The following is a 72,089-nucleotide window of genomic DNA, read 5'->3' as shown; positions in this document are numbered from 1 at the left end:
CTGGGACAGGCGTGAACTCTAACATTAGCTCCCCCACTCGGTAGGCGCGTCCTCACGCCTATGATGTAACAACAGGGGAGGGGGGGTGGGAACCCTGGAGGTCTCCAGGGTGGGTCTAGAAGCTCGGGCAGTCATGGCGGGTCAGGAGCCTCGGGCGGCCATGATACCATGGCGGGTCAGGAGCCTCGGGATGCCATGGCAGGTCAGGAGCCTCGGGATGCCATGGCAGGTCAGGAGCCTCGGGATGCCATGGCGGGTCAGGAGCCTCGGGATGCCATGGCGGGTCAGGGGCCTCGGGCAGCCATGACGAGTCAGGTGCTTCAGGCAGCCATGGTGGTTCAGGAGCCCCACCCACATGTGTCCCACCCAAAAAGTTTTCTTGGAAGTTTCAGTGGGGGCAGGAAGGGCTTGTTGAATGTATCCGGTTTGTGAGTGGGAAAGGGTTTGTGGACTGGAATAGACTCGTGGAAGACTGAAGTGACAGGTTCACTCCAAAAATCAATGAGTCACTGGTCCTCCTCTGGTGAAGGTTTAGGCTTCGCGGAGGCCATTAAGCTTTGTGGTCAGGGCATGGCATCGGCCATCTTGCCCTGTGGCACTGGTGCAGCAGCGGCCATCTTTGGGAGCTTGTGCTTCGCGGTGGCCACTTTGTTCAGTGGCTCTGGCGTGGAAGCGGCCATTACCTGTGGCTGCTTGAGCTTCATGGCGGCCATTTTCTTAGGGGGTTTGGGCTTTGTTGCGGCAGTGGCCATTTTCTTCAGTGGCTTTAACGTGGCAGCAGCCATTTTCATTGGCGGTTTGGGCTTTGGAACAGGCAGGACAGAATGGGAAGACCCACTGGAGCGATATGTGGAGGAAACTGGCTGTGGGTGAACTGATCAGGCCGCGTTTTTCTGAGGGGACTGGATGAGGAAGACAAGTTTTCTCTTGAACCTTTTCTATTTCAAAATCAGAACCATTTAAAAAGAGAATCAGATTAATAGACTCGACTAGGTAAAGGAAACAGGCAAGTTCACTATAATGAATTGTGTCCTCGTCCAGGCCCATCAGAAAACACGCGTTAAGCGGTCATCAACAACCAAGAGAGCTCAGAACATTCCTCCATGTACCTCTCCAGCGGGCGACCATCCTGCCGAAGATCCCGCAGAAGATCCACCACTGAAACATCTTCGCTGGGAGGCACGGGAGAGATAGGGACCAGGAAAATTCTCATCCCTGTAGAAGGACTTACTGTTAGGTCCATTCTTCTGTTACAGTTGTGGTTGCTGAGCAGGGATGAGGCAGAATCAGACTTTTACAATCAACGGGGTTTATTAATCCAAGGAACAGAACAGCCAACACACATTACACAAAGGTAAACAACAACATCAAGAACGGACAAGGAGTGCAGGTAGTGTATCCAATATAAAGGGAGTGCTAATGGCAAAGACCAGGTGCAGGGAATCCGGGGAAAGTGGGAGAGATAACGAGGAAGTAAGTTCAGGTGAGGAACAGGGAGGATTATGGGAAACGGAGTCCGGGACAGGCGTGAACTGTAAAAAAAAGGAGCTTATTTACAGTGAATTATAGGTTTATGTAAATTTGCCATGAAGACAACAAGTTTTATACAAACATTTCAGTTTTTATTTGAGTGTAATTATTATATCTGAAAATAAACAGCAGCTGAATAGTATACTTCTGTTGTTAACTGTAACCTCTAATATTGTAGTGTACCAAATGAGAGGGTTCCCTGTATAGTTTGCAACATTATTTGGGAGAGATTTTTTTCCTTAAGAAAAACCAAACTATCGTTATCGGCCTAAATATCAATCTGAATAACTAAAAATAACTAGAAAACTATTAAGATATCAAGTCATTATTTCGAGATATTAAGTCGTTATTTCAACATAATATATCATTATTTCGACATAAGTCGTTATTTCAACATAGTTATGCTGCCTTATTGGGAGAATGAAAACCCACCCAACACCTTCCCCTAACCCTATCCAATAAATACTTTTAATATTATTAAATACTCGTCAGGCAGGTTATTTCCACTTTTAGAACATCATTTTTATTTTTATTGAAAATAAATGCCTTTCTGATAATGACTTATCTCAACATAACGAGATGTTGTCTAAATAACGGCTTATGCCGAAATAACGATTTATCTCGAAATAACAAGATATTATGTCGTAATAACGACTTATGTCAAAATAACAACTTAATATCTCTAAATAATGAGATAAGTTTTCTCTTTTTTTTCCCACCATGCGGTTCAGGGCTTCCGTATTAAAACTGCCAGTAGGTGGCAGTAAATATCTTATTGATTCATTCATTCATTCAATTCGTTCAAACGGCTAATTCATTCAGGAGTGAAGTAAATGGTTCTCTTTATGAACGGTCCATTAAACCAGCTTGTTCGACTTGAAGCTGTGCTGCACAGACCGATCTGTTTATTACAAAAGTACCGCGAGAGTGATTATAGAGCAGGCAGCTTCGTATGAAGTATTTGAATTGCTCTCCCGATTCATTCAAAACATGGATTACGAACAGTTCTGCTTTGTCTTTATATTTTTGTTGGCAAAACTGAGCAAAACAGACAATATTGTGTTTAAAATAACACAACATTAACTTATTTATTGAACTGTTGTATCACATTTGCACCATGGACAGAAAAACAGCACTCGTTGCTCATGTGATACAGCTTAACTCATATAAAGCAAATTTGAGGAAAAAAACTAAAACGGGCATTTTTTGTTTCATATCTTGAATTTTAAGGACATTCTAACTACATATCACGCAGTAAGTTGTTGCCCTGCATCATATTCATCATCACTCAACTGTATGACCTACGTAGGTTTGGAGCGGGGCAAGTGCGTTAATAATTTTAACGTTATTTTTCACCATAATTAATTAATCTAAATAACATGTTAAATTGACAGCAATGCTAATAAATGTTCTGCGAATTATACTTTACAATAATGTTCAGCAATACCTTATAATAAATCAGCTTAATAAAGAGCCTACAAATATTAACATATCAAGTAATGTTCACATAGTTCATACTTTACACTAAAATCACAAATGTGAATAATAAACACTTAATGTTAGTAAAGACAGAACACAAATGATGGTTCAGATGGCTGTCACTTTACAATGAGGTTCACAAATGCTTATAAAGCTTTATCACTCTTATTTAATATTAATAAAATGCATGTTATACATCAGCTAAAACTTTATACCTTGTATTTACTGTTTCCAACCAAGAATAAGCTGAAAATGTTGTTTAAAAAATGTTTGAATGACATACACTTATGAACTGTTTACTATTAGAATGTTTATGAAGAAAATAAATAGAGACAATAGCTTTCATGTAGGTTTTTAAATTAAAGGATAGATATGGCTAAGGCCTGTAAAGCTTTCATGCATTCTCCAAACAAAATGCTTTGTGTTTATTGAACTGCTTGAAGAGAGATAACAGTCCATAAAGGGCTGATCCAAACACCAGCCAGCTGCTATGGATTTTTCCTTGCCTCTAGGGTGATTTGAGGTTACAATTTAGAGGAGTGTGGCACAAAATACACTCTTTATCTAGTTTGCCTTTCAATCTCTCTGGCATATCTTAGCATTCTTCTCTCTCTCTTTTTAAAAAAAAAATATTTCAGACATAACAGAATATAGAACTCTATTCTGTCTTTTGGTCAACAGCAACAAAACCAAGTAATGGATACTATTATTATTATATTATAATAATAATATTATTATATTACTTTATATTATATCATATGCTTATGCAAAATATTTAGAACATTTAAATAAAGATGAAAAAAATAAATAAAAAGATTACCTTTAAATCTAATGAAGTTGGATTAACATGAACTAACTTGGGACATGCTAACCAGCCAAACCTTGATCACTTTGGAAAAATACTGAATAGATTTGGAAACTTAATTAATTAATTCCCATTCTGACACAATAACTTCAGTAATAAAGATTATAAGAGACATTTGTGGAATCACATCTTTTGCATATTAAATACATCAGTAGAGCAGGACACTTTTTGACTTTCTCAGTTTGTGTAAAATCCACTTAGGTTCAGAGTATTTATTTTTCCCACATCAATTTCACACCTGTCTAGTACAATTTTGTGGTTTTGTTTCATACAGTGTATACTTTTTTCTTCATTTACACCAAAAAAATGGAATTGAAATGTGACAACATGCCCTATAGGGGGGCAAGTTGCAATATGTGAGGGGCACATTGTAACATGACCATATGACAGCTTAAAATGTTATCTGACATAATAAAAAAAATACAAGACAAACTAAAATATTTTGTAAAAATATTTGTATATTTTTGTAACTTTTTCATATAAAATGGCATTTTTTAATAATTAAAAATAAACATATTTTTGAGTTTGACAACGAACACACAAAACAGTGAGGAAAAATTAATTTCAGTAGGAAATTTAATTTTGCTATTGTTAAATGTTCAGTTATATCTGCAATTTTCTCTCTATATAGTGCTTATTTTAATCTCCGTATCCGCTTACATATATTTATATATAATCTATTTTTAATGTATAATTCAGATTTTGATCTCCATAACCATTTACATATATTATATATATCTTCCAAGGGGTTTTTTCCCTCCTATGACTTTTTTCCCAGTGCTAGCACACTGGGTTTTTCTCCTAGGGGTTTTTTTCCAACCCTGGGAGTCAGCCGACATTGGCTTAATGTAGCACCATCTTGTATATGTTACATATCACCACGCCTGCTTGTACAGCTTATTTTTAACCACTTCTCTTTTTCTGTGCTTCTAATATGTAAAGCTGCTTTGAAACAATTACCAATTGTAAAAAGCGCTATATAAATACATTTGACATGACTTTGACTAGTGCTTACATCTAATCATTCACAGAGCAGGGTGGAGAAAGTAACCCTTGAATTTATGTTTGTTGCCACATATTTTAACATAAAATGTTGTAAAAATCACAAACCACCCCACATTATAATAAATGTCAAATTAAACTGTTTGCTCATGTATTATTTCATTTTACTTTTTAATGTTGATTATGGATGAACTTGGATCAACATGCACCATTCCAAAATTTTGCTATATATCCTAATCATTGTTAACATGTATTCATTACTTCAATGAGCTCATCGTTTATGCCTTAAATTAATACTTTGTTAGCTAACTGTGTGATTTGTATATATACATTTCTGAAATTACACAATTTGGACACAGTCAACTCTGATAACAGATAACTCTGTTGTCATGCATTTTCTGTAAAGCTGCTTTGAAATGATATTTATTGTGAAAAGCGCTATACAAATAAATGTGAATTGAATTTAATTATCATAATTTTCTGAAAATCACTTTGCTTCCACTGGAATACAACAAAATACTCTTATCCTATTAACTGTTTTTATGTCCACACAGCCTTATTTTAATATTTGAAAAAATTTAATGATTAAGATGTTTTTTATTATTATTTATTTCATTTTATTTACACACAGCAATGTTTGTTTTGTTTTTGTTTTTTTTTCCCGTTTGCCCATGTAAATGAATGGGTAACTAAAATTCTGAGGATTTTTTTTTTTCACTGTACACTACATCATATCAGTAAATTATGCACTGCTGACTGGTTTGATGTAATCCTCCTGGTGCTGCATGATGTAATCCATTTGACAAATCCTGCTGTGGCTCTTAAAAGGAATGTTGTATATAAGCTGGTCCCAGTTATTCAGAGAAGTCGCAGTTGGACAGAAATGAAAACCGCAGCACAGGAGCTCAAATGTGACTTCTTCCTTCCATTAAGCTTTGTTAATAATGTAAAATGGTTAATGTATGAATGGTGTAAAAAACTGGTCACCACTGTCGCAAACTAAAGCCTTTAGTTTCAAAGAGTTGCTAAATGTTACTAGATGACACAGCACATTAAGTTACCATATCCATTATGTCATTGTTGTATTTGCATTCTTCATAGTTTTTTCTCTCACACTCTCTGTGCTCATATATTATATTTTAAAAAGCCACATAAGACCTCTAGGATGTGGGACAGTACTGACTAATTTAGGAAACTAGAAAAGGTTTTTCCAAGTAGTAGCTAGATTTGTCACTAGGCTCTAAAGGGGTTTGAAAAGTCGAAAAATCGAATGACCGAGTCACTATGCTGGCAAAAATGTCATTCACCCTACACCTACAAATTATCTACTGTAGTGATTTTGGACTAAACTCACATGAGGGCACCACAAATTTTGTTATTTATCATCTTAAATATTAATATTCAATTTTGTATTAACATTAATATTGAGTTTTAGGTCACACATCACCTAAGGTGAGAGTGAGAGCATCAAATGATTCCTTCCAATATTTCAGGGCACCAGCCAAGGAGTCTCACCTTTACAATAAAGAACAATCATGGAACATTGTTGAGTGAATTACAATTATATGAATTGGAGGAAGATCATCATCTGACCAATCTGAAGGATTTGTGAGATATTGTTAACTTGTAGAGCCTCTTACTGTATTATAAACACAAGCAAGACACAAGTGTAATAAAAAGATTTTATTAACAAAAGGATAGACAAGAGTAACTAACAACTACTGAATGGATAAAGTGCAAAAAGATTTATGCAGGTGAATGAGTTGGATGTTACTATGGCAGTTACAAGTTAATCTTATGGAAATATAAACTGTAGTTTCTCTAGAAGAAATCAGGTAAACCTTATTCTGAATTCAACAAACAAACCGAGAGATTATTTGTTATTAACTGATATTGGCTACATGCAAAATCTAATGCAATTAGATAATCATATTCTGACAATATACACTAATGCCAAGGTCTCCGGAAAGAGGTTTGGTAAGTGATATTTACGTCTGCCTGGTCATGCTGAATCCAAGGCTGACGTCTTCCACTTGTTGAGCTGGGCAGCATTGCAGTGGGAAAAAAGGAGTTGGAATTCGTTTCACAACCTTGAACACAAAGTACTTGTAGAAGAAGCAGCCTTGAGGTTCTGATGTCTATGCAGACGATCCTTATTCCATCTTATTTACACAGATGGAAGGATCTTCAGATTCTTAAGTCAGTGCAGATCCGAGCAGTCTGGAACACGCAGATCTGGAGGATTTTGAAGTTGGTGCAGAAGATAGTTTTTGAAGATGGGGGCTAAGCTTGTCGTGGTTGTCTCCATTGCAGTTTTCGAACTTCCCAAATTTACTTCTCGCAGATCTTCCTTGTTCTCTCTTTAGAGCTTCAGGGTCTTGAGAGAGCAACTTCACAACTCTGTAGAGTTGGACTTAGCGTAGCACATCTTGGGACCCGAACTTTGAACCGGGACTGGAACAGGAACTGGAGCCCGGAACCAGAACAGGAAACTGCAGAAACTGGAACAATTCACTGTCTCGGAGAAAAGCCTTTTAATCTGTCCCGAGAAGGAGGGAAATGCAAATTTGTTTCAGATCATCAATATTTCTGGGCTGCCTTGATAACACCCTATAGGTTTACCACAGTATCCAAACTAACTTAAGATCAGGACTCAGGAAAACACATATTTTCTTGTTTTTCAACTATTCTTTAGTTGATTTACTTGTGTGCTTTAAGTCAATGACTTGTTGCAGTTTCCACCCTAAAATATATCATACACATTTAAGTTCATTGTTCTTGTAATTGCCAAGTGTCCAGATCCTGAGGCAGCAAAGCAGCAGTAAACTATGGCCCTGTTTACACCTGGTATTTCGATGCGTTTTGGTTGATACGATCACAAGTAGACGAGGAAGACAATCCCATTTACACCTGGTGTTTTAATCTGTCTCGTTTGTCCTGATTTCTTTGAGGGGAGAGCCTATGGGGTCGAATCTTTCAATCTAATGGACAATATAAGCTTGTGCAATTTACACACCCAGAGATAATGGAAAAACATACAGAAAGCAGCAACTTTCATTTCTGCTCTAAAAGGACCACCAAACGCCAGGTGTAAACAGGGCCTGTGATGCTCATTCCACCATCCATCACAGTTGGGAAGTGGCTTTGGTGTGAACTGCCCTTTTTCCTGAGCAAAGTGTTAGGCATTTTTACTAAAAGTTCAACTTTTGTCTCAACAAAGAACATATTTTACCATCGATTCATGAACACCCAGATTTTTAGTAGTGCTTCACACTAACCAATCTTTCTTGAGAAGAAGACAATTTAATCAAGCACAAACACATCAGTGATGAAAAAACATCAGTCATACATTATCTTTATCAGATACTGTAGTATACGCTGCTCTCTTCAATACACACATACACAGTCTCTCTCTCTCTCTCTCTCTCTGTCTCTCTTTCTCTCTCTCTCTCTGAGAGGCTTGTCTCGCAAAAGGTTCACATCTTTTCAGTGTTAGTTTTAGTTCAGATTGGATCAGATCACATTGTGTTTAGATGTTTTGTAAGGGTTATTGTGATTCAGATGTTCTCCACATGTGCAAATCCACAAAACATGAGCAGGATCCCAGTGCACTTCAACATGAAGGTAAGAATGAACCATTCTAAATGTACATTTAAAAAAAATATATATATATATTTAATTTGTCCATCAAAAAAAATTAATAATTTGATCATTCATACTTATGTCTGTATTAAAAAGTATTTGAGTAGAGATCCATGTGAACTAATTGATATTAATATAGAACAGCATTTTTAGTTTCTGATTATTTTCTGATTATTTTGATGCCCACTATGCATAAATGAACCATGAAACAAAAGTGTTATATTGAGTGATTTAAGTTGTATTATAGTATGCAGACATGACCTTCAATCACAGATTTTGTCAGTGATTATTAACATGGGTTTTATATAGATAAATAAATAAAAACATGAGGTTTACAAAATAGAAATTGTTTTTTTTTGTTTAACTTCATAAAACTACCTTCATGTCTAGATGGAACAATCACCTTTCAGCTTAAATAATTCTGACTTTATATCTCACAATTGTGTTATAAAGTCAGAATTGTGAGATAAAGTTACAATTACCTTTTTTTTTCTTTATTCAGTGATGGAAACAAGCTTCCATATATTACTGTACATATGCCCTGAAAGAATGAAAGTTTTAGGTGGGTGTAGATCTGACAGGGACATTGATTGCTAAGCTTTTCAGCCTGTTTGTCCACCAGGGATGATTATGACATAAAGGACATTGCTCTCCCAGGTCAATCACTGGACAGTGCGCACTGCTTGCTGTACAGAGCCACATAAAAAGTAGTTTGACTGGAAGCATTAATCGTTCACACTTCCAATCCAAGATCCAAGAACGGAATTATACAGCATTATACCAGCTTCAAGGTACCGTAATGTGCTTGGAATTTTAGCTGTTGTTGTTAGAATTAAAAATGTAAAAAATTAAATCAGTAGTACCATCATACTATAGCTTGTACTCACTCATTAACCTTTAAATAGGTAAATACCACTCTGTCTAAGATTGTTTCGTATAATTTAAAAATGGTTATTCATGTGTTGGATACGTATTTTTTTATGTATATTTTTTTTAAATCAATTAGAAGACTAATAATTAATTTCAATTGTGTAAGCATTTAGCTGTGTGGCTATTGTGAAAATGATCCAAATCTGTCACTTTTAAGGGCTTTTTACACTTGAAATAGTTAACCCTGGGTTTTTCTAATCCCTGAGTAAATGGAAACCTGAATTATCTTGCTTCACGTTTCACACTGCTCATTAAATTTACCTGGGGTTAACATTTAATCCTCGGTAGGCTATTCATAAACTGACGTTTCCCACTGTACAGTCTTGAACTCTGGGTTAACGTTTTTATTTTCATATTTGCAGTGTCAATGTCATTGAAAGGATAAATGCAGAACACAACCTGTTTATATAGCTCTAGCATTGCACATCCTTGTATTACTGACTGTAGGCCTACTATTGAGTTTATACTGAATGGACATTTCGAACTATAAAAGGTAAGAATGAAACGTCTTTTTCACTCAAATAGTCACATTTTCTGTCAACATGACATTTTTCCACTCAAATGCTCAATTCACTGCTTATATACAGTGTGCAGTGTTTCTGTGACTGTCCAAAGCAGATAAATGTAGGGTTTTTCACACGTTTAACCCCGGGTTTCCGTCATTCTAAACAGTGATTTTAACCGCGGGTAAAGGAATGTTTCACACTTGTAAAATGTCAAATGCTGACAGAAAACGTGACAATTTGAGTGAAAAAGACATTGTTTCCTTCTTACCTTTATAATCCAAAAATGTCCATTCATAAACTCCACAGTTCAGTCGGCAATACGAGTATGCTCAATGCTAGAGCTATGCAAACAGGTCACATGCTGCCTTTATACAATCAATGACACTGACACAGCAAATATGCATATAAGAACGTAAACCCAGGGTTTAGGAATGTACAATGTGAAACGTCACCTTATAAATGCCCAGGATTAATTGTTAACCCCTAGGTAAATTATGAGCAGTGTGAAATGTGAAGCAAGATAACCCAGGATTCTGTTTACCCGAGATTTAGAATGACCCAGGGTTAACTATTTCAAGTGTGAAAAGTCATTATGAGTATGTGATTGAGTATGACACCACATCATTTCACACAAGTCTGGCACCGCAATATAGGGTTAACAGTGCAAAAGTGGTGCTAACCCTGCTCCGGAGCAGGGTTTCATAACCCAGGGTAAAAAAAAAAAAAATGGTGCTAACCCTGCTTCTAAATTACAAGTGTGAAACGTTCCTTTACCCGGGGTAAAAAAGCAGTGTTTATAACAACGATAACCTGGAGTTAAGCGCAGTGTGAAAAGCCCTTACTATATGAGGTTTCATTTCAGTTAGGGATAGACGATGTTTTTTAGACAGTGAAGCAGCTGCCTATGTAGGCTGTCAACAACAAGGCAGTATCCTGGGTTTTGGACATTATGTGTTGTTTGCATTAAGATTATAACTTATAACAATATGATATATATATATATATATATATATATATATATATATATATATATATATATATATATATATATATATATATATATATATATATATATATATATATATATATATATATACACACACACAACTGTATATAGCTCATTTACCATTATACTGTTTTCTTCAGGCAGGATGTCACACATAATGGAACTGGGAATCTGAGTGAAAAAATATAATGGATTCCTGGACGATTTCATTCTCACCCAGTAACTTCCCCAGTAATCTGTCTGGATTCCCCATGTATGATGGCATTTTGCTCAGCAACATATCCGAAGAAGGCCTGAGAAATGAGACTGACCAGAGCATGACCAGAACTAGCACATTCTTCATCACCTTCATGTATTTTGTGGTATGCGTTATTGGTCTTTGTGGAAATGCTCTGGTCATCTATGTCATCTTGCGCTATGCCAAGATGAAGACGGTAACGAATATCTACATCCTGAACCTGGCAGTGGCAGATGTTCTGTTTATGCTAAGTTTGCCCTTCATTGCTATCCAGTTAGCGGTGGTACACTGGCCGTTTGGGGCAGCTCTGTGCCGAGTGGTCATGACTGTAGACTCTCTAAATCAGTTCACCAGTATTTTCTGTCTGATGGTGATGAGCATTGATCGATACTTCGCCGTGGTTCACCCTATAAAGTCCACCAAATGGAGGAGGCCCCATGTCGCAAAGACAATCAACCTGGTCGTGTGGCTCGTGTCGCTCATCGTCAACCTCCCAATTGTAATCTACAGTGGACTGATCACCAACCCTGATGGCTGCTACTGCACTATTGTGTGGCCAGAGCCACAGGAAGCCTACTACACTGCCTTCATGTTCTACACCTTCTTCCTGGGTTTCTTCGTACCTCTAATAGTCATATGTCTATGCTATTTGTTCATTATCATCAAGGTCAAGTCTTCAGGGATCAGGGTGAGCTCTAGCAAACGGAGGCATTCTGAAAAGAAGGTGACTCGTATGGTGTCCATTGTGGTTGCCGTCTTCGTGTTCTGCTGGCTGCCTTTCTACATCTTCAACGTGACATCAGTTACAGGCACCATTAGCACTACACCTTTTTTAAGGAGCATGTTTGCCTTTGTCGTGGTGCTTGGATACGCCAATAGCTGTGCAAACCCCATATTATACGCTTTCTTGTCAGAGAACTTCAAGAAAAGTTTCCAGAATGTTCTGTGCTTGAAAAAAGCAGATGATGTTGAATGCACTGACAGCAAACAGAACAAGTCACAAATAATGAATGATCCAAAAGAAACTCAAAACGCACTGCTAAATGGAGACCTGCAAACCAAGGGTCTGAAAAAACAAGGGTCCCTACTAAGCAACCTATAAACTGTGTGCCACAGAACAAATGGTGTACACAAAGAGAGTAAGAGGAAACCTAGCAAATATGATTTCTTAGTTTCAAATATGATGGCTTAGGTTCCTAAATTTACAAAAAATTTGGCCATCATGCAGTATTTTCCATCCAAAAGTAAAATTTTAACCATTTCATTGGTTAAAACCTGGAAAATGCATTGTTGATAAATGTTACTCTGAAGCTGTTATTTATAAAGTGTATTTATAGAGTTCATAAGCAATCCATGGTCATAATAAGAACAGAGAACTAAGGATTTCTACAGTGTCGTATTTGAAGACAAGAAAAATATTTAGTAGTTACTATTTTGTTTATTATTAGTTTTATTTTCATTTATCTTTTATCTATGGATAGAAAATCAAATATAGTGTAAGTAGTGCACTATAAAAAATATGCTTTGAGTATTTATTTTTTTTTTGCTCTACTCATATACTGTACTATGTAGAATTTGCAGAGTATAGCTAACAAGACTGTATAGAACTGCATTGCATTATAAGATGTATCACTCTATTGTTGCATCATTAACATGTAAATATTATTTTCAAGAGTTCAACATCTAAATAATCTGACTGAATAGTTCCACTAGGGTGATTCATTAAGCCAAAAATAGTGCCAAGGGTCTCTGTCATTGCCACATCATATATGCCACATCACCTAATGGTAATCAGTTTGATCATTAAATAGTCTACATTGCAAGGATTCTGGTCTCTATCCCATTGAAGCAGCATACTTTTAAGGTCAGACAGTAATCTAGAGGGATTTTAGAGATTTTCAAAATTTTAATAGATTTGAATAGGGCTAGAGCATAATTCCTTATGTTCCTTCTGAGATCAGGCAGGGACACATGTATCATGATCTCGAATGAACTAATTCATTCAGACATGTATTGAATTCAGTATTCGTAGATTTGAAACATATCATGATTGATCACACATTGAATGATGGCACACATAGCAACTTGTCTAACAAATTTGGTTATAATCTTTACCATTGCAAAAGGCTTTATTCAAGTCAACACTTCCACCTTCTCTGTCCACCTTCTCTGTTCTCTGGGTTCTAATTAGTTCATTGTATTCTAAACTTAATTGTCAATCAAATGTTCGAAGCTATTAAGGTGTGCTGACCCAAAAATCTTTTACAAACCTGGACCAAGTTTAAACCAGTAAGTTAACCAGGCATCACAGCTGGCAAAGGGGCATGTCTGACTTTGACATGTATATATTGCCATTATTATGTAATCAAAATGAAAAATATTATTGCTGGTCTTCAATGATAATGTCAAGTTACTTTAATGTATTTGCACCAAAAAATGATAAGGATTTATGCTGATATCATCCAAAACCACACTTTGCCAGAGGTGTTTCCAAACTTTTGGAGGACAGTGTACATATACATTATTTGTATCTACTCTTGCCTGATCAGTGTGATTGAGTTAGACAGCCATCGACCGTTACCTGGTGGAGAGCGCCATCATCTGGTGACACACCAAAATACAGCTCAAAGGGGTCAAGATCCAACGTTTTAAGAATGCCAACCCTAAATGAGAAAGAAATAAGAAATTATATTTTGCACAAATAACTTAAGCCCATTTTATGACTTGAAGGTCCTATTTGTTAACCTTAGATAATGCATTAATTAACAATGCATTTGTTACAGTACTTATTAATCTAAAAAAAATTGACCATTGTTCATGTTGGCTCAGGTCCATTAAATAATATGAACAGATACAACTTTTGATTTTAAAATTACCTTACAGAAAACATTAATTTCACGAAAACACGTGGTCACATGTGACTAAATGTACATGTGATTTTGCACGTGTGAAATTTAACATATGAAAACATGTTATAAGCACATGTGAAACGTGGATCACATGTAAACGTGTGCTTTTGTGTGAATCATGTAAATTCCCATGTGAAAAATGAGATCACATGTAAAACAATACCCAGAAATAACACTGGTCTACAATGATTTTTTTTTAGAAGTCTTCAGATTTAGCAATAAATGTGTTATTTATTGTGTATTTTGATGTGATTAATTCAAATATGACAATTAAAACGACTGATTGGCTGCTGTTTGCAAGATATTTAAGTTTTTACATTTTACGTATATTATGTATATTGAGTAGATAGTACCTGTCACCTGTCCTGTTTATGTAAATCAGCAATAGGGATATATAAATCAAATTTATTATGAAACAAACATTTTTTTTAAAAAAAACTATTATGTACATAGTTCAGTCCTGTTCAGTGTTGTCTCTTGTTTTCATTAAATGGAGCATCTCTTATCACTGTCTAGCAACAGTCTGCGAGCACTGATGGGCTCCATTTTCTCCATCTGAAGTTATCTCCACTGTTCACACAAGTACAGGGCATCTCTGCTCCCCTTGGCTAAACAGAAATGTGTCCTTTTGCAAAATAAAACACTTACAACTAGCACGACACAACACTGTATGACAGGGGTGAAAAACCTAGTCCAGCTCATCAAGTCCTTTAGGCTTATTTATAATATACCAGAGTGATATAAGATTTGTTATGATTGCATTATCCATGATTTCTAGGAATAAAAGGATGCAATTCATGTCATGTATGACACAATCCCACATAAAGATTGCATTATTTGTTGTTTTGCCTAAAAAGCAAGTACTGTCCAATGCTTAACAGTCAAGCATGACTTGCGGTGCCAAGCACTAGCTGTAATTGAGTCTGTAAAAATTGCGCAAGTGATGCTGGCTGAAGAAAAAACCCAAAACAAATGACATGTTTGTTGACCACTTCCTTCATGTGTGTTACAATTGCACCAGTGGATGGAGGCCGGAAAAGATGAGGTAAACCGCTGGGTGAGGTTTGAAGGTGATTTATTGGTGCCATATGGTGAAAGTCCCACAACAAATAATGCAATAAACAAATAATGCACTAGTCACCGCAAATACCGGAGCCATTTTATAGGATTCACCTCCCCCTGGACCATACCATTCAAGGGGCAAGTATACTTCACATACACACATATAACAAAGATAATTAAATAAAAGTAAACATACATACAACTTATGACCCTGAATTTCTATGTACACCACATAACTAACAAAAAATAATTAAAAGAAAATTTTTTATAGTTTACAGATGTGCTGCTCAGATGGCGCAAATACACTATAAATGAACTGGGTTTTTAAACTGTAGAAGTTTGGTAAATGACTCTCCAAATGCATTTAACTTTCTTGCAGGGAAGTGTTCCTTAGGGCTCGAATACACACACATACTTGTATATGTGGTTTACGGGGACTCTCCATAGACATAATGGTTTTTTATACTGTACAAACTGTATATTCTATCCCCCTACAGTACCCCTACCCCTAAACCTACCCATCATAGAAAACTGTCGGCATAAAAAAAAAAACAGTTTAGTATGATTTTAAGCCATTTGGGTTATGAGGACACAGGAAGTGTCCTCATAAACCATGTTTACGTTGTAATACCCATGTCATTATACACATTTGTGTCCTCATAAACCATGTATACAAGAACTCACACACATACACAAAGTGAACCTTAATGTAAAGTGAAGTCCTGTGAACCATTTATTCATAATTTATAAACGTTATAAACAAATACATGATTCACTTGTCTCCACTTTACATTAAGGTTCAGTTTCACATTTATAACTCGTGAATAAATGGTTCATCCTTCATTAGGGTTCACAGGTAACTAATAAGGTAATTACATTTTTCATTATTAATATCTCATCAAGTTATGGTTGTACTCGTATGTTTTTTTGTTGTTGTTTTTTTTCAAAATAAAGTTTGATCATTTCATCTTGAAAAACATTAAATCAGTTTTTTTACATTTCTCTGAATAGGCATCATGACCTTTTTCATATAATGCACAGAGTAAAGTCTGATGAGCAACAGTGAGAAAAGTGACATAAGTCATGAGGCTTTGTTGAGAAAACCACAAATAAATCATCCTTCAGTCTCACCATAACTTATTTTTGTTGCATCATGAAATATCCACAAAATCTGGTTCTGAGTAAACTATGTGTGAATAAATAAATTTATTAAGCATTTACAAAATGTGAGTTAAAAATGGCTCACGATTTGGCAGGTATTAAAGTCAATTGTTATATTTTAAAAGTTTCATTGAAACTTGAATCAGTATTTCATGTCCCTGATCCGTAATATTTTTTTGTGGTGTAAAGCCATGTATTAAGTGATATGTCTGTACATTTTCCCTTAAATGTTTGTCTTGTCTGAACTTTCTCGCTAGGAACAGTTTCCCTTTATGTTTGGCTTTATGTTTAGATGAGATAAAATCTTTGTATGGTGTATATGGCAGAGTCCCACCCCCTACAAGACGCTGAAGCTGCGCTAAAATGGGTTAAGTGTTCACACTTAGCTGTTCAATATGTCCCGCCCTGTCTTCCTGTTTCAGTGGAAATTACATCAACACTTTGAAAAATGCCAAAGTCTCTTCAAGACAAGTCATTTTACTCAGCGGCTTTCTTTGAAATGCCTCTCGGGCATGCAAGTGCAGCTCCTATCTCTTTGAATGGGAAATCATCAAATTCTCCAAAGCTGTTTGCCACGCTTTCGATTAAATTTCACATTTGAAATCACCAATGAAACCTGTCAACAGCTGTCTCATAAATTTTGTTTCTAAAAGCTCAAATCATGACAAAAAAATGGCATCAACGCTTGATCAAGCTATTGTGTAGGCGCAGTCCTAAGTGCGCAGCTCTATAGGAAGCATGTGTCTGACTGTTTCTACAGGAACCAGAGCTTATAATGGCAGCTGCAGTGATGGAGTGATTTACCAATTGGCAATTGGCTCTTATTCACAAGGTGGGACTTATTCTGTGTTGCACTTTCTCCCATTCATAATAATACAAGTGCACTGTCTTTCTATATATAAAGTCTTTGATAATGCTATACGTGTCAAGGCACTTCAGTGGGCCTTTAAGTTTGAAAATAAATAGTCTATGTATTTAAGTATTTAGTCTTGCGATGAACACCACTGCGAATACAAAAATTTGAATGTCTGTTTAAAACATTTAAATACAGAAAGTAGCAGCTGCTTTGTTTACGGGGTTACCAGGGTAATGGCAGTCTTATCTGTAGATGAGTTATGAAGGTTGATAATGATGATGATTATGTAGATTGTTATCCTACAGTTGGATATTTGATCAGTGAATGGATTTAAAAGAATTTGGGATGAGATTAATAAAATATTTTTAAGTATATTCGTTAACATACACTAAAATATTCTTTTATGATATCAACCAACTGGATGTACTGAATATTATCTCTTACATACAAAGGGGTTTCAATCTATTTGGTGTGATTTCTGAAGACTGATTTGAATAAGAGCAGAAACACAAAACAAGTATGCACAGACAGAAAAAAAGAAATCCCTTAGCCATACTTTTAACCACATTTATCAGTGAAATATGCTAATTAATCTATAAAAAAAGGATTAACAAAAATCAAGAAAAATTGCAATATTTTATAGAGAATTTAATTATCAATTTAAATTTAAATGTAATTATTATACATTACAGTGATGATGGCTGCAACAAAATCATTAAAACATCTTTGATAAATACTAGGCTTATTTCATTGGAATATTCTCAGTTCAGTATGTTTGCTGAACTGATGCTGAAAAGATGCTCATGTTTAGGTGTTTTTTGCACCATCCCTTTTTTATGTATTTTTCAGCATGGCCTCATAAGCCTAATTCCCAGTGAATGCATAATTAGGAATTCCTTAACAGGAGCTCCGGCGGACTTTCCAACCCATGTGAAATGTAAGGGTTGGGCAGATGTCATCATTTGGATTTCGCCAGTTTGTAATCTTCTTTTGAAAAGCTGGTTTGACTTCATTAGCCGAGGACAGGCATCTCGACCCATCCAAAAATGCTTAACCCAATCAGTGTCACTGTAATTGTGCATTGCTATATTTTCAGAAAAAAAAAAATAAAATAAAATAAATCCCACAATTGTTCCCATGGTTTTAAACCCTGTTTTAATCTATTTATGCTACTTCAGGACAGCATTAAACACACATTTTCATGGTTTTATACTGCTTCAGATTTGGTTTCTCTGTCGCTTTTGCAGTGCAAATATGCCATCAGAGAGCAGTATTAAATCAGGTTTCAAATGAACATAAAGCAAACAAAACAAAACCTAGAAACACTTCAGACCAGTTCAAATAGTGAGTGAGAATGAGGTGAATGTAAGTGTAAGTATAAAAACAGGCTGTGGATGGGAAGCACTTCTATATTCATTGCTCAATGTTTTAGTTTGAAGTTTTCTATTACCACTATTACCACTATTGCCTATAATTTATAACTACATAGATTTAATAATAGTCTCTTCACCAAAAAAATTAACATACCTCATATTTCCACTAAAGATCAATGATATTTATTCACAATCATGTTCCCAATTAACTAGAGGGTCCAAACCACTAGAGGAGAAAAACTTACATCCAAGGACACAACAAGACTGAATCTTTATAAAAGCTCAAATTCACTGCTAGACTGTAATTGCTCTTACACTGAGTCATCATGAGTCATTCATTTGACTTGTAAAGGTTCAACTTGGTCTGGACTTCCTGTTTGATTTACTTTGATATGCTAAAAACCCATTTAGATATTATTGCATTTTCCAACCATCACTTCCATTCACATACATGGCACAAAATGGGGGGTCACTAACCATTTTACAGGCCACGTTGTTAGCATCTTTAAAACCACATTCTTCCATCTTAAAGATATATCTAAACTACGACATATGTTCTCAATGAAAAATGCAGAACAGTTATTTCATGCGTTCATGAGCTCAAGGCTAGATTACTGTAACGCTCTACTGGGTGGTTGTTCTGCTCGCCTGATAAATAAACTACAGCTCGTACAAAATGCAGCAGCTAGAGTTCTTACTAGAACTAGGAAGTATGACCATATTAGCCCAGATCTGTCAACACTGCATTGGCTTCCTGTTAAACATTGTATAGATTTTAAAATCTTGCTAATTACTTACAAAGCACTAAATGGTTTAGCACCCCAGTACCTGAGCGAGCTCTTAATGCATTATAGTCCTTCACGTCTATTGCCATCTCAGAATTCAGGCCAGCTGATAATACCTAAAATATCAAAATCGACCACAGGCGGTAGATCCTTTTCCTATTTGGCACCTAAACTCTGGAACAATCTTCCTAGCATTGTTCAGGAAGCAGACACACTCTGTCAGTTTAAATCTAGACTAAAAACGCATCTCTTTAACCTGGCATACACATAACACATTATTAATTTATATTTTCATATCCATTAAAGGATTATCAGGCTGCATAAATTAGGTCAGCTGGAAACGGGGACACTTCCTATTACACCAGATGTACTTGTTACATCAGAAGAAGAATGGCATCTACGCTAATATTAGTCTTTCTGTTTATCCTGAGGTTTACCGTAGTCAACCTGATCCAGGCCGTATCCAGGAGAGACCAAGGACTTGCGCCTTGACACGACCACACGAGCCCTGAAGTATCAGCAGAGATTGAGTCAACTAGATCATCCACTGTGAAGACATCATCAACACGACAGCCAGTGCCACAGTTCCTCAACAGACCGTCCATACCGGCGTGATGAATACGATCCTCAACTGGATGGAACTGAAATATTTACTTTGAATGTTGCAATCCTATCGGACTTATGATAGCAACCTGAGTCGTAACAAAGCACTGTTTGCCAGAGGAGAACTGGCCCCCCGACTAAGCCTGGTTTCTCCGAAGGTTTTTTTCTCCATTTTAACACCTATCTGCCACTTGTTTGCCACCTGATGTCACCTGTTGGAGTTTGGGTTCCTTGCCGCTGTCGCCTTTGGCTTGCTTAGTTGGGGACACTTGACATTTGACTTTACATTTAATATTCAACAGTGCTTTGATCTTCCTGCATTGACACTATTCTTTAAGAGCTGCTGCGCAGCCAAAATAATGTACCAGTTATCAATGTAAAGCTGCTTTGACACAATCTACATTGTAAAAAGCGCTATATAAATAAAGGTGACTTGACTTGACTAACCGGTAACTATGTTTCCAAATTTTGGGATAAGATGAAAACACCAAGATGTGCATAAATTAAAAAAATGTGCATAAAAATATTATGCGCTCAATTGAGTGATAAGAAGACAGGCACATAAACTACAATAGAAACACTGTTACTGAATGAATGTTTCTATGCACAACAACAGAATGATTGGGTATAATAAATCTCACACCATTGCATTCCCAAACACCACTCCTCCTAACGCAAGATAACATGACAGCGTTTATTGCATTTTGTCTGTGCGTTCTGAAGGATGGAAACATAGCTAGTGTAACCATATGGGGTGTGGATGGTCACTGACATGTGAAGACATGTCATGTGAAACTGTAAACACTGAACACTTCTTATATTTTCTGAAGAAAGCGTGAGTGGTGCTTGCATCACAGAGCTGTGTGCTATGCTATGTGATTGCTTTAAGTTGATACTGCTCCATGTCAAACCAACAAAAACTCAAACCTTAGTCTATGAGTGTGGTCACTTCCTGTTCCTGCTGCCATCTGGTGTATAGCCTGAATTTGTGTTTGTAGCTTGCAAAGCTCTTTTTATCATCTAACAATACACATTTATGGAAAATGTTCCTTCACGTTTGGTACATGGTAATTTTTCACAAATACAGTCTTTGGTTTTTTCATTGATTCATCTCTCCATAGCACATTGTTATGTTTCTTATGTAAGCAGAGGCGTTTTCATTCCTGGCTTCCTCTGATAGACCAGAGTCATGGAATGTCTTACTAATGGTGCATATTGACTTTTGTCAAAACGGTCTGTGGATCCCCTAATGACGCACCTTTTTGGTACTTTGACTAGATTGAATCATAAGCCCTTTTACACATGTAACCCTGTAAATTACTGTAAAATTATCAGATTGAATTTTCTGGTAAATATTACATATACTGTATGTGACTCACACAAGCAACTGCGTTTTTTTTTTTTTACAGGTAAGACACCATTCACACATTAGTACCAAAATACAGTAAGCTATAATTATAGTCCCTTTCACACATGGTAAATTACCGTTTATAAAATGGTTAGTTCCAGTCCTTGATTCTGATTGGTCAATAGCTGTGTTTTATTCACGATAAAACACCCACCGCTTTAGCCAACTTTTTTATTTATTACTGCACAACACCCTTAGCAACCAGCCTTAGCAACATAAACATATGTTTGTTCTTATTGACACTGTTCACTAAAGCTTGTAATGTTATTACCTGCATATATATAGCATTTCACACTTCAGGTCAGTCCTATGTTCATGTTTTAAAAAAAATAAATAAAAAATCTGATTGAATGTCAGCTGCGATATCTTGTCCTTTTAATAGTTAAAGGATTAGTTCACCCAAAAATGAAATTTAAGCCTTTATAACATTAAGGCTGAACAACTGTAGACCCATTGGGTGAACGTGATTTCACCAAGTGCAATATGTTCCTGGATCAACATCTTTGTTGATCCTGGAACAACATTCCAATCAACCAATCAGATTTGAGGGACCAGTTTACCATTTATGTCAAGTTTAGGCTTACAACCTGGTTTAGGTGCTTCCACAACAGTGTTATTCAACTATCATTTCCATCTGATTTTAGGGATAAGTTATGGGTAGGGTTAGGTTTAGGAGTTGGGAAAAGGTTAGGACTAAATTTTCGGATAGGAATGTTGTTCCAGGATCAACAAAATATGTTGATGCAGGAACATGTCTTACTTGGCAAAATCACAGTGACCAGTCACATTGAATGTTTTAACAATGTTTTACTACTTTTATGAACCTTGAATCATGGTAATTATGTTGCTTTCTATGGGGGATAAAAAAAAACTTTTGGATTTCATCAAAAATATCTTAATGTTCCGAAGATGAACAAAGGTCTTGTGGATGTGGAACGACATGAGGGTGAGTAATTAATGACAGAAATTTCATTTTTGGGTGAACTAACCCTTTAAGAATTTTTTTGTCACTGGTAAGTCAAATTTCCAAATGTCAGTTTTATATTGTCACGACCGTCAGTGAGAGTGCCCGAATTAGCCACTTGAGGGCACTCCATCCTGGACTTTTCACCCCATTGACTACACTACCCATAACGCACTGCCGGACTCATTATCCAATTATCACATCATCACATCCAGCTGTCACGTATTTTGTAATCAGTGTCTGTCTATTTTATCTCAGTTGTTTCTGTTCACATCCTGGAGTTTTCAGTTCACATTCCCTGGTCTGTGTTTTTTTCCTGTTCCCGTGTTTTGTTCTTGTTTTTTGATGGACTGATTACCTGGCCTTTGACCCATGCTTGTTTGTGGACTACGATTTTGGATTACCCTAAATAAATTACCTGCAATTGGATCTGTCTCTCGTCTCCATGTTTGCACCCGTGACAGAAAACTCCAGCATCTATGGATCCAGCAGGATGGGGATCCACATCACTCCTCCTACCACTGTGAGGGAACGGATGGCTCGCCTGAGCAATTTAACCACCCTGCGGCAACAGGGTCATCAGGTTGGTGGATTGGCACAAATGTTTTGGACCCTGGCGGCAGGGCTAGGTTACAATGATGCGTGTCTGATTGACCTTTTCAACGGTTGTCTGGATGACCCGTTGCCGTCGAGGGAGAGAGAGGGATTGGGTGACATGGATTTTTGGGGGTTCGTCTACTACCTTGAAGATCGGGGTAGGGGGACCCCACCTAATCTACCAGGCAGTGTACATGCTCCAGCCCATGAATCTGTTCCATAAGTCACAGGGGAGGTAGGCACTGAGCTTCTGCTTAAGCCTGGTAAAAGGAGGAGGAGGAGAAGGAGGAAGGTTCCCTTCTTCCCCCAAGGTCCAGAGCCCGCTCCAGCCAGTGAGTCCACTCCAGAGCCCGCTCCAGCCAGTGAGTCCACTCCAGAGCCCGCTCCAGCCAGTGAGTCCACTCCAGAGCCCGCTCCAGCCAGTGAGTCCACTCCAGAGCCCGCTCCAGCCAGTGAGTCCACTCCAGAGCCCGCTCCAGCCAGTGAGTCCACTCCAGAGCCCGCTCCAGCCAGTGAGTCCACTCCAGAGCCCGCTCCAGCCAGTGAGTCCACTCCAGAGCCCGCACCAGCCAGTGAGTCCACTCCAGAGCCCGCTTCAGTCAGTGAGTCAGCTCCAGTCAGTGAGTCCACTCCAGAGTCCGCTCCAGTCAGTGAGTCCACTCCAGAGTCCGCTCCAGTTAGTGAGTCCACTCCAGAGCCCGTTCCAGGCAGTGAGTCCACTCCAGTTAGTGAGTCCACTCCAGAGCCCGCTCCAGTTAGTGAGTCCACTCCAGAGTCCGCTCCAGTCAGTGAGTCCACTCCAGAGCCGGCTCCAGTTAGTGAGTCCACTCCAGTTAGTGAGTCCACTCCAGTTAGTGAGTCCGCTCCAGTTAGTGAGTCCGCTCCAGAGGCCGCTCCAGCCAGTGAGTCCCTTTTGGGTGAGCCACCGCCTCACCCTCATAAGTGGAGGAGAAGGAGGAAAAGGGCTTCCTCCATCCTACAAGGCCTGGAGACCACTCTAGTGGTTGATCGTGGGTTCTCCAAGCGCCTTGCCCTTCCGGCGCCAACGAAGCGCCTTGCCCTTCCGGCGCCAACGAAGCGCCTTGCCCTTCCGGCGCCAACGAAGCGCCTTGCCCTGCCGGCGCCACCGAAGCGCCTTGCCCTGCCGCCTTCGCCAGAGCAGCCCGAGCCTGCTGCCGTCCCGGAGCAGCCCCAGCCTGAGCACGCTGCCGTCCCGGAGCAGCCCCAGCCTGAGCACGCTGCCGTCCCGGAGCAGCCCCAGCCTGAGCACGCTGCCGTCCCGGAGCAGCCCCAGCCTGAGCACGCTGCCGTCCCGGAGCAGCCCCAGCCTGAGCACGCTGCCGTCCCGGAGCAGCCCCAGCCTGAGCACGCTGCCGTCCCGGAGCAGCCCCAGCCTGAGCACGCTGCCGTCCCGGAGCAGCCCCAGCCTGAGCACGCTGCCGTCCCGGAGCAGCCCCAGCCTGAGCACGCTGCCGTCCCGGAGCAGCCCCAGCCTGAGCACGCTGCCGTCCCGGAGCAGCCCCAGCCTGAGCACGCTGCCGTCCCGGAGCAGCCCCAGCCTGAGCACGCTGCCGTCCCGGAGCAGCCCCAGCCTGAGCACGTTGCCGTCCCAGAGCAGTTCCAGTCCGAGCCCGCTGCCGTCCCTGAGTCCTCCGCTCTCCCTGATTGGGCCACCGAGGCCGTCACCGAGCTGTCCGCTCTCCCTGATACGGCCACGGAGGCCGTCACCGAGCTGGCCGCTCTCCCTGATACGGCCACGGAGGCCGTCACCGAGTTGCTCGTTCTCCCTGATACGGCCACGAAGCACCCTTGGCCAGCCCTGTCGCCGCCGTCCAGATCTTCTGTCCTGCCGCCGTCATCCAAACCGTCTGCCCTGCCGCCGTCCAAGCCTTCTGCCCTGCCGCCACCGCCCAGATCTTCTGTCCTGCCGCTGTCATCCAAGCCTTCTGCCCTGCCGCCGCCACCCAGGCTTTCTGCCCTGTCGCCACTGCCCAGGCCGTCTGAACCGTTGGAACCAGCCTGGTCAGTTCCTCCGGCACCACCCTGGCAATCAGCCAGGACTCCAGACCCGCTGGAACCAGCCTGGCCAATTCCTCCAGCGCCACCCTGGCAATCAGCCAGAATTCCAGACCCTCTGGAACCTGCCTGGTCAGTTCCTCCAGCGCCACCCTGGTATTCAGCCTGGACTCCAGAACCGCTGGAACCAGCCTGGTCAGTTCCTCCAGCACCACCCTGGCTCTCAGCCAGGACTCCAGAACCGCTGGAACCAGCCTGGACAGTTCCTCCAGCACCGCACTGGCTATCTGTGGGGCACCCTGGATCTGACCCGCCATCCCTCCCCCTGATCCTCCTCCTGTCCACCTCCCTCCTGAGTTTTTGTGTTTTTCGTTTTTGTTTTGTCTGGTGGAGCGTCTTGTAGCCGCTCCTTTGAGGGGGGGTAATGTCACGACCGTCAGTGAGAATGCCCGAATTAGCCACTTGAGGGCACTCCATCCTGGACTGTTTTCACCCCATTGACTAGACTACCCATAACGCACTGCCGGACTCATTATCCAATTATCACATCATCACATCCAGCTGTCACGTATTTTGTAATCAGTGTCTGTCTATTTTATCTCAGTTGTTTCTGTTCACATCCTGGAGTTTTCAGTTCACATTCCCTGGTCTGTGTTTTTTTCCTGTTCCCGTGTTTTGTTCTTGTTTTTTGATGGACTGATTACCTGGCCTTTGACCCATGCTTGTTTGTGGACTACGATTTTGGATTACCCTAAATAAATTACCTGCAATTGGATCTGTCTCTCGTCTCCGTGTTTGCACCCGTGACATATATATTATATTATCGCCAATTACGTTCCCCTCCAGTGGGTGAAGTTTTCAAAAGACACGTTGAGCTCTGTCTCAATTGCCTGTATCCACTTTTGTGTCCTTAAACGCTTGATTTTTGGGGTCGGCAATTTTGGGCACTTCAGCGTCATCTTAACGAGACAATCAAGGATGATAAATTGTGCAAGCTGCGCCTTTTGTTTAACGTTATTATTTATTTATTTTAGGTTTACCGCATGTAGGCTATATTGTATCTATGTATTTGAAACATTTGAATGGACTGATAAATGAGCTGTAAAGTTTTTTTTTTTTTTTTTTTTTGAAGTACAATGTCATTTTGACCATAATAATGTACCAAATCTAACTCGTATAAATATTACAGTAGTACAGAAAAATATTATACATACCTTTATAGTTAAAATCGAACTCCTAACCTCCTGTACCCATTCTGTGACATCAAAAAACTTCCCTGTGCAAAGGATCATGGGGGCCCGAAGTGTCCATCAGTTGAGCACTTTGGTTTGGAACGACCCTTCAATATGGCGGCCATGATTATTTTCACTCCGAAGTGCCCTTCGGAGGGCGATATGTCCCGTTTGGAACGCACCGAAAGTCAATGGAGTGGGTTAGATTGCCCCCCCTCTCTATTAGTCATTTCAAAATAAAAGTCTTCACTACTGACTGACTCATTCAAACAATCTTTGCCACCATCTGACTTTTCCTAAGCCGCGTTTCCACCACAGGTTCTTTCCCCAGGAACTAGGAACTTTGAGGTGGTAGTCGGTGTGTTTCGACTGCAGGAATCAGAGTCTAAATGAAGTTCCGGGTACAAAAATTCCCACTCTTAGAGTACCTACTCGCTAGGTAGTACTTTTTCAAAGTTCCGGAACTTTCAGGGGTGGGACTTGGGCGCTGAACATGCTGATTGGTTGAGTTCACGCAGCATTTTGATTGGTTGTCTCCACGCAGCATTTTATTTCTACCCCCCTGTCTGTTGCAGTGCGTGCAGTAAGAGTTTGCTATTAGAATCAACAATGGAGTTTAAAAAATACGACCAATGGACTGACAATGAGGTTCAGGCTTTATTAAAGGAACACTCCACATTTTTTTTGAAAATAGGCTAATTTTCCCCTCCCCTTGAGTAAAACAGGTGAGTTTTACCATTTACAAATCCATTCAGCTGATCTCCGGGTCTGGTGGTACCACTTTTAGCATAGCTTAGCATGGTCCATTGAATCTGATTAGACCGTTAGCATCTCGTTCAAAAATGACCAAAGAGTTTCAATATTTTTCCTATTTAAAACTCGACTCTTCTGTAGTTACATCGTGTACTAAGAGCGACGGAAAATGAAAAGTTACGATTTTCAGGGCCAATATTATGGCTAGGAACTATACTCTCATTCCAGCGTAATAATCAAGAAACTTTGCTGCCATACCATGGGTGCAGCAGGCGCAATGATATTACGCAGCGGCTGTGAATCCGTTTGCACAGGGAGCGTGCCTTGCAACCATGGAGACGTTGTGAGAGACGCTGCGTAATATCATTGCGCCTCCTGCACCCGTGGTACGACAGCAAAGTTGAAACTCTTTGGTCATTTTTGAGCGAGATGCTATTGGTCTAATCAAATTCAGTGAACTATGCTAAGCTATGCTAAAAGTGGTACCGCCAGACCCGGAGATCGGCTAAATGGATTCGAAAACGTAAAACTCAACTGTTTTACTCTAGGGGAGTTGGAAAATGAGCCTATTTTCAAAAAAAGTGGAGTGTTCCTTTAAGCTTTTATGAAGAGGACGAAATCCAGCGAGAACTGGAAAGTCGCGTGCAGTCCTACATCACTGGACTATCTTCACGGTACTTAGAACGCTATGGAAATGCAGCTACCAATAGGTCTGGGGGGAAAAAAAGTTCCTGGGAAAAAAGTTCCTAGGACAAATAGTTCTGGGTAATTTTGGTGGAAACGCTGCTCTATTCTGTTTTTAGTTGATCTCCATGAGATGATACATTCTGTTGCTATTCACGTCAGGGACTATTTTTTCCAGTGGAAGGAAGGCTTTTCGTGATTTTCATGAAAGTTGCATCGATATATACATATATTTCTTTTAATATCTGTATATATGGAATAACCGTTTTATAAAAGCAATAAGCCCCGTGAAGCTGGCTTCTTGGGGCTCATTGCTTTATTAGAAATCATGTGTGAACAGGACCTTTTTAAAAAATAAAAAATCAGTTTTGGCAATTTTCCGACATGAGAAGGTGTAACATATAGCATCATAATGGTAATTTACTGGTAATGTGTGAACAAAGCATAAGCGTAAGATCAGAGCAGTGCAGAGGAAAGCAGCCTTATTTTTCTGTTTTATGGTGGTGTTTTAGTGTTTGGTGTTTAGTTTGAACCGGGTGTCATCCTATACACCCACTCCATCAGGGCTGGGTCCTGCAACAGGATTTTATCAGGTTGTGTGGTCCGCACATCCAGAACAGTGGAGAACCTCACCCTTTAACAACAGAACATAAGCTGCTTCCAGGGATTTCCAGCACTTCCCTTAAGATAGCTCAGATCCGAGGCTTCCTTCATACATGCTGGAGCTGACATCAGATTGGGGTCACGATGGACAGAATGAGTAGGCAGAAGTGAGAAGAAAGCCAGAGGTTTTAATGATGATGCAACAGCAGGAGAGGGCCATTGAGGGGATCTCCAAGCTGAAGGAAAAAAAAAAAAACAGTGTGTGTACAATGACCCCACAAACTATTGGGGAACAATTGGGAAGTCACACTTAAACATTTCTAAAATCATTTCAAAAGATATTGCAAAATATTAAAGCAAATTTCAATTAACTTTATAGACAGATAGCACACGCAAACTTTCACATAAGAAAGCTTGAGAGTTGATAAAATAATAGTTGTGAAAATCATTGTGACACTTTTTGTTTGTCAAACATTAGTAGAACATGTCCATAATTAATATGATGAATTTGAGGGTAGGTGACATTTCATAATAATCACTATGACACCATTTACTTCAAAGCTAAATATGGCTTAGAAAAGTGAACTTATGGTACGTTTACATGACAACAATATGCTTAAAAACTGAAAAGTTTTTGAAAACTTTCACTTACAGATGACAACGTTGCCGATCACATGCATCCTTGAAAATGACTAAAAACACTGTATTATGTATACCAGGCCGGTAGTTGGTAATGTCAGAATCAGTTGGCGATGTTAGAATTTGGCATAATGCATAAATAAATGCATCTCCGCTGGTTGTTGAATGTTGCAGTAAATCTACAGTAAATCTTTGCTGTAAACTTTAACAAACTCAGTATCTTAAGCAGCACACAAACAGTCCTGTGTCTGCCATTGTTGTTTTGGTTGCCAAGTACTTGTGCATACCTATAGACTGAACACGTAATACGCATGACGTCACCAATTTCACAAATTTGCGTTTTTATAGTTTACACAGAGACGATAGCGTGATCATTTTCAAAAGTTTGCATTTTCAGCCCCCCAGAACGGCATTTTCATGTACATGAACAGCCAAAACACAAAACAAAAGTTTTCCGTTTTTAGTGGCCCCTAAGTTCTGAGAAAAGTTCTAGAATTATTTGCTTTATAATTTCATAGTTTATACATAAAATATACAGTATCTCTATGTATTATGTCCAAATCCATTTTTTAATTTATTACTAATTCAAACTATTTTGGCTGAAAATCTAAGGCCAATTTTTTTTTATTATTATTATTATTATTATAATAGTAAAAAATTTGGTGTAAAATAAATGAAATAATTAATGAAAACATCTCTCCAGGGTATTTCCCTGCCTTTATATGTGAACAATAAATAACTCTTTGTTATTACAGGGCTACTTTCTGTGTGGGCCTGCTTATCTACTATATATATAGTATATATATATGCCCCTTTTACAAGAAGTGATATCAGTCTCTGGTGTCCCCAGAATGTGTCTGTGAAGTTTCAGCTCAAAATACCCCACAGATCATTTATTGTAACTTGTCAAATTTGCCCCTATTTGGGTGTGAGCAAAAACACAACGTTTTTGTGTATCTCTTTAAATGCAAATGAGCTACTGCTCCCGGCCCCCTTTCCAAAAGAGGGCGGAGCTTTAACAGCTTGCGTTTCGGTTGCTCAACAACAACAAAGCTGGAGAATCTCAGGCAGCCAAAATGAGGATTGGCAGTACTGATGTTCAGCCTTAAGGCCAGAACACACAAAGCCGACGCCGACGAACTAGTGGCGACGAAAGCAGACTGCGGGGTTGGTTCACGTCGGCAGCGTCTGTGTCCAAAGTTGGCCTGACACACCAAACCAAAGCTAGACAGCTGACAAGTAGCATTTCAGTTCTGCGCCTGCGTGAGATGAAATGCCTTTCCAAAATAGCAGGTGGCAGTAGCTGAACAGCCAATCAGAATGATCAGATGGACCGATGGACTGACGAACTCCGACGCTGATTCAACATCGAATTGGCCGAAAAAAAGGCGACGAGGACCAACTTCAGCCAACAGTGCAGAACACACTAAGAAACTTAGTCGGCCGACAAACAAAAACTGCCTGGCGGCCGACCGTCGGCTTGGTGTGTTCCGGCCTTTACATTGTTCAAACTGGAGTAGACACTGATGGAGAGACTCAGGAAGAAGTTACAAATTTTAGAATGCAACTGGATGTTGCTGAATGGTTAGTGGATAAATTTATGTAGTTGCTATGGAGTTGATTCAACTCATCGACTAGCATGTGCCGTCATGTTAATCTTTTGTACAAATCCAGTGTTGAATTGACCCTCATTTGTGAAGCAGTCCGGGGTAAAATGATGGTAACAGCACTCGACTACAACATCTCTTTCTCTTCTCCAGCTTTGTTGTTGTTGAGAAACGGAAGCGCGAGCTGTTAAAGCTCTGCCCTCTTTTGGAAAGGGGGCCGGGAGCAGCAGCTCATCTGCATTTAAAGGGACACACACAAAAACAGCATGTTTTTGCACACACTCAAATAGAGGCAAATTTGACAAGCTATAATAAATTACCTATGGGGTATTTTGTGCTGAAACTTCACAGACACATTCTGGGGACACCAGAGACTTTACATATTGTGAAAGGGGGACTAATACTAACACTTGGTATCTGTTCATGCCTGGTTGACAGCTTTTACTAAAGGTTCAACAGAGATAACAACTCAGATCACAACAATAACATTGCAGTTTCCTCTTAATTGTTCATAAAATATAATTTTATTTATGTTCTATAAAATACAACATTGCTAAGGTTTGCAATGCAAGTTATTAAGAGACATAAGTGTGACTACAAAGCAATCATTTTGTCCATCACTATTACACCTGGTGATTAAACCATATTACACATCAGAAACTGAACTCTGGCTACATATGTTCATCTCTAACATTAACACTGAATATAAACAACAAGCAGACTATTTTGTATATGACACATCTTACAAGGCTGTAAAAGCAGTAAAAACAACACTGCATGACTAACAGGTGTGATGAGAGCGGACATGCAAATGTTGCACCTTTTGCATGTCACTTTGCATCCAAAACATCCTTGATGGCTTGGGATAACTTCCCCAGCAAGGGCTCCTGGGTGTGGGGAAAACGGAGCAGCTTTGAATAACAAATGAGCCCTATTTTCACTTGAGCTTATCATCCAGTCATAGTCAGGCCCATGCAGCCGTCATTTGTCCATGCAAAGTGTCTTCACTTGTTCACAATCATTATCATCACACTCTATCATCAGTGACAGTTTCATGTCATTTCATGATCTGAGCCACTCACTTTGCTGTTCTACGGGAATTCAAAAGTTGCAGACATCTGAAAAGAGGAAGCAGATATATAATTAAATGAAAAAGCACCACAGGCCACTACTCCGGTGTGCAAATAAGTATGTGTACCTTTTTGGTCATATCTCAAAATTATTTGATTCCCTCTCTGATTATTATATATCCATTATATATCCAGTTATATCTGCCCATAACAAAAACTACTTTCTCAACCTTCTAAAGAAGCACTTTCTGTGTGGGCCTGCTTATACTTTTTATCAGTAGTGTGTGTGTACCTGGTATACCCTACATTATGAGGACCCCACAAAGATAGTAACAGTCATTTTTGACCATGTGGGGACATTTTGTATGGTCCCCATGAAGAAAACAGCTTATAAAACATTTTAAATGATGTTTTTTGAAAATGTAATAGTGGGTAGGTCTAAGGTTAGGTGATAGAATATACAGTTTGTACATTATAAAAACCATTATGTCTATGGAAAGTCCACATAAAACATGGAAACCCAATGTGTGTGTGTGTGTGTATGGGTGTTAAGGATGTGGCCTACAAACTCCTGCAAGAATACTAAGTATGCTGAAAACACTGGAGTCTTTCAAGACCCTGAGGGACCTCGATCAGCCATAATGCAAGCATGCAGACGTGATGACAGAAGCCCGTTCTCATCACAGATGCCACAAAAAAGGCAGAGCCATGAATACACTGAGTAATTGCTTACGGCCAGCGGCAGAGACACCATTTACACTGGTAACTGGTGAATAGTTAAACATCCCACAACCCCTTGCTCCATCCATCATTTCCGTTGGCTTTTATAATTATCAAAAGAGAAGCTTATGAAACATGACTACAAAGCACTAAATGTGTGTGTGTGTGTGTGTGTGTGTGTGTGTGTGTGTGTGTGTGTGTGTGTGTGTGTGTGTGTGTGTGTGTGTGTGTGTGTGTGTGTGTGTGTGTGTGTGTGTGTGTGTGTGTGTGTGTGTGTGTGTGTGTGTGAGAGAGAGAGAGAGAGAGAGAGAGAGAGAGAGAGAGTAAAATGGGAACATCTCCTGGTCTTTTAAACTGGATGAATGAAAAAAACAGGCTAATGTAGTCATGTGATTCATGATACTGTGACATTAATATATGGATATTGAATACCTTCCAAAGTCGGATGAAAGTCGTGTTAGCTGTGTGTCATCTCTGTGCAACCCTGTAACCTGTAATCATCCAAAATTCACCTGACAGACTGTTTTCACTGCTATTCAGAAAGCTAAAGTGATGTGCTTGGATTTACTTACTGCAAATGAGTGCAGATAGACAGCAGTGATGGCAGCTTTCCAGAGTGAATCCAGTCATACTTCTGACATTAACACAAGCTACTTTCTCTACATTGTTGTTATTGTTGTTTATAATGATTGATCGAATTCTCATTTGAGAATATTAGTAATGTGACAGTAAGAACAGAAATAATGCAAAGGAAATTATAATGTCCAACAAGTGATAAATAAAAGGTAATTTTCCATGTATGCTGTCCACTTGTTAGCTGCTTTTTGTTCTTTAATTACACAAAGAATTTAAAAGACTTTAATAGGTAGGCACAGTTAATTAGACTTTAGATTAAAAGTATTTAAAATATAAAAAAGAAAAGAAAGGAATTTGTTTAAAGGGTTAATTCTCCCAAAAATGAAAATTCTGTCATTTATTATTCACCCTCATGCAGTTCCACACCCGTGAGACCTTTGTTAATCTTCAGAACACAAATGAAGATATTTTAGTTGAAATCTGATGGCTCCGTGAGGCCTGCGTAGGGAGCAATGACATTTCCTCTCTCAAGATCCATAAGGTACTAAAAACATATTTAAATCAGTTCATGTGAGTACAGTGTTTCAATATTAATATTATAAAGTGACGAGAATATTTTTGGTGTGCCCAAAAAAATTAAATAACGACTTAAATAGTGATGGCCGATTTCAAAACACTGCTTCAGGTGTCGAATCAGCAGTTCGGAGCGCCAAAGTCATGTGATTTCAGCAGTTTGGTGGTTTGACACGCGATCCGAATCATCGTCACTAAATAAGTCGTTATTTTGTTTTTTTGGAGCACCCAAAATATTCTTGTCGCTTTATAATATTAATATTGAACCACTGTACTCACACAAACTGATTTAAATGTTTTTAGTACATTAATGGATCTTGAGAGAGGAAATGTCATTGCAGTCTATGCAGACCTCACTGAGCCATCGGATTTAAACAAAAATATCTTAATTTGTGTTCCAAAGATTAACGAAGGTCTTATGGGTGTGGAACAGCATGTAAGTAATAAATGACATTATTTTCATTTTTGAGTGAACTAACCCTTTAAGTGTGTCCATCATGTTAGTGTAGACTCAAGATGCAGTCTGTGTGTTTGCTTAACTTTACAATAAAGATAAAATGATATAATAAAATGAAACAAGCTGCATTTGGGAAGAACAAATATTACCAATATTTGGTTTATTAAAGCTGTACTTTTTTCTTTTGGGGGTCGGGTTTTGGTATGGGGTTGTTTGTAGTCATTATAAATAGCTTTATATATATATATATATATATATATATATATATATATATATATATATATATATATATATATATATATATATATAAGTCTGTGGTATGTCCTTGTTTTAATAGCTCGGTAAACATGTTATTTTTTACACTGTTTGTACTATGCGTGTTTGTTACAGTAGGTGTGTGTGAGTGCAGCCTGATATTCTGGGAACGGAGGGGTCATGTTGTTGACCCACCTGCTCCCATCTCTCTTCAGCTGGATCTTGTCGCGTTTCAGCAGCTGCAGCCCCTCACAAAGCACGTCTTTGTAATCCGCCCTGGATAGACACGAGGAGCAGAGGAAACAGAGAGGCAGAAACAGCTCATCTTGCCTTCTTTGGTGATTTTACATTGACTGCCCTTCATGCTACTAGATGAACACATACCTTCATGCCTGACAAACACACACACCTGTTACATGAGGGTAAAACTAACGGACAAATCCAAGTAACTGAAGAAAACATGAGTACTGCACAGAATTTCACATGCAGATGAAAAATATTCAAACCTGTGTTCTTCCCGCAGCATGCAAAGTATATTTGCAAATGTGACCAAGGCCGAAATAGCTGGAGCAGGCTGTTTGCTGCACTTTAGTCAAATTTTCCGAATGTGGTGTGCTGTGGAGCGTGCTACAGTATCTACATAGACTTGATGCCTGTTTCTAAACCTTTATAGTGAATATAATGCACGTCGCTTACCAAGTGGGCAGCACAGTAGGGTCAACGACATGTTTTTGGTGTTCAGAAATAGAAAGACGGAGTGTCAAAAATGGTACAGAACGTAGGGTCTCAAAGTTAAACTTCAAAAATCAAAATTGTTTTAAATTTTTACAAAATTATTGTGGCTGGATCATGGTACAATCAGGAAATGAACATAACATGTCGTTTGTCCCTTTTATTCATCTCACCTCTTAGCAACTCACAGGAAATGTACAGGAAGTGACATCTCTCCCACACATATCAGCTGGGCTGGGTTGCTGCCAGTCACAGGCACACGTATCATGCATGATTACAAGACTTCAATATTACTTTTTCTTTAATGTGCTCATAGTAATATCATATAGAATTTCATAAATGGACAGAAGACCTCACATACACACAGACACGCATGCACACATGTTGGGTTTTCATATTTTATGGGGACTCTCCATAGACACAATGAGTTTTACACCGTACAAACTGTATATTCTATCACCCTACACTAACCCTACCCCTAAACCTGCATTTTTACATTTTCATTAAACATCCTTAGTATGATTTGTAAGCCTTTTTCCTCATGGGGACCAAACAAATTCCCCACAAGATCACATATTTCTGTCATTATTATCCTTGTGAATACCTGAACACACACACACACACATTTTATTGCTTTTTGCAGGGAGAAATTTGCATCCAGTGAGAGTGACTGTCAGCAGTTCAAAATAGTGAAGTGAGAGCAGTATACCGTTTGAACTAACTGGCGCAAAAAGAAGAGGAACAAATGTAATAATTGAAGTAGGAAGTTAATAAAGTTTCTTCAGGACCATAGTGGTCAAAGCATACTGATAGCTAAATGATAATTTACAATAAACCGCAAATAGATGTAAGGAATGAACTAATCATTTGTGCAAAGCATGCAATTAACAGACCAGAGAGATAATCAAACATGGAGACATAAAAAGTATTAAGATAATTTTCAGAAAACTGCTTGGCTTATAATGAAAAAAAGTTTTGTAACAATAAAATATGTTCCCTTCAGTTCAAACAACACTGTTGTAAATAATAGTTAACATAGATATAACTTAGATATACAGTACAACAGTAGCTACATTTTTTGTATCACATTATAACCATTATTAAATTATTTGTTAAAAGTACAGTGCATTCAGAAAGTATTCACACCCCTTCATTTTTTTTTTTCAGATTTTATGATGCAATCTTATACTAAAATGCTTTCCCCCACATAAATCTCCACATAATGACATAGCAAAATCAAAAATTTTTACATTTTTGCAAAATTATTACAAAGAAAAACTAAATTATTAAATTGACTTGAAGTATTCAGACTCTTTCCTATGACAGTTCAAATTTAACTTAGGCACATCCCTTTTCTCTGGCAAATTCAATTGATTAGACATGATTTTGAAACGGACATACCTCCCTATACAAGGTCTGAACAGCTGAAAAGTCATGAGGTCAAAGGACAGTATGCAGAGTCAAGTCAAGTCAAATTTATTTATATAGCGCTTTTACAATTGGTAATTGTTTCAAAGCAGCTTTACATATTAGAAGCACAGAAAAAAAGGGAAGTGGTTAAAACTGTACAAACAAGCGTGGTAATATGTAACATATACAAGATGGTGCTACATTAAGCCAATGTCGGCTGACTTCCAGGGGTGGAAAAAACCCCCTAGGAGAAAAACCCAGCGTGCTAGCACTGGGAAAAAAGTCCTAGGAGGGAAAAAAACCCTTGGAAGATATATATATGTAAATGTATATGGAGATCAAAATCTGAATTGTACATTTTTATTATAGAGATTAAAAATCAGAGACAGGATTGTGTCAAGGCACAGATCTGGGGAAATTCTGCTAAGCTGAAGGTGGTCTCCATAATTTTTTAAACAGAAGAAATTTGTAACAACCAGGACTCTTACTAGAGCTGGCCATCTGGCCAGACAGAGTAATCAGGATAGATGTGCCAAGAACCTGATGATCACTCTGGTGATCCAACACCAGAGCTCCAGAGATCATGTGTAGAGTAGTGCTAGACGATATGACCTAAAATCAAAATCTTGATTAATTGAATTTGAATTGATTAATTTACCTTGATTACGAATAATGAACGATTTTGTGTTATTTTGCATTTTTGTTTTGCTTTGTTTTGTTTTGTTTTTGCCCTCATAGTTCACTGACAAGGTTTTTGTGGTACATATTCTATTAAAGGATTAGTCCACTTTTACATAAAATTTTCCTGAATATTTACTCACCCCCATGTAATCTAAGATGTTCATGTCTTTCTTTCGTCAGTCAAAAAGAAATTAAGGTTTTTGATGAAAACATTCCAGGATTATTCTCCTTATAGTGGACTTCAATGGCCTCCAGACGGTTGAAGGTTAAAATTACAGTTTCAGTGCAGCTTCAAAGGGCTTTAAACGATACCAGACGAGGAATAATGGTCTTATCTAGCGAAACGATCAGTCATTTTCGAAAAAAATACAACTGTATATGCTTTATAAACAGAAATTATTGTCTTGCACGTGCTTCCGCTTTCCGCATTCTTCAAAAAGTTTACGCTGTATGTCCTACGCCTTCCTTATTCAACTTACGGAAAAAAAACTAAACTGGTCCCGTGTTCGTTCAGTTGGGACGTGGGTGAACCACGCTCGCCTAGCTCGACGTGATCAAACTCACAGTGTCCAACTCAGTACAGTGTCCAAAAGGTCATAATAAATTTATTTTAGCTTAAAAATGGTGGTGGACATCACAGTCCTCATTCTGTTCTTTTGCACTGTCTATTCTTGAGTAATTACAGACCTATATTTTTAACGACATGTCAACCATTAAAACAAATACTTCCAATATAGTCTGTTAGGCGTAACATTATATGACAACGTTATACAGTCTATGGTTTCAGCCTATAGCTAATCACAATCTGTTAGATTCTGGAGTGTAGTAAAGTTTTAAATAAAATTATAAATAAATAATATTATAATAATAAAATAAAATTATATTAGAATTTCATATTAGAAAAAATGGAGCCCACACTTCTTGGACACAGCAATCCATATTATTTGATAATTGTATGAAATAATCCAGAAAAAAGCACAAACATGGCAGAGATGCCAAGTTCAACATCTGGAATTAGCTGAGGTGATGTGAAGGCTAACAGACAGACATATGGCTAGTATAGTGACAGCAGCAGAAATCCACCTGTCACTCAAGTGGCTATGGCCTTAATTACACAGAACATTAAGGCTTAATATAATTTGGATGAATTAAAAAAAAAAAATCACCCCCTCACAGTTGTCATAAAGGGCAAACTTAAAGGTGCTACAGAGGATGTTTTGCTTTATACATTTTTGCAATATTACTTGAAACTGTCTTTACTAACTGATAAAAGACTATTTATTAGGTGTACTGAAAAGAATAATATTAATATACATCATCTGTGCACGAGGTAGGGCCTTAAAAACATTAGCCAATTGGCCCTCTGGCTTGTCAATCACTGCCATGACATTCCTTGTGAGAGACGTGCGTGGCTGCACGCTCCAGTAACTTTCCACACTCCACAGGTGCCGCATGCAATGTTTTTGTCAGGAGACAGGAGTAACAACTGCAGATTATGAGTTACCTGCGGTGAGTCCGACATAATGAATCCACTAACATGACACAGTGAATGCCACTGGTAAACACTCGTGTTCCAATACTCGTGCACGAGTTTTGGGAGGCGTTCCCTCAAAAAAAGCCTCAAACTTGATTCTCAGATTGTGAGAATCATCTGCATAGCACCATTCCAACTGTGAAGCATGGTGGTGGTAGCATCATCCGGTGGGGGTGTTTTTCAGTGGCAAGGACTGGGGAACAGGTCAGGAACCTTAATAAAAACCTAGTCCACAACTCTCAAGTCTCAATCTGGGCTGAAGGTTCATCTTTCAACAAGACAATGACCCCAAGCACACAGACAACGCAATGCAAGAGTTGCTTAGGGACAATTCGATGAATATCCTCAAGTGGCCCAGTCAAAGCCTGGACTTGAACCCAATCGAAATGACTCTCCTGACAGAACTTGAGAAGATCTGTAGAAAGGGATAGGGGAAAATCCAAAGGGGTGCCAAACTTGTTGCATCATACCCAAAAACAAGACTAAGGCTTTAAAAGCTGCCAAATGCACTTCACATTGATATTAGTATTCAGACAATGTAATATTTATTTTCTTTTTTTTATGAATTTGCAAAATTATCACAAATTTAGATTTTGATTTGTCATTATGGGGTATGGAGTGTAGATTGATGTGAAAAGACATTCAAGTATTTTAGCATAAGGCTGCTGATAAGGCTGTTGATGGGAATGCTAGGCTTGCTATGGAATAAGACAAGTCTGTGGAAAACTGAAGAGTCCCCTGTGATTGTGTGTTTGTGTGGAGACATCCCGTTTCCCGTAAGAAGCACAGGGGTGGATCGCACTGCTCGGAAACAAGCATCCCATACAAATCTAATTCAACAACGAAATTAGGAAGTTGATTTATGAGAATATGGGATCAAAAAGACAGAAGAGTTGGAAGACGAGGGATGCCACAATTTTTATCCAGACCATATGGAGTGGGAATGGGGGGTGGCGATATGTGTCCTTAGCTGTCCCATTACAGAATTTACTACATTCTTTCAAGAACTTAACCTGTCAAGTAGAGAACAAACATCTTTCAGATATCAGAAAATCAACTGAAAACTGCTGATTGGATGCCAATGCATTGCACAAAAGTTTCATTGCAAAAGAAAAAGAGATGATTTTTCTTTTGCAGATAAACTGTTGTAGATAAGCATGTTTGTAGATAAACTGTTACTCTTTTGGTTGACTCTCAGTTGAAACACTTGTATGGTTACTGATTCTACAAAAGCTAGAATAATCTGATCTGTGGCTGAACATGATCCCTTCAGCATGAACTTGAACAAACAAGACAGTGAAGTATCTGGGAATAAACACATACAACCAATAAAATCTGGAAGTGGTTGAACTCTCTTCCACACAGCTCTGAAAAATGGCTTCAAGCCAGTTCACTCAGAGCCATTCACACTAATTGTTTCCTTCAGTCTGAATCCTCAATCCCCTCCTGCTCCTTTCAACATCTCCCACTAATAAGTTTAAATAAAATCTCTAATTAGAACAGTAAGCCTTTCATTATGATGCTTTTGTTGAATAAATTTAGGTTAGTGTGTGGTCAGAGGTCAATGGGACGGCCAGACACACAACAGAGGTCAGAAGATCAAACACTTTGAAGGGATAGTTCACCCAAAAATAAAAAATAAAAATCATCATTTACTTACCCTCAAGTTGTTCCAAACCTATATAAGTTTCTTTCTCCTGTTGAACACAAAATAGGATATTTTGGAAATTGTTGGTAAAAAGACAGTTGACGGTAGCGATTGACTTCCATAGTATGGAAAATAAATACTATGGAAGTTGATGGCTACCATCAACTACCGTCTGGTTACCAATATTGTTCAAAATATCTTCTTTTGTGTTGTATTTTTGGGTGAACTATCCCTTTAATGACTTAACCACAGGACCACTAGCTTACTATATTTTGTCCAGTATGTACTGTATACTGGATTTTTTAAATAGGTATTATGCAGTATAAACATTTCAACACTGTTGTCATTTGACCTCACGCCACATGCTTAATTTAGTGAGTGGCATATGGAGTCCATTGACATGCACAGACTTACAGATGACAACAATATGAAAGCAAAACAAATTCTGAAACAGCCTAAGCATCATCATAAGCTGTTTTCTGTCATGACAACTCTAAAATGTTAATGTATTTGGTCTTGGTGGAATAGATCTGCTACACTACTGCTGCTGCTGCAGAGTAATTACCGATACTTGCTACTGCCAATATATTCACAGCATGCTGCTGTGAGCATGCAAGACATGCTGCTGCTGCACATATAACATACATGAAATAACCCCTGTAGAAGATCTATACAGGTGGATCTGGGGAGGAGGAGGGTTTCCATATGTAAATGCGGAGCCTGCATACACTTATTCAAATTTTGGAGGAAAAAAATGTCTCAACTTTTGGCAGTCTGATTAAATCAAGAAATAAAGAGATGCTAATTAAAAAAAAAAAAAAAAAGTTCATATTGCCTCAGGTTCATTCATCACAAAATAGGAAGTCAAGTTGTACATTTTGTACTGTGAGATTCAATAACCTGCACAGTATGCTATGCATGCAGAAAATACAAATACTGTGCACAGTATTGTAAGCCTAGAGTAAGAGTTGTCTTCAGTGACACTGTTTAGTTTGAAAGAGTAAATTAGTTATGTCAACGTTTTACAACCTTCACAGAGATGTGAAGCCAAAACCAAAACAATGAACAAGATTTATCATTCCAAACCTTCGTGTCATTCCAGACTTTTTTGTTCTGTGAAACACACATATAAATATAAACTTCAGCAGAATGTTCTCTCTACTATTTACCGTAACCAGGAATTCAGGTAAAAAAAATCAAGTAAAAAAAAAAAAGGTTCTAACACTCCAGGTCACTTCCTGTGAAATTGGTGAATTTGAATATTTGAAAGAAAAATGGAAGTTTCTGAAATCGGGGAAGAAACTGTGGCTCTTTTTCTTCAATTATAAATGACTTGAGTCTCAGAGCAGCAGATGAAACTCAGTAAACGCAATCGGATGCTGGTGTTTGGGATCAATTGTGTGAGATGCATCTGGGAGGCCATTAAACCAAATCATTCTGATAACAAACATTGGCTCAGGCATTTCAGAATGACCAAACCAACATTTGAGATGCTCTGCGATGTAACTGGTAAGTCCAGTTATCCATTCACATCCAAAAAAACTATTTCTCAATTGAGTGCAAGTTTTTTGTACACATTTTTATAATGTATGCACATATTGGCATTTTTAGCCTGCTTTCGGGTTAATCCATGTGTGGGTAACTAGAAGGTATTGTATCATTTAACTCAATCATTATTGGGTTATCTGGGAATCGTAGGGAGAGAGTGCCTTTTTTTTTTGTGTACAATTGTTTTCTCCTGTTTATTGTTTAAAGAGGGAGCTCAGGGAAGTTTGTGTTGTTATTTTTTCATCTTTGTTTTTGAGTAGGGTAAGTAGATTCTCTAAACCTTAGTTAGCTCCAGTTTTGTTTGTTGTTTTAGGTATACTCTCTCCTGAGAATTTATTCCCTCATGTTCTCCTTCTGGCAAGCTCTTTTTGGTATAAGGAAATAAACATTTAGACTTTCCCTTAAAGTGGTGTTGTGTTTTCCCTCTGAGACTGAGGCTGAAGTGTGTCCTCCACGTTTTTTTTTTTTTTTCATCCTTGCGTTACCTTTTCTAATAAGTTATCTTATTTTCTTTTGTTGCCTTCCCTTCTAACTCCTAGACTAGAAGGGGAACGTAACAGAGTGCAAGTTTTTTGTACACATTTTTATAATGTATGCACATATTGGCATTTTCATCCAGTGTCTCTATGCAATATCCCAAAATGTGCACACAAAGAGGTGAATGGAAACATGGAGAAAGCATAATCTTGTTATTTTAGTCTTGATCTCATTGAATTACGCTCAAAGTTGTACTACAGTCAATTGTTTGCTGATACCAGTGAATAAGATGTGCTGTAAACAGAATCCTACTGTACATGTCGCAAAATCGTTACTTTTTTTCAGTGTAAATGCCAAAAATTTACCAATTTAAAATTAATGTTTAACAGCAAATTTAAATTTACATTAAATTTGGAGGCTTGCCTCAAAGAGACTCTGGCTGCATTCGAAAACTCAGGCAGCTGACTTGTTGCCTCGCTGGCCTATCAGGCAATGACTTAGTAGGCAGCGTTTGCGCTTGAAGGCACCCCATGAAACTGATTTCAGACAGACTTCTGAGGCAGTGTAATGGTTTAATGATCTACAGCAAAATAGAGCAAGCTTGGATGATATCTGAGCAAATATTTAATTAATACAATAGTAATTTTTTCGCTAGACATGACATCAGAAGTGGAAAACAATGGTCAAAAATGTACATTTACACACAAATTTGCAGCACAAAAGACTGTAGATTCTGTCTGGGCCTAATTATCTGGAGCTTAACACCCCTTGGGTCAGTAATTGATGACATATTTCTTATTTTGGGGAGTAATCTTTTAATCTAAAAAAACCCCACTCAGGTTAATTAATAAATTAAAATGTATAAATGACAAGATACATATACGTATTCCGAAAACATAATTGCAGAAAGAGCTTTTTTTTTTTTTTTTTTTTTTACAAAATGCAGGGAGGGAAAAGGCAATTGTAAAAGCACTTCCATCCGTTCACTAAAAATGTTTTTGATTCTCTGTGTCTGACAGGAAATGGCCAGGACAAAGACATATAGATGGCAGACACAAACCAAGAGTCTCCCCTGAGAAATTAAATCCTTTTGTCTCACTGGAACATGAGTTCATGTGCTTCTCTCTTCTCCTCATCTGTTACTATTTCTTTCTTTTTTTCTCTCTCTCTTATTATAAACATGGACCAAGAATATTCCCCACAATGTAGAGTGCTATGATGGCTGGATTCATTGTTGTCTCATCCATAACCTGATGATACTCTTATTCTCAGACACTTTCAAATTACTTCCAACACTTGGCAGCAAGTTAAACCAGTTATGGACAGTGTTAGAATTTCCTTGGTAACACTTTAGAATAACAGTCTGTCAATAATAAATAACTATGCAGTAAGTAATGCAGGACTAATGAGTATACTACATTAACACTTCAGCTACTACTATTAATTAATATAGAAACAAGCTTAACTAATCAGTAAGTAATATCGAATTTAGAAAATAGTTCCTTATTAGCTATAATCTATAATTACTAAATGAGATTAGCATCAATAATAACTATTAACTAACTGACGAATTGTAAAGAACATTATCGTCTGTCTGAGATATAATCAGTCATAATTTTTACTCTGAATACAAATAAAATGCATCACTAATTACTCAAGTGTTACCTAGTCACTATGCAGGAACTACTAGTGATCTGGACCATTATTTTAAAGTGAAAAACATCTTTTTCACTTTAAAATAATGGTCCAGATCACTAGTAGTTCTTGAAGATTTTCTTTTTTTTTTTTACTCAGAACGTGGTCATAAAATGCTTCACTAATTAATCAAGTACCTAGTCATTCTTCAAGAACTACTAGTGATCTAGACCATTATTTTAAAGTGAAAAAGATGTTTTTCACTTTTAAATAATTGTCCAGATCAGTAGTAGTAGTAGTTCCTGCATAGTGACTAGGTAACACTTGAGTAATTATGCATTTCATGATCATGTTGAGAGTAAAAAAAAAAATGAATTAAATGAATTAAATTAAATTAAATTAATTAATTAGTAATTCTTTATAATTTGTCATAGTTACCTATTAGTTCTTAATGATGCCAATCTCATTCTGTAATTATTGATTAGCTAATAAGGAACTATCTTAGTACTAAATTCGATATTTCTTACTGATTAGTTAAGCTTGTTTCTATATTAGTTAATTGTAGTAGCTGAAGGGTCAATGTAGTACTACTTATTTGTCTTGCATTACTTTCTGCATAGTTACTTATTAATGACGGACCATTATTCTAAAGTGTTACTATTTCCTTTTGTTTCTTTTTGCTGTGTTAATATAAATATGTGTGAACATGAATTCACTTTACAGAAATATTTATATTTATATCATTTATATAGTATATATTGGGTTGTATTTAACAGATTAGTAGCTCATTCGCAAATAATGAATCAGGTATGATGACTCCTGTGGTAAGTTCCCCTACCTTTTTATCCCTTGTCAACGTATTTATTGAATGGTATTCAATTTTATTGTTTTTATCTGAAAAAGCTGTGTTTGTTCCGTAAGTAGAATAGGGAAGGCGTAGGACATACAGCGTAAAATTTTTGAAGAATACGAAAGTGCAGTTTTGGCAGAAGCACTTGGAATGCGATCATTTGTTTATAAAAAGCATATACATTTACATTTTTGAAAATGACAGATCGTTTCACTAGATAAGACCCTTATTCCTCCTCTGGTATTGTTTAAAGCTGCAATGGAACTAATTTTGACCTTCAACCGTTTGGAGGCCATTGAAGTCCATTATAAGGAGAATAATCCTGGAATGTTTTCATCAAAAACCTTAATTTTTTTTCGACTGAAGAAAGAGAGACATCTTGAATGACATGGGGGGCGAGTAAATTATCAGGAAAATTTTATTTGAAAGTGAACTAATCCTTTAAGTGTGACATTTGTCTGGAGAACTTATAGAATCACACCAATTTATTGGCTCATGACACCATCCTCCAAGGCATCATGTAATCGGATTTCTGCTCTTTAGGAGTGAAAGATTTCCCTAAAGAAATTATATTGAACAGAATTCTGTGTGACAATTAAAAACTGGATTTATTTAACTTTGAAATGCATTTGCTCCATTCAGTTATATATAGAGACTTAATATGGATCCCAGTGTCAGGATCAAGTGGATGGTTTATTTTAAATAGGATCTTGTTAGAAGATTATATGTTTGTTCAGAGCTTTTGACTACAGATTGTTTTGTAAACTAGGCACAGTGTAATGGAGAGTCCGGAACTTTAGTTTAATATAAAGCAGTCAGCTGTATTGGATCTGAGAGCTACATAGCAAATTGTAAGAAAACATTTTCAAAATGCTTTGTCTGTAAATAATATTTTTTACCACATTTTGCACAAAAAAAAAAAATAAAATATTAACATTAAGTGAACCTCAAGGAACATATTAAAATAAAAATAAAAAACATGCCATGACCCCTTTGAAAGAGACTGAATCCAAAGCAAGTCAGAGCACATTTTTACTGGATTAAACTTCACAGTTACATACAGATGAGGCAGTAAGAAAAACAAGGCTGATTCTCTTTCCTGTATGTATGACTCACCTACATCTACATCAGAGGTCAAACCCATCCTGCCCCCATCAGTTGTCATTGACCCAATACAGTGGGATATCATGGAATAAATCCAACACTCTCAATAGGAACACCCTTCATCCACTGAATGGCCACCCAACAAACAGTATGTTCCCCAGAACATCAGGCAGCGAGTCATTCAATGGGTTCACACCTCCTTAAGCTCCAGCCATCCGGTTATCAACAGAACTACAGCATTGGAGCATAACTGTTTGTGGTGCTTGGAACTGTTGCCCATCCCACAGTGACCCTGGTCTCATATTGCTATTGATTATATCACAGACCTTCCTGACTTTAACAGGTCAACTACAGTCAAGTCATGTGATCTTTATATAGCGTTTTATACCATACAGAGTTTTTAAAAAGCAGATTCACAGTAACAAACAAGTAAATAACGATCAATGATGTAAACTTCATCAAATATGAGACAAATTCAAATTCTGCTGCAAAGCAGCTCTACAGAATACATTAGTGTCATTAATTAGCTCAAGTCAGTTCAGTGTTGATTCAGTTTCCTTCAATAACTTTGTAAAGTTCATCAATTTTGAAACGAGTTAAATGCAGCTATATATGTTGATTCAATTCAATTCAATAACAGTGGTGATGTTGCAAACTCATCAATTATGAAACAAAGTCGAATAAGCTATAAAGCAGCTCAAGTGTCATCATCCAGCTCAATTAATTTCAAGTTTTATTCTCATTCAAAAGTCAAATTGATAATATTAACGAATATTAAGTGTCTTTTAAACCCTGACTAAGCAAGATTAATCACATTGTGTTTTACTGCCCCCTTTGCCAAGTGTGTGACATAATAGCTTTGTGACATCAGGAAAATCAAACACTTCCTGTCAGAGTATGCTGTGCAGTTTATCATCTAAGCTTGTCATTTAAAGAATGGACCACTGCAATGCTCTATCGACCGGTGTGACTAAACCTCTGCACGATATAGAATGTGGGGGCATGTCTAGTCTTTAATCAAACCCATGTCACACCTCTCCTGATCTTAGTCCACTCCACTGAAGGCACACTTCTTCAGCAAGTATTTAAAGGTATAGTTCACCCAAAAATTAAAATTACTATAAATATGGTTCGCTCTGAGATGAAATTCACCAATTCATTCAATCAAATGTCAGTGTGGATAAAAGTGTCTGCTAGATGAATAAATGAAAATAAAATGAAAAATGCTGTTCTATAAGATAACAGTATGAAAATGACGCATAATTCGTAATGTCTTAACTTTTTTCAAACAGTACCTTAAATGATACTTAAAAAACTGGTAAGTTAATGTTTGCTTGTTTATGAATCTCAATGGTAATGTAACCCCTGCAGAAACCTTAAGTGCAGGAGGTATTATAAGGTAAAACTGATTCCACAAGAAGATTTAAAAAATGGACAGATGACAGTGGATGTTAATTGTCACAGACAAACAGTACAGTATGTGCCAAACAAATGCAACACTCTTATCCAGATCACAGAAAACACGAGAGAAATTCCATCATACACTGCTTTCACCAAAGACTTAAATAAACAAACTGAAGATGGTACGTTCAAAACATCAATTGGTATGGTCAGCATTGCCACAAGAAAAGATTTCCTTGTTTTCATTTCTTCTCAATCATTTGCAATGATATCAGATTCACAGTAATGCAAAAAGTAATACTTTCACTGTCAGTATTCATCAAATTTCTACTTATTAATTAATCCACAAACTCCAAAAAATGTCTAAAACACTTACCATTCCAAGCAATCTCCAATTTATGTTTATAAAAAATAAATAAATCCAAAAGTCTCATTATGCTTCGAGCACTCTTTGCAGCTCTGAGCACACTCAAATGTCTGACCAGCGAGACATTGTCTTTTCATGGGAAAGCTGTTTGATAAAATCATTTGCTAAACACTGGCATGAATACAGTGATTCAGCCTCCCCTCTTATCTGCATGTCTCTCTCTTTCTTAATATATTTAATTTAAAGAGAAATGTGTGTATTTCCTTATATTGAACAGCGTCTGTCAGAGTTTAACTTTCTTATCTAACAGAAAAAAAAAAATGGTTACGTTATTTCGATTGGTCTTCTTTAGACATTCTACTAACTATGAGTTGCAACAACATGTCAACTAACTGTCATTAGAGTATTAGTAGACTGTAGTAGGCTGTTAGGGTTTGAGTTAATAGAATAAGTTGACATGTAGTTGCAAAGTTACTTATAGTAAGAAGAATGCATGTTGGGGAGCATCGAAATAAAGTGTTACCAAAAAACGTTTAAGTACACTAGGAGATTTATCCTTTGTCATAGACAGACAGGTTGCTTTGTTCCTTTAGAAGTTTTTTTTTTTTCTTTCACGTTTTGTGAATGTAGATCATGTCAGTTTCCTTATATTCAAATAGTGTTTGTCATAGTGAAATAGCGAAAGTCACCTGCTGTCGCAAGATATTCAGCACTTCTATCATACACTAAACCAGCGGTCAGGTACATATGGCTCACAAGCCACTCCTGGCTCTTTGACAAAAAACCTGGCTCGCCAGGTCTCTCACCCTTTACCAACAAATGATCGATAAACAGTTAGACACCTCACTAGAGATTAAAGCAGAAAATAACAATTCCTTTGTAATACTGCCTACTGAAGTTAATGAAAAGTTTAGAATAATAATATTTCAAGTTGTACCAAGTGTACCAAGTAAGTTTTGTCAAAGTGCGTTCTGTGCTGTTCGCCAGTGTCACAACAGCAATTAATGGCAAACCACTTACACTTCTATGGTTACCTAGAGCTCCTGCACAGATTCAAGCAGTTACGCAGATTGTTAGTGATAATGGCGAAAAGAAAGATTTTTAGAACAGCAGCAAAAAACTTAAAAGTAAACAAAAAGTGACTGCACTGAAACATATCCTTATACTGAAACTGGTGCTCTGCTGTGCTAAGAGACATTTTGAAACATTTCACTGAATACTTTCACTTTTCCCACAGAGACATTTTATGTCCTATAAATGTGTCATATTAATGTCCGTATGCTTTCAGCAGGCAGGACTGTTTGAAGTTATTCATAAAGACACATGGATGAATGAAAAAGTAAAGAGCGGGATGTGTTTCAAATAATTAGTAATTCTGTCTGAATTATTTTTGTCATTACTAGTGAGTTACCATGACCTTCACTTTAGAATTAATTATACATTATGCATATTCACATTAATTATGAGCCTGTATTGGATAGTCTTCTGGGATGTATTAAAAAATAGTAGTTAATGATTGGCTAATATTGAAATACCTGCTATTACTGTGCTACTATTTAGTAATAAAACACATTAAACACGATTGTGCCTTTTAAACCATATATGCCAGATCTCAGACTTGTTTCAGTATATTTTGGGTCCATACATTGGCCCATAATGTACAGACACTAGTGCTCACATAACACTATAGATATCTATATGCAGATACCCCATTCAGCTGCTCCAGACAACATGTCAGCCATCTTGAAACAGTGCGAAATACTGCTCATCACACTAACAAACTAATGACTTTTGAAACGAATGAAACTAATGAGCAAACTAATGACCTTTATGGATCTTGAGAAAGGAAATGTCATTGCTGGCTATGCAGACCTTACCGAGCCATCGGATTTCAACAGAAATACCTTAATTTGTGTTCTGAAGATTAACAAAGTTCTTACGGGTGTGGAACAGCATGAGGGTGTGTAATAAATGACATTATTTTTGGGTGAACTAACCCTTTAAGGTTACGTAGTTACATTATACTAACTATATAAGTACTAAATAAGTACTGAGTAATATAAATTAACTACATAGAGTTACGTTTATGATAGGGTTTGGTTTAGTTAGTTGCTTGTAATTATGCTTAATTTACTGTTATTACTATAGTAAGTACATACGTAACATAACTATGTCACCTTAAAATAAAGTTACCGAATTTTCATTATAAATGTCACATCATTATTGATACTGTATCTATGGTAAGGTTCATGTGATTATCAATAATATTTATAAGAGCTTTAACCAAACTTATTTTATTTACCATATACAGAATTATCTAACAATATTAATAAAATAATAAAAAAAAAAATTTAAAAATCAGCTGCTGAAGACTTTTGCAGAAAAAGAACCGTCACAATATGGCGTTTGGCTCATATATAGTGGCACTAATAAGGCGTCTACGTATAGCTATTCATGCACAACACTTCCAAATTCCCTGTATCACTCCAGTCTGCTGTTGTATGAAACATGACCTGCTTTTATCTTTCAAATATACAGTAATTTGCTTCCACAAATCTGAAATCATAGAAAGCCTATGATGCTGTGGAAAATAGGGTAATAAAGACAAAAACATCAAGATCAAAAATAGATCTGTATAGATCACCGAAAAACTGCTGCATCACCAAAAAAACGTAAGTTCTTTAAGTGCTATAAATCACCCTTTTCCCCCATACCTACTCTATGTTTATACATATAAATGAAGAATTGTTTCTATTAATTGCTAATTGATCTAATATTGCCATAAAATATTCTTGATTATTTTTACATTTTCATTGACTGAAAATATGACATCCCTCTCTTTTAATGAATTTACATTTTAATGCCAAACATGTAAGTGAATACTAACACAGTTAAACCTAAACAAATAAACGTGGACCTATTTATATATCTTACATTTTCAAATATATCTCACAACCTGTTTACCCACTGTTCGTACAATTTTGTTTTCAAATGTTTTGCAAAGTTGCTGGTAATGAAAATGTAGAAGGAAATAAATGTATTTATTTGAGTGAAACGTATCAAATTACCTCATTGTGAAATGTGGTTAACCAATCGGAATTGATTGTGGCCACACAGTCCACCAACGAGAGGTGGCAGGAGGAGTGACATAGTCCTGGCGTAAAGGAGCTTCAAAGTCAGATTAACAGTGATGAGCTCTATCATTGTGCTTGTATCTTCTTGGATGGACTGTAACAGTGTCTGAAACTTTCTGGAACTAGGAAAAATACTAAAGAAGTTGGATTTGAGCATCAGAAGTGAGATAATGACAGAGGAGCAGGATAAGTCCAGCGCAGAGCCGCCCTGTAGCCCGGCCGGTTCATCCAGCTCGATGTCTCAGGAAGAGTCGGACTCTGACGCACCTTCATCTCCCGCTGGATCTACTAGCCACCCTTCACTCATGATAACGAGAATGGGTAAAAAACTGGAGGATGAGGATGACAGATTCCCGGCGTGTATCAGAGACGCGGTGTCGCAGGTTCTGAAGGGTTATGACTGGTCTTTAGTACCCATGCCAGCGCGAGGCAGCGGCGCGCTCAAGAACAAACCACACGTGAAGAGACCCATGAACGCGTTCATGGTTTGGGCTCAAGCCGCACGCAGGAAACTGGCGGATCAGTATCCGCACCTACACAACGCCGAGCTCAGCAAAACCCTCGGGAAACTCTGGAGGTAAGAGCTGCTTACTTTGATAATAGTTTTATTAGATGTGTTTCATTTTAATATTACTTCCAGAAAAAAAAAAAAAAACTGGCATAAATAAATAAATATTTAAAATAATAAAATAATGTATATGGAGGAAACACCCTTGTATTATTAACCCTTGAAAAATGTAAAGCTCTGGATGTAAACCATCAGTAAAGCAGAGTTTTTATATATTATATTTACACTGAGTATACTCTCTAAGTCAGAGCTTTTTTATTATAGTGCATTATTATTATTACATATTTACTTAAGACATAAGATTAAGTAATGTTTAAACTTTCTGAAAGGTGTGTTTTCTACTTCAGTAATACAGATTTTGTGTGTAAATACTAAATGTTGTCAGAACTGTATCCTTGTGAGCAGCGCTTCAACATACAGCATTTCAGGCTACCCGAGTTCAAGTCCCGAATTGATCCCATTCCCCTCTCTAGTCGATTCCTGAAAGCATTGATAAATAACACTCTGAGTGACGGAAAGTTAATTATGATTGATAATTGTGTCACTCAACAGACTGCTGACGGAGAATGAAAAGAGACCGTTTGTGGAAGAAGCCGAAAGATTGAGAGTTCAGCACAAGAAAGATCATCCGGATTATAAATACCAGCCGAGGCGACGAAAGAGTGTGAAGCCAGGTCAGAGTGAGTCTGATGGTGGCGTTGACCTAACCCATCACATGTATAAAGCCGAACCTGGAATGGGGCGATTGGCAAGTTCCTCGGATCACATCTCTGATCATACAGGTGAGATACACACTCTTCATGTGAAGCAAATTTATAGTATGCATGCAAAATAAATGTATATGTATAACCCGAAACATCATTTTGTGGTGATTATCCTTAGGTCAGCCTCATGGACCCCCGACACCCCCAACAACACCCAAAACAGACCTCCATCATGGAGGAAAGCAAGATTCAAAGCATGAAGGTAGACGTTTGCTTGACAGTAGTCGACAGAATATCGACTTTAGCAATGTTGACATTTCTGAGCTCAGCACAGATGTCATCAGCAACATAGAAACCTTTGATGTGCATGAGTTTGACCAATACTTGCCTCTCAGTGGCCATGCCGGAGCCGTTTCGACCTCAGAGCACGGTCACGGGCAGAATGCCAGCTCTGGAGGTGCTTACGCTTCATCTTACAGCCACGGGGTTTCCTGGAGTCGCAAAGGGCCCGGGGCATCCTCGTCAACTGGCACAAGTGAAGTGAATCAGCACAGAGCTCACATTAAAACTGAGCAGTTAAGCCCGAATCACTACAGCGAGCACTCACCCTCACACTCCGAGTACAGCATTTACAGCCCACATGCATGCGCCACCTCAGTCGCCGCCTCATTCGCCAGCACTCAGTGTGACTATACAGACCTTCAAAGCTCCAGCTATTACAGCCCCTATACCAGCTACCCATCTGGCCTCTACCAGTACCCATACTTTCATTCCTCACGGAGGCCGTACGGAAGCCCCATACTGAACAGCTTGTCCATTCCGCCCTCCCACAGTCCCACCACCAACTGGGATCAGCCGATTTACACCACGTTATCCCGGCCATAAGGCCCAGCCACGTTGTTGTATGGTGTCCATTATTATGATGAAGGACAGCATTAGCTGAGGGGGTTTGTGCCAACTAACTATGAAATAAGTGCCTGCTGATTTTTCGACATCATTTGATTGCTCACACACATCAGAACACTGACTGTTGGTGCTAAATGTGATGAATTTGTGCCAGCAGATATCCTCTGTTACAGGACCTACAAAAGTTTCTTGAACAGCTGAAAGGGTGGAGGGCTGAAATGATGAAACACAGCCGTATTGTTGGATTGTTATTTGAATAGTTAGTTGAATAATTATTTTTGGGAGCATTCCTGTGGGAAAAATATCTGTGAATGATATCTGCAGCAAAACCTCGTTTTGTGTTCAGCTCAGCCGTCACCAGCTAATTAAATCAAATCCTTGAAAAATAATGGGTGACATACATGGTTAACAATGAAAATTATTTTTGTCTTTTTATGTATGCATAATATTAGTGAGCACTTTAACATGTCAAAAGCTCTTAATTTCCAGTAAGTTCATTAATAATTGCATTTTTAACATCACCAGTCATTGATATTACATGCTTATTCTCATTGACTGTTTTGAATTAAATCAATTTCTTTAATTATACCAGCAATCAGTTGAACATTTTGATTACATTTTTTTAGGCTGTGAAACACAAACACACAAAACAGTGTTTACTCTACATCATTCTAACATTGTCTAACAGTAATTGCTGGCAATACTTGTGGAAAAAATAAAATTTTCTCTTAAAGATTACTGTCTAAACTTTGACTATCTAAGCTGATGGCTACTATTTGGTATTTTATTGCATTTCATTTGTTTTAGTGCCTTTTTTGTGAAAACATCACAATTTTCAATACTCCAAAAGTACTGAAATATATTTTAGTTAAATAATGAGGTTTTATATATATATATATATATATATATATATATATATATATATATATATATATATATATATATATATATATATATACCATCACCAAAACATATTAAATCATACTTTTTGCTTTAGGAAATAATTCCTAGCAGCTGCTGCAATTTGTCTTACATCTGCAACTAAAGCAGCAGCTGTCAGTGTCGAGAGGGGCTGCCATGATTTTATTAAACAAAAGGTTTTGTAATTTTCTTACCATAACTAATTATGATAACATTTCAGTTAAGATTATAAACAATGTTTACCGCAACCCTATATAGATAAAGTTGTTTGGAAAATGGATGGATGGTTAAAGAACATTTAGGCATTGAAATTATTTTATAGTGGTTTATTTCATGTGAATGAATATATAGGAAAGGAAATTTTTTTTCCTTGCAAGCTTTTCTCATCTGTGAACATGCATGATTCTAAGTGCATAAAAGTTATCAAAATGCTGCATCTTTATTTTTTATTTTTTTTAAAGATTTGGTTTAAGAGAATTACACATCTGTCCGTTCCAATAAAACTGTGTGTCAGTTGTGTTGATACAAAGAGGTCAATCATATTCAGGTTTCACATAGATATTTCATACTTTAATCACACTTGATTTTAGTCATACAGTACATGGAACTTGTTTGTCAGGACAGAAACTCAAATGTACCACATTCACTTCAACTTTACAGTGTGAACATGGAAAAATCATGGAAATACATGTCAGCTGCTCAGAATCTTCTGGTGTGGGGAAGATTCAGAGTTAATTCTGTGAGTACAGAAGGGGGTGAGAAGTGTCTGGGGTTGCATGTGGTCTGCTGGGTAGAATTTCAAAGCGAGGTCTGGCATTCATTCCAAGCAGTCCAGGGAGGAAGCACGGTGCCACTGCAAAGAACTGCTGAATTTTAATGATCTATTCTATTATGTAGTGGAGGGCTCTATTGTCTCTCTTTCTCCGGGAAGTAAGAAAAGAATTAATTGGACAGAAAATGGAAGGGCAGGCAAACTGACAGTCATTAGGGGGGATGTGAATGGATGATTACATGCACACGGGTGGATTTTTTTTCTCCATACTGTACTGTTTAACAGAAATACAGCCTGATGACCAGTATGGCAATTAGCAAAACTTCAGCTCATAATCGTGACAACAGTGATGATAATAATAAAACTGATAATTAATGAGCAGATGGGATGTGGGTGGCTTTAGGAAGACTTGTTTTTCTCTGTTAAACTCTCATTTCCTCTTGTGTTGGCCAGATAGTTTGAGGAGGAACTCTTAAGAGAGAGCAGACGTGACTCAAGTGCATTAAATAAAGGCACATGAGTCTCATTTCACTCTCAAACATCCTTTAGATTAGAAATCTGCATCTGCACAGTGAAACACAAGTGATGTGCAACACAAACACAAGTTTGCATATACGTTTTGACTCTCTTAGAAGAACACCAACACAGCTCTAGGTTTTAATTTGATACAGTGGCAAAATTAACAAGAAATAAAGTATCAACATTTTCAGACATTTCCAAACAGCACAGCAATAATGATTTTGTGTCCCAAAAAATTTCAAGCTAGCTGTTATTAATTGTCTCATTTAAAAAAATGATCCAAGACAATTATTTAATTACATATCTAACTCAAATCTCCACTTTTTGTCAAAAATACTAGAAAAAGCAGAATCCTTACTATTATGTTTGGAGAGAAATGGTATCTGCGAGGAATTCCAGTCGTGATTTAGACCTTATCATATACTGAGACTGCTCTCATTAGAGTTACAAATGATTTGCTCTTATTGTCCAATTGTGGTTGCATCTCTCTATTAGTGTTACTTGACCTTAGTGCTGCATTTGATACTATCAACCACAACATTCTCTTGGATAGGCTCAAAAATTATATGTTGGCATTAGTGGAGATCCATTAGCATGGCTCAAATTCATCTGACCATTATCAGTTTGTAGCAGTAAATGAAGATGTGTATTGATCACAAGTTCAGTATGGAGTGCTGGGTGCATGGCTTAGTACTAGAACCATTTTCCTTTTATACTTTTACTTGCATACTTTTTACCCTGTACGTGATACCCTTGGTAGCAGTTTCTTATAATTAAGAAATATGCAGTTAATTGTCAATATTACACTCTATATTTCTTAGAGGCCTTACAAAGCATATCAATTCACAAAAACTGCTGATATTAAAAATTGGATAACTAGCAAGTTCCTATTACTAAATTCAATAAATAAATAAAAAAGGGTTTTAATTATTACACAGAAAACCATGACATGTAATAACCTAGACTACTGTCTAACTCTTGACGGATGTTCTTTATGTTGTCATTCAGGAACCTGGGTGTGCTATTTGATAGTAATCTGTCATTTGAAAGCCACATTTCTACCATTTGTAAAATTGTGTTTTTCCATCTCTAAATTATGACATATGCTTTCAATGTGAAATGCAGGAAAGTTAATTCACACATTTGTGATCTCACGGCTAGACTGTAGATGGATTACTAGATGGTTGCCCTGCAGGTTTATTACACAAAAACTGGTTCCAAAATGCAATAGCTAGAGTTCTTGCGAGAACCAAGAAGCATGACCATATTAGTCCCATTCTGTCAACACTGCATTGGCTGACTTAAGTACTGTATACAGTTTGTAATCTTGCTGATTACTTATAAAGCTCTAAATGGTTTAGCTCCTCAGTACCTAAGCAAGCATTTATTTATTTTTGTAGTTTTATGTCTCGTTGTTGTTTCCTGTTTGCCATATGCTCCCCTTTGCCATGTGTTTCCCTTGTTTGTATCATGTGATCCTGCCATGTGCTCCCTTGTCATGTGTCCTATATTCGGTGCGTTCCAAACGGGATATATCGCCCTCCGAAGAGCACTTCGGAGTGAAAATAATCATGGCCGCCATATTGAAGGGTCGTTCCAAACCAAAGTGCTCAAAACTGGCTACTTCAAAGGGCCCTTCGGAATGAAGGATTTCGAAGGGAACAACTGATGGACACTTCGGGCCCCCATGATCCTTTGCACAGGGAAGTGGTTTGACGTCACAGAATGGGTACAGGAGGTTAGGAGTTCGGATTTTAACTATACAGGTATGTATAATATTTTTCTGTACTTCTGTAATATTTATACGAGTTAGATTTGGTACATTATTATGGTCAAAATGACATTGTACTTAAAAAAAAATACTTTACAGCTCATTTATCAGTCCATTCAAATGTTTCAAATACATAACGTTAGATACAATATAGCCTACATGCGGTAAACCTAAAATAAATAAATAATAACGTTAAACAAAAGGCGTAGCTTGCACAATTTATCCTCCTTGATTGTCTCGTTAAGATGACGCTGAAGTGCGTTCCAAAAGAACAGTTTTTTTTACCCCTACACCCTTCATCCCTTCGAAGCTCTCACTCCGGAGGGTAAACCCTCTGAAGGGATTAGGGCATAGGGATGAGCCCTTCCGAATGGAACGCAGGGACAGTCATTGGTTCATGGGTTTGATTGTGCACAGGTGTGTCTAGTCTAGTCATTAGCCCCTGTGTATATACTGACCTCATGTTTCCTCAGTCTTTTTAGTTTAAGTATTGTCCGTGTATCACAGTTGGTGTGTTTATGTTTTCAAGCCAAGCCATGTAACCAAGCCAAGCTATGCTAAGTCAAGTCTTTGTTTGTTTTATGTTTGATTATGTTTGAGTTAATAAAACTGCACTTGGGTTCTCTGAGACTTGCCTGTAGTGGATCCCTTACAGAATACATGACCACCTACAATGAACCCAGCAGTTGAGTGCTCAGTTAGAGACTCTTCACATCATGCATGCCAAGTCTGAGTCTCTTCACGTCATGCCTGCCATGCCTGAGCCCTCAGTCAAGATGGCTGTAAAAGACTCTTCACATCAAGCCTGCTCAGTTAGAGAATCTTCACGTCATGCCTGCCAAGTCTGAGTCTCTTCATGTCATGCCTGCCATGCCTGAGCCCTCAGCCAAGATGGCTGCCACGCCTGAGCCCTCAGTTGAGATGGCTGCCATACCTGAGCCCTCAGCCAAGATGGCTGCCACCCCTTAACCCCTTAGCCAAGATGGCCGCCACACCAGAGTCTCAAGAGTGTGCAGCACTGGCCATTATGGCCACTGCTATTGTGTGTGTTTGGGCCATACATGCATCCTCTTCAGCCCCTGACCAGCATCCAGAGGGGGCTCCAGCCCCTGACCAGCATCCTGAGATGGCTCCAGCCCCAGACCAGAGTCCAGTGATTGCCTCAGCCCATGAACCAGTTCCAGGCCATGGGTTAATGGGCTGAGGCAGGTACCCTGCTACGGTCATGGAGGCCATGCCTCTGCATCGCCATGGTCCCCTGAACTGCCTGCATTGCCATGGTTCCCTGAACTACCTGCACCGCCATGATCCCCTGGGCTGCCTGCACCTCCATGCCCCCCTGAACTGCCAGCACCGCCCTGGAGATGTCCTAGCCTGCCAAATGCTCAGCTGAGGGCAGCTTTGTCCACAGCTTGTTGAATTAGATTGAATTATAAGAGCAGACTGATTGCTATTAAAAGAGGGAAGAAGTGCTTCCAATCATTCTGTTCTTGTGATAGCAATGGTTACCTCCAAAGAAAGATGTGCAGCCATCATCACTTTGCATCAAAATGGCCACACAGCCAGGAAATTGCTGCAAAAGTTATTGCACCTGAAAGAACCATTTACTGGATAATCAAGAACTTCAAGGAGAGAGGTTCAATTGCAGTGAAGAAGGCTTCCAGATGTCCCAGAGTGTCCACCAAGCACCAGGACCGTCTTCTCCTAAGGAGTCGCTAAAGAATCGTTTCACCACCAGTGAAGAGCTGCTCAATATTGGCAGCAGGTGTAGTAAGGAACAGTAAGGCCAAGACTTTTGGATGACAGCCTGGTCTCAAGATGGGCAGCAAAGAAGCCAATTGGCATTAGCTTGACTGAAATTCAGCAAGAAGTAGAAGGATTGGACAGCAGAAGACTGGTGCAAAGTTATTTTCTTTGCCCCCTTTGTTTGGGACATCTGGAAAATCTATTGCCCTGAAGAAGAAAAGACGAACACTACTATGAGTCCTGTGTCATGAAGCAATCCATGTGTGGGGTTGCTTTTCATCCAAGGAAGTGAGTTCTCTCACAATTCCCAAAAACACTGCAATAATTAAAGAACGTTACAAGGCAATAGTGATAATGAAGTGACTCAGAGATTATTACATTTAAATTTTGGATCCAGGGTCAGGCAACAGTCCACAAATTGTTAGCACTTATAAGACAAGAATAGATCGCCATCAGTCAGGATTTGGCCCAGAAGCTGATATTTAGCATTCCAGAGCAGATTGCAGGGGTCATGAAGAAGAAGGGTCAACACTGTAAATATTAGCTCTTTGCATAGTGAATGTTTTCACCAATGAAAGGCTTCAAAACTTGAAATTCTTATCATTGTATCAAAGTAGCAAACTTTATGAAACACAAAATTTATGTCACAGCCAAATCTTTTGGCCATGACTGTATGCTTAACTTTCTGTCTTGCACTTTTTGCTTTTTTCTCAGTCATTAAAAGATTTTGTTGGCAGAAGATTCATCGTTGACATCTAAATGAGCTATCACTTGCCCCTGGTGCTCACTACATCCATACAGCAATTAATAAATTTGTGTCAGGCGTGCACATCAATCATGCTGAAGCAAACTGGTTTTTACCATTTCACATAAAAAGAGAATACATATCTATTCAGTTGCACCTGTTTCCATTTATTTGCGATCACAGGAATGGACAAAACAACTCTATTAATGGGTTAGTTGGTAATACTTTAGAATACTGATCCTTCATTAATGAATAACTATACAGGAACAAATGAGTATTATTAACACTCAACAAACTGTTCCATACCGGCATGATGAATACAATCCTCAACTAGATGGAACTGGAATAAATACTTTGACTGTTGTGATCCCAATCGGACTTATGAAAGCTGCCTGAATCATAATCATGCACTGTTCGCTGTTGGCCAGAAGAGAACTGGCCCCCCAACTGAGCCTGGCTTTTCCCAAGGTTTTTTTCTCCATTTTAACACCTGTTTGCCACCTGATGTCACCTGTTGGAGTCTGGGTTCCTTGCCGCCATCGCCTTTGGCTTGCTTAATTGGGGACACTTGACATTTGATATTCAACAATATTTTGATCTGCCTGCATCAACACCCTTGTATGCAAACTGAACTGAGGTGGATGATGACACTGTTTACTCCAGTGCTGATATAGATAAATTAACTAAATTAATAACTATTGATTCTTACAACGGAATGAATCAATACTGAATTTACTTAAACTGGACAATGACACCATTTTCTTTAAAAGCTGCTGTGCAAAATTATATACCAGTTATCACTGTAAAGCTGCTCTGACACAATCTGCATTGTAAAAAGCACTATATAAATAAAGGTGACTTGACTATAGTAACTACTACAAACTAACAAGAAACTCTGATTAATTAATTAGTAAGTAATAGTGCTCAGCTGAATGTGGTTCACTATTAGCTAATCAGTAACTACTGTTTTTATACCTCCCAGAGAACTACTAATAACTATTATATGCAGGTTCATAATTAACATGAATGATGCATAATGTATAATTAATTCTAAAGTAAAGGTCATGGTAGCCCACTAGTAATTATTGAAGTATTACCAAATCCTTCAGAAGGAATTACTAATTATTTGGATCAGTATTCTAAAGTGAAAAACATAATAACTCTCTAGTAACTACTGAAGACATTGAAAACTTTTGAAAACATTGAAAAGGTTTTTGTACAGTAATTCCTTCTGATGTATTTGATAATACCTAAGTAATTACTAGTGGGTTACCATGATCTTTACTTTAGAATACTGATCCAAATAATTAGTAATTCCTTTAGAATGATGTAGTAACTCTTGAGTTATTTCTATTCAATACAAAATACAATACAAAAACCTCAAAAGTTTACAGTGACTCCAGCAGTTACTAGAGAGTTATTATGTTTTTACAGGCCAGGCAAGCTGATATAAAGGGATGAAACTTCATTAACTGATTCAGAACAAGAAAAGGTGTAAGTAGCTTTCTGTTGTGCTACTTACAGTTCTGTGATACTTTTGTTGTTATTTGTTTTTTTTATAAGTAGATTTTAACATATTGGTGATGTTTGACAAGTATTTGTCACATTTTGCCATATTTGTGACCAACTGTCTCTACAATGACTGTCAGGACGAGGAGGCTGGAGGATTTCTTGTCAGCTTGAGCATTCTGAGAACTTGGGACTAATTTGCAAGGGAAATGAAATAGACATGAGAGTGAATCAACTTTCTTTCTCATGTGCCACTTGTTGCATTTCATGTAGTCTCATGCTTCTGCTTTGAATTAGTACCTCAAAACATGACAGTATTTGTAGTAAGATTTGGCATCAATTCTTTAATCTTGTCAAAAAAGGAAAGCATTTATTGATCTAATCATTCTTGTGATATGAACAGAGAACTTTTACAGTTTTTTCTTAGTTGCTGTGGTTACATTTCACTGATCACAACTAAAATTCTCAAAAGTGCTTGATCAACCTTGTCATCTAGCTCAGTCTTTTGAACAAATTGCCTGTGAGCATGTTTACATGCACACCAACAGGCTGGTAACTCACAGAAATCAGCTAAAATAATCCATTGTCACATGCAAACCAATAACCCGACAACACAAGTAAACCGTGTTATTTCCTGGTAGTGACATAATCATTGTATCTGACTATTCAGAGAATTCCAAAGAGTCAGAGTCTGCAACATATTTCCTCCTCCCTTACCACAAAAAGCTTGCTTTGTCTGGATGCACTTAAATCTGCAGTAAAGACACTTTTCTGCTACATATCACACATGCACAGTTCAATAAGCTGACCGAATGTAGGTTTATGTGTTTACATGTCGGGAGAATTCTGGGTAAGGGCCGAAAATCTAGCTGTGTTGATCAGTTTATGCTTAAGCTGTTTATGACCTTACTGTGATAAAGGAAAACAGGTTAACGCATGACCACAGGCATTGCTGGATTATTAAGCGGATTATTAAGCAAGAATGTGCATGTAAAATGCTGAAAAACAGAGCATAAATCAGAATTAAACCTATGTTGTTCTAGGATGGTTTTTGATTGTTAGTACTGATATAGTTCTGGTCTAGCTGATGGACCAGCATAGTCATCTGAAATTTTGAATAAAGTAAAAAAGTCAAATTGGTAAAATGTACATCACAGTTTATTCAAAAGACAAAATAATAAACATCAGTAGTTGTCACTGTTTACTTTTATATTCCAAATGATGCGTGATGCAGAATGAACAACTAGAATATATTTATTAAACAAAGAATCTTGAAGACAGACAACAATTCACATAACATTATCACAAAATAATGAACATGAGTGAAACTAATTAACATCTCTAGAAACTAACAATGACTGTGAACACAGGAACAGAGCAAAACCAAACTAACATATCCATGACAGTAGTAAGTAACTTCAATTTTGTTCCTATCTTCTGTTGCATTAAGTTCAGCAATGAAAGCTGCTGTTTTTAAGGACGTTTATGCACATTTGTGTCAAAATCCAGCCTACAGCTACTGACCCCAATTAAAGAAACTAAGTTGTAAACTTAGTAAAAGGAATAAATGTACAACCTGAATTCCGGAAATGTTGGGACGTTTTTTAAATTTAAATAAAATGAAAACTAAAAGACTTTGAAATCACATGAGCCAATAATTTATTCACAATAGAACAAAGATAACATAACAAATGTTTAAATGGAGAAATTTTACACTTTTATCCACTAAATGAGCTCATTTCAAATTTGATGCCTGCTACAGGTCTCAAAAAAGTTGGCACGGGGGCAACAAATGGCTGAAAAAGCAAGACATTTTGAAAAGATTCAGCTAGAAGAACGTCTAGTTAAGTTAATTGATATCAGGTCTGTGACATGATTAGCTATTAAAGGGATGTCTTAGAGAGGCAGAGTCTCTCAGAAATAAAGATTGGGCAGAGCTGTGAAAGAGTGCTTAAAAAGATTGTGGAATACTTTAAAAAACAATGTTCCTCAATGTCAAATTGCAAAGGCTTTGCAAATCTCATCATCTACAGTGCATAACATCATCAAAAGATTCAGAGAAACTGGAGAAATCTCTGTGCGTAAGGGACAAAACCACTGTCCACTGTCGGTAAACACAATCCGCCGTGCCATCTGCAGATGCCAACTAAAGCTCTATCATGCAAAAAGGATGCCATATGTCAGGGATGGACAACTCCGGTCCTTGAGGGCCAGTGTCCTGCAGAGTTTATCTCCATCCCTGATAAAAACTCACTTGCCTATAACTTTCTACTACTCCTAAAGACCTTGATTAGCTGGTTCAGGTGTGTTTGATTAGGGTTGGAGCTAAACACTGCTGGACACTGGCCCTCCAGGACCGGAGTTGTCCAAACCCTGCCATATGTGAACATGGTCCAGAAGCGCCGTTGTGTCCTGTGGGACAAGGCTCATTTAAAATGAATTGTTTCAAAGTGGAAAAGTGGTCTATGGTCAGACGAGTCCAAATTTTACATTCTTGTTGGAAATCATAGACGCCGTGTCCTCCGGGCTAAAGAGGAGGGAGACCTTCCAGCGTGTTATCAGCATTCAGTTCAAAAGCCAGCATTTCTGATGGTATGGGGGTGCGTAAGTGCATACAGTATGGGCAGCTTGCATGTTTTGGAAGGCACTATGAATGCTCAAAAGCATATAAAGGTTTACAAGCAACATATGCTCCCTTCCAGATGACGTCTATTTCAGGGAAGGCCTTGTGCATTTCAGCAGAACTTTTTGCAAATGTTGGGGATACAAAAAATCCACCAAATCGAGAAAAGCTGTAAAGTTGCCTTATTCCCCAAACCTTACATGTCACAGACGAGTTTGCTGCTCCATCCTGCCTAAATTCAGTGTATAGCTGAAATTTACACATTTAATTCTGGTTTTAGCTTAAAACATGCAGTATATTGTTTTGCATGATGTGGAAAAGAAAGAAACTCTCTGTAGATGAAAATGATATAGTTACTGTATGTGCCACTACCTCATTGTACACTTATATAATTCATTTCAGTGATACACGTGGATTCGTTATATATTTATTCTGCACAATAAATTTGTCACAAAAATATAATTGATCTTCCTTGAGGAAATGTAGGGATGAAGAGCAGAACTGAGAGACAGATTTATCAGGAGGTGTGTCCAGGTATGCATCTATTGTTCAGACCTCCATCAGTGTGTAGGACTGCTTTCACTGCCCCTGGAATTCTGTGTGTGGGAGGAACATTTGCTGAGAGTTTTCATATTCTCACAGGACGGAGGTGGAGAAACAAAGAGAGAGACCATAAGTGAGAAAGTGAGAGATATGAGAGAGATTGGGTTAGAAATAAAAGCTCCTCTCTCTTGCACTCAAGTCAGTGTTTGGCACAGAACGATGCATGAAGAATTTTATGTGTAAGTATTGATCATGCTTCACACACAGCACAACATGCATTGGCCTATTGTGGCTCAGTTCTATACTGTAGACTTTATTATTTCATTGAATTTGATAAAACAATACAAAAGTTCCTGCTATTTTAAAGAAGAAAACAAGTATGTTAGAAAAAGATGATTTTTAGTTTAAAACAAGGAGGTCTCTATAACATAATTGTCATGGTCAAGTTTAGTGTTCACTTTCTTGTTTACCTGATTTTCCATTAGTTACTATGGTTTCTGATTAGTCCTCACATGTTCCCTGTTCTGAATCATCATCCTCAATCAACTTTCTTCGTTATGTTTGTTGTGTAGGGCCTGAGTTCTTGTCGTGCTTATTAAAAGCCTTTGTTATTCATTTATACTGCATCACTCATCTTTATTGGATTATCTACACAACCAACCCGTAACAGAACACCAGACCAAAAGAGTTGATTTTAATATCTCCACTGTCCTGTCCTGCTGGAGCAGGGCGATCACTACCTCGAGGATCACATGAGGGACTTTCTCGATCTGGTATGCCTCCATGCCTCCAATCGAGAGCAAACCTGCCCTTGGATCATCCTCAAGGGAGCTTTACCAAGTTTGTGGAGTGGGTGCTTTAAAATGACTCCATTTACAGTTTTCATTGTGCATAAGGACAACGCCAGCCCCACTCCAGCCCTGGAGCACATCAGCCATGCCCACCCCCCGAAAAAAAAAAAGAGCCCACCGTGGACTCAGACTCTTAGCCCGCCATGAAAACAGAGCCAGTAGTCCAATGTCCATGTCTCAAAGCACATAACATTACAATAATAATGAACATAAACAACTTAAAGAGCACTGACCTGTACCACCTGACTGCTGCAGATTAATTTCAGCATTGATAGTGTTGCAATTGAATTCGAGTAGAGAAACACTCTAACGTCATGGTTTCCGTCTTTTCCAAATTACAGTCTTTATGGTGTGAACGCAGCATAAGCTCATTGTTTGGTTCAGGAGGAATTGTAAAAGGTGGCTACTGTTTCAGTTGCGAAGCTCATGACTGACATCTGTATAAACTTTCGAAACGCGCTGATGATGTGTGATGTCTGCATGAGCAGTTACGCGGAGGTATGGAAATACATACACTGACAGGCAGGCAAGACATTGTATCATTGCATTCACAATGATACGCAATGAATGCAAAGACTGGGCCTTCCACAGACGATATATATATATATAAATATATATATATATATATATATATATATATATATATATATATATATATATATATATATATATATAAATACATTTAGACCACTTAGTGATTGCTATTAGGATGTGAAGAGACTTTCAACCAGCATAGGAAAAAAATGTTTCTAGAAATTCAGAGAAATCGCCCACCTTGCCTTTAAGTCAGTGTTTGCTGTCACAAGGGTACAAAATGTGGCAGCAAGGTTCCTGACTAACACAAAAAAAAGGGATCTTTGTTTACCTGTTCAATTTAGTAAAAATATGGTACTTCTGTACACTTACTTCTGTACACTGTACACTGGCTCCAAAACTGGCATATTTCTGATCTTATTATTTTCCACTGCTTCTAGAGGTCACTTAGGGTATGTTTACACGACAACGATGTACTAAAAACAGTAAAGTTTTTCACAAAATGATTCCCGTTCACACAAATTTGCAAAAACGACTATAAATACTGTATTTTGCTGCCAGGCCAGTATTTGTTGATGTAATTTTGTAAAGAAATACTACACGCCTTTAGACTGAACATATAACATGCATATGTATGTAGTCACAAATTCGCGTTTTTGTTCATTGCATGGAGACGATAATGACAGTATCGTTTTCAAAAACGTGCACTTTGAAAAAGCTTCAAAAGCTTGCATTTTCAGGCCCCCAAAACTCTATTGTCATGTAAATGAACTGCCAAAATTTGTAAAAAGTTTTCAGTTTTTAGTTGTAAACCGTGTCATGTAAACAGTCCCTCAGAATTCAAAATCAGCTGCTGCCTGCTTCTTGATATTCACGCTTAAAAGGCATAGGAGATCACGCTTTGTGAAATGGACTAACAATGTTTATTAGATTCTGTAAACATTGTCTCGAGACAAATTTGTTTGATGAGTCCTTCACTATTTTTAATGAACACTAAGTCAGATGTGTGATGTGGAATTTGTTTTATTTTTTTTATCTCTACATTATTTATTTGGGGTTTTTTCCTGTTATTGTTGTGGCAAGCAGAGTGGAGCTGACAGCCATTAAAACAGAGCAAGGCTGGAGGAATGAGTGTTAACAAGTAACGCTGGTGCAGAACATTGGTCTCGTGTTCAAGGAAATAAGGAGGAGTGACAACAGTGGAAGGAGAGACAGGGAGCCACAGACTTGTGCCATTAATGCTCTTGTTGTTGTTGTTGTTGTTTTTTTATGTTCGTGCATTGCAGTTGGCTAAAAAGTGGCCATTTTGGTTTCTGTTTTGAATTTTATTTTGTGATTAACATTTATGTTAAAGTTCAGCCAGTTCCGACCTAATTCTTCCTCACATTATGAAAGGTGCTACAACTGTATTTTATTATTCTATTTTATTTTTATTATTATATATTTAATTGTACAGCTCTTTTTGTACACTGATTTAAAAGTGCTTTATAAATAATTTGATTTGATTTTTAATTGATTTAATTTTCAGCCCCCTTTAGCATGACCCTTTCAGACCTCTGTAGCACCAAGCAACAAATCTGACTTCTTGGAAAAACATTATCTACTTTCCAAGTTTCACAAGTGCTAGGTCTTGCTTTCCAACTGCAGGCACATCTCTTTCTGCCGAGGCTGTGTCAGAGAAAAAATAAGAATGATGTTCTGCTGCGTAATGATTTTACATGTAAATAAATGTGAAATCACAATTATCTTATGTCTATGGTGATTTTGTCAAATGACATCTTGATTATAAATCAGGACTTTTGTGCAGAGCAGCAGCTTGACTGCTTGTTAACATAGTTTTAGTCACTACTTTAGATTTATTCTGTTGTCAGAAACAGAAAAATATGTAAATGAGAACAGATTTATTGGGATTTTGGCTGGATTAAAATACAGTATGCAAGCAAAAAGTAGGAGACAAGCCAACCAAAGTAAAGGGCTGACACTAGGCAAAATGCAAATGATGTATGGACATCATGAATATGCTAAATCACATATGACGTCATTTAGTAATTTTGAGCAGGCTTTAGCTTCTTTCCATCGAAAGTATTTGGCAACAGTTCTCCTATGACTTACTCTAAGAGCGGGAAACAGCTGCAGCCAAGCTAGAACCAATCTCAGCTGTTGGGGAGCTTAACAGGCTAAGTAGGGGGTATGAGGAAAAGGTGTGGAAAAATACTTGACATACGGAATAATTCAGGGAAAGTGTTTAAGTGACTCTTCCTCAGCTGTCACCAAACTTCTCTTACAGGCTATCTGGTACCTCACTGTTTCTGTTGGTTTTAACATACTTAGGAATTTTATAAACTTTTCAAATTGCTGCCCAACATTTCTACATGGTAAAACAGTCATGTACAGTATGAGTTAAGTAACATGATATGTTTTGCACAGGTTTATCCAGAGAAAGAAAATATGTTCATATCTTATTTTAATAAGATTGATTGTATTGAATGACAGTGGAATTCATTGATATGAGGCAGGAAATCAGCATGATTGTGAGTGTGATATTATTTTTATTCAACAGTTTTATAAAGAAGTTAATTATATGTTTATCTTTGCTCTGCCAATGAAAATAGTTACAAAAAGAAGCAAAAGCAAAAAGTGATGAATACAGCTTGTGGAGTGATACAAACAATAAAATCAAGCTACAGTAAAAATTGCTAAATTACTAATTTAAAATTCAATATATTCTTTTTTTTCTGGAGTGACCTGTTTTTAAACTTAAAGCAATTAGAGCCTTTTTCATTATTTGTAAGCAAAAGTTCATCGATTTATGATACAGGAAATCTTTTATTTGAAAAATTGTCAAAAAGTTATAACCCTAGTGCTCACCAGCCTGTTCTCATGGTCACATAAATGTGTTTATAGTGCCCTCAGCTGGCTCATTATTAAAAAAGGTATTTCAACTTTTCACAACTGAACAACATCAGTACACTGGACAAGTAATAGATGGCTCAGATTTCTTTGGCATCTGCATTATACCAGCTGTGAGCTCTTGTCAGATGTTAAGATCACTGGATACTAGAGTTTTTACATTTATTATTTATTTACTTTTCCTTTATCTACAGAATTATACTGTGTAAAGTGTCCATTTGGATCATTACAAACAAACAAACAAACAAATAAATGTTAACATAAAAAAATCAACAAGCACAATATTGTTGTCATTGGCACTTCAACATAAATTGAACAATACTACATACCAGAAATAGATTTAGTTTGGATTTAGTTTAGAATGCACATTAGCTATTTTTCCATAATACATGTACAACTCTGCATGTATGCTGGGTAAAAACTTATTCTGATTTTCACAATTGTCTGAGCAAAAATGATAGACAGGCTGAATGAAAATGCAAAGTCACTGTCTGCCAGTAGGTGGCGCTTCTAGAGCAGCAGAGTGCAGAGGTTACCCCAGTCACCCCTGTATACAAAGCAGTGCAACTTTCTGTTTCTGTCATGAAGAAAGGAAGTCAAACATTAGAGGGCAGGTTGAGTTATGCCAGGTTTTAGTTGAGGTGTCTTTAAAAGTGTTGTCATGACAGTAATCTCCAACTAATTTAGTCTCCAACTAAATTATGCATCTCTAGGAAAAAACACTTTGGATCTAAAATTCTTTCTGTCATATTCAAACATGGATATTCATTTGTGTTCATTTATCTTTTATATAAAAATTGATTCAAATGTAAATATGATGGGTAAATGTGATCTTAAAAAAATTATTAAAATGTACCTTCTTATAAAATAATTTTCTGGCCTATGACCGTTAAATTCTTAGTATGGCCTCCCCTTTGTAATCCAGCACACACCCCAGCCAGCAATGACACGTGGGGCCCAGATGGGTTAACTACAGGTTCCATGGGTACTGTGTGGGCATGGGCTTTGGCTGGGTGAAATCAGCGGGTCCCATGTAGGTTTTGTAGTACGAGTCCCACATAGGAAGCCCATATGAGCTGATTACATGGGCCCCATAAGGGACAGGCATGGGCCAAGTGGGCATGGGTTTGAACTGGGAATGCACATATGGGTCCTGCATAGAATTTTTATAGGCCAAGTGGGCATGGGTTTGAACTGGGAACACATATATGGGTCTTGCATGACGTATTTATGGGCCAAGTGGGCATGGGTTTGATCTGGGAACACATATATGGGTCTTGAATGGCATATTTATGGGCCAAGTGGGCATGGGTTTGAACTGGGAATGCACATATGGGTCCTGCATAGAATTTTTATGGGCCAAGTGGGCATGGGTTTGAACTGGGAACACATATATGGGTCTTGTATGACATATTTATGGGCCAAGTGGGCATGGGTTTGATCTGGGAACACATATATGGGTCTTGAATGGCATATTTATGGGCCAAGTGGGCATGGGTTTGAACTGGGAATGCACATATGGGTCCTGCATAGAATTTTTATGGGCCAAGTGGGCATGGGTTTGAACTGGGAACACATATATGGGTCTTGCATGACATATTTATGGGCCAAGTGGGCATGGGTTTGATCTGGGAACACATATATGGGTCTTGAATGGCATATTTATGGGCCAAGTGGGCATGGGATTGAACTAGGAATGCACATATGGGTCCTGCATAGAATTTTTATGGGCCAAGTGGGCATGGGTTTGAACTGGGAACACATATATGGGTCTTGCATGACATATTTATGGGCCAAGTGGGCATGGGTTTGATCTGGGAACACATATATGGGTCTTGAATGGCATATTTATGGGCCAAGTGGGCATGGGATTGAACTAGGAATGCACATATGGGTCCTGCATAGAATTTTTATGGGCCAAGTGGGCATGGGTTTGAACTGGGAACACATATATGGGTCTTGTATGACATATTTATGGGCCAAGTGGGCATGGGTTTGATCTGGGAACACATATATGGGTCTTGAATGGCATATTTATGGGCCAAGTGGGCATGGGTTTGAACTGGGAACACATATATGGGTCTTGTATGACATATTTATGGGCCAAGTGGGCATGGGTTTGAACTGGGAACACATATATGGGTCTTGAATGGCATATTTATGGGTCAAGTGGGCATGGGTTTGAACTGGGAATGCACATATGGGTCTTGCATAGGATTTTTATGTGCCAAGTGGGCATGGGTTTGAACTGGGAACACATATATGGGTCTTGTATGACATATTTATGGGCCAAGTGGGCATGGGTTTGAACTGGGAACACATATATGGGTCTTGTATGACGTATTTATGGGCCAAGTGGGCATGGGTTTGATCTGGGAACACATATATGGGTCTTGAATGGCATATTTATGGGTCAAGTGGGCATGGGTTTGAACTGGGAATGCACATATGGGTCCTGCATAGAATTTTTATGGGCCAAGTGGGCATGGGTTTGAACTGGGAACACATATATGGGTCTTGCATGACATATTTATGGGCCAAGTGGGCATGGGTTTGAACTGGGAAAAAATATATGGGTCTTGCATGATATATTTATGGGCCAAGTTGGCATGGGTTTGAACTGGGAACACATATATGGGTCTTGCATGATATATTTATGGGCCAAGTTGGCATGGGTTTGAACTGGGAACACATATACAGCAGGTGGACAACCAAAATGGGTATTACCGCCGCGCATACCGGCGGCGTTAACTGAAATTCAGTCGCGTGTAAAAAACTACCGCCAGGTGGCGCAAAGGGACGGATTGGAAAGTGACTGTAATGATAAAATGTCGGTTTGTAAACGGAGATGAGAAGGACGAAGTAAAACAACAACATTACAGTATAACCTTTTAACATCCTTAAAAACCATTAGAAAATTTAAAGTGAGAGTTAATTTCAAAAAGTTAGGATACTCTATGCATCAAAAATTAAAAGAAAGACCTTTACACAAAGTCTTACTGCATGCTATTGTCATTAAACAGTCATTAGGCATATATATATATATATATATATATATATATATATATATATATATATATGTTTGTTATATATATATATATATAATATTTATATATATATATATATATATTTATATTAGGAGCACACACACGGATTATAAATGTAATATTTTCATTCTGTAATATTTTCATTCAGAGCGGTTCAGCATTAAGACTGCATTAATAGCAATAATTCTTATTTACTGCTATTGTTCTTGATTTTTTAAATTGTTCTTGATTATTATATATATATATTTTTTTTTTGGGGGGGGGGGGGGGGGCTATTATATATGCTATGTAATGTTTAGTGATGTTTATGTCGCAGACTAAAATACCGGCAGGAATAAATATTTAGGCTAATTTACTCATTAAAAACCAAGGTGTGCATCATTGTACATCAAGAGCAAGGACACGTTGTGTGCATTTTGTTTTGTGCTTTTACCAGACCGAAACGCTCGATTGTCTGTGTGAAACTGCGCGTGTGCACGAGCGCCAAGAGAACTGATAACAGCAGCAACACTGGCCATGATTTCAGAAACAACACGTTCCAGCGGATAGATCGCCTCTTATTGAACACAGACCTAACAGTTATATCTTATCGAATTGAGATATTTCTTTCTTTTTAGGTACAATTATTGCTGAGTTTAAGTTCACTTTTGAGACGTTTCAGATTCTCGCAGAGAGACAGCTGAAAGCGCACCCTGTTTTTTTTTTTTTTATTTTATTTTATTATTCAAAACAAAAGTACAAGGTTTTGTTGTTATTGTGAGCGTACACAAATAAAAGTAGACCATTCGTAGTCTTGCA

The 72,089-nt window shown here is 38.0% G+C and overlaps 2 protein-coding genes across 3 annotated transcripts; both read left to right on the top strand.

The window, feature by feature from the left end:
* The first annotated feature begins 9,192 nt into the window (after window positions 1–9,192).
* Window positions 9,193–14,370, top strand: sstr2b (somatostatin receptor 2b). Of its 2 annotated transcripts, none has more exons than XM_067377528.1 (2): window positions 9,193–9,309; window positions 11,101–14,369. In XM_067377528.1, the coding sequence occupies exon 2, from the start codon at window positions 11,149–11,151 to the stop codon at window positions 12,298–12,300; it is 1,152 nt and encodes a 383-aa protein (XP_067233629.1). In that variant the 5' UTR covers window positions 9,193–9,309; window positions 11,101–11,148; the 3' UTR covers window positions 12,301–14,369. The 2 variants fall into 2 exon arrangements, with proteins under 2 accessions (XP_067233629.1, XP_067233640.1); XM_067377539.1 differs by having other exon boundaries at window positions 9,201–9,309; window positions 11,105–14,370.
* A 36,283-nt stretch (window positions 14,371–50,653) lies between these two features.
* Window positions 50,654–53,505, top strand: sox8b (SRY-box transcription factor 8b). The gene is given in 4 exon segments (XM_067382862.1): window positions 50,654–51,199; window positions 51,743–51,972; window positions 52,073–52,739; window positions 52,741–53,505. Coding segments are annotated over 4 exon segments (1,401 nt in total). The 5' UTR covers window positions 50,654–50,792; the 3' UTR covers window positions 52,838–53,505.
* Window positions 53,506–72,089: the final 18,584 nt, after the last annotated feature.

Source organism: Chanodichthys erythropterus, chromosome 3, assembly GCF_024489055.1.
Source record: "Chanodichthys erythropterus isolate Z2021 chromosome 3, ASM2448905v1, whole genome shotgun sequence".
NCBI classification, from domain to species: domain Eukaryota; kingdom Metazoa; phylum Chordata; class Actinopteri; order Cypriniformes; family Xenocyprididae; genus Chanodichthys; species Chanodichthys erythropterus.
The sequence above is the reverse complement of the archived record's forward strand: the minus strand, read 5'-3'. Positions and strand labels throughout refer to the sequence as shown.

What these genes read in the sequence shown, in the direction of transcription:
- sstr2b (XM_067377539.1), top strand. Translation starts at nt 11,149, where the DNA reads ATGGATTCCTGGACGATTTCATTCTCACCCAGTAACTTCCCCAGTAAT.